This window comes from Phocoena sinus, chromosome 11 (genome assembly GCF_008692025.1).
Source record: "Phocoena sinus isolate mPhoSin1 chromosome 11, mPhoSin1.pri, whole genome shotgun sequence".
In the NCBI taxonomy this organism is placed as follows: Eukaryota; Metazoa; Chordata; class Mammalia; order Artiodactyla; family Phocoenidae; genus Phocoena; species Phocoena sinus.
The window spans coordinates 79,611,987-79,684,075 of NC_045773.1; the positions used below are offsets into that span (position 1 = coordinate 79,611,987).

The 72,089-nt window shown below is 39.5% G+C and overlaps 3 protein-coding genes across 4 annotated transcripts; 2 read left to right on the plus strand and 1 right to left on the minus strand.

Moving 5' to 3' along the window:
- Positions 1 to 27,998: 27,998 nt before the first annotated feature.
- On the plus strand, positions 27,999 to 33,055 carry LOC116762321 (DLA class II histocompatibility antigen, DR-1 beta chain-like). Of its 2 annotated transcripts, XM_032649168.1 has the most exons (5): positions 27,999 to 28,253; positions 30,545 to 30,826; positions 31,584 to 31,694; positions 32,162 to 32,185; positions 32,500 to 33,055. In XM_032649168.1, exons 1-5 carry the CDS (start codon positions 28,049 to 28,051, stop codon positions 32,511 to 32,513), a joined length of 636 nt encoding a protein of 211 aa, XP_032505059.1. In that variant the 5' UTR covers positions 27,999 to 28,048; the 3' UTR covers positions 32,514 to 33,055. The 2 variants fall into 2 exon arrangements, with proteins under 2 accessions (XP_032505059.1, XP_032505060.1); XM_032649169.1 differs by lacking the exon at positions 32,162 to 32,185 and having other exon boundaries at positions 32,500 to 33,054.
- A 10,317-nt stretch (positions 33,056 to 43,372) lies between these two features.
- Positions 43,373 to 51,923, plus strand: LOC116762320 (DLA class II histocompatibility antigen, DR-1 beta chain). Its single transcript, XM_032649167.1, has 6 exons — positions 43,373 to 43,565; positions 47,127 to 47,396; positions 49,661 to 49,942; positions 50,700 to 50,810; positions 51,279 to 51,302; positions 51,584 to 51,923. The coding sequence occupies exons 1-6, from the start codon at positions 43,466 to 43,468 to the stop codon at positions 51,595 to 51,597; spliced, it is 801 nt and encodes a 266-aa protein (XP_032505058.1). The 5' UTR covers positions 43,373 to 43,465; the 3' UTR covers positions 51,598 to 51,923.
- Positions 51,924 to 61,239: 9,316 nt separating this feature from the next.
- Positions 61,240 to 65,993, minus strand: LOC116762322 (HLA class II histocompatibility antigen, DR alpha chain). The gene is made up of 5 exons (XM_032649170.1): positions 65,816 to 65,993; positions 63,510 to 63,755; positions 62,787 to 63,068; positions 62,322 to 62,487; positions 61,240 to 61,649 (listed from the first exon to the last, which is right to left on the minus strand). Exons 1-4 carry the CDS (start codon positions 65,892 to 65,894, stop codon positions 62,333 to 62,335), a joined length of 762 nt encoding a protein of 253 aa, XP_032505061.1. The 5' UTR covers positions 65,895 to 65,993; the 3' UTR covers positions 61,240 to 61,649; positions 62,322 to 62,332.
- Between the last annotated feature and the right edge of the window lie 6,096 nt (positions 65,994 to 72,089).

Sequence of the window (72,089 nt, forward strand, 5' to 3'; positions counted from 1 at the left end):
CCCTAGCACAAGAGAGAAACGGCAGGGCTTCTTCTACCTAAATTTACATTCTACTAGCCAATGCAAGTCAGAGCACTGGCTCAGATTAAGAGGTGGGTTAACAGATTGCATTTCTTGATAGGATGAGCTGAAAAGAATCCGTAACTATTTTTGCAATTTACCATAAATGTCCTCTGGTTTTTGGGTATATATAAATGAGCTTTGAATGTAAGGGTTGGAGTGCTTCCACATATGGACTCAATTCCTCCCGCACACCTATTAAATTTTACTTTATCCCCATTGAAAGCGCAGCACAGCTTTCTCAAAGGAGATTTGAACTAATAATTGGTTTTTTTAAAAAGTTTATTTTATTTATTTTTTTATACAGCAGGTTCTTATTAGTCATCAATTTTATACACGAGTGTATACATCTCAATCTCAATCGCCCAATTCATCACACCCCCCCCCGTGGCTTTCCCCCCTTGGTGTCCATACGTTTGTTCTCTACATCTGTGTCTCAACTTCTACCCTGCAAACCGGTTCATCTGTACCACTTTTCTAGGTTCCACTTTAATCTGCTTGTCTGCTGATGGGTGGGGCTGGGTTTCCTCCCTGTTGGTTGTTTGGCTTGAGGTGACCCAACACTGGAGTTTACCTGGGCTCTTTGGTGGGGCAAATGGTGGACTCTGGGAGGGCTCATGCCAAGGAGTACTTCCCAGAACTTCTGCTTCCAGTGTCTTTGTCCTCACGGTGAGCCACAGCCACCCCCTGCATCTGCAGGAGACCCTCCAACACTAGCAGGTAGGTCTGGTTGTTTCCTCTGGGTTCACTGCTCCTTCTCCTGGGTCCTGATGTGCACACTACTTTATGTGTGCCCTCCAAGAGTGGAGTCTCTGTTTCCCCCAATCCTGCCGAAGTCCTACAATCAAGTCCCACTAGCCTTCAAAGTCTGATTCTCTAGGAATCCCACCCAGTAGATATGGGATTTGATTTTATTGTGATTGGGCCCCTCCTACTGTCTCATTGTGGCTTCTCTTTTGTCTTTGGATGTGGAGTATCGTTTTTGGTGAGTTCCAGTGTCTTCCTGTCAATGATTCTTCAGCAATTAGTTGTGATTCCGATGCTCTTGCAAGAGGGAGTGAGCGCACATCCTTCTACTCCACCATCTTGAACGAAACTCCTCTTTTTTTTTTTAAAAAAAGAAGTTGCTTAACCTTAGTACTATTGACATTTTGAGCTGCATAATTCTTCTTTTTAAATTTTATTTTACTGAGATGTAATTGACGTGTAACATTATATTAGTTTCAGGTGTACAACAGGATGATTTGATATTTGTATATATTGTGGAATGATCACTGAAATTAGTCTAGTTAACATACATAACCACACAGTTACAAATTTTTTTCTTGTGGTGAGAAAAAGATCCACTCCTTTAGCAACTTTCAAATATACAATACAGTATTAATCAATCAATCAATCAATTACTAGTTAACTATTAATAGTTAACTACTGATACTATTGATATCTTAATATTATATAATAGTTAACTATTGATACTAATTAGTTTACTATTGATAACTAATCAGTAAATTATTAACTATAGTCACCATGCTGTACATTACATCCCATGACTTACTTATTCTGTAACTGGGAGTTTGTACCTTTTGGTGCAATGATTTGGATAATTCTTTTTTGAAGGGGGCTTTCATGTGCATTGCACAATGTTTAGCATCATCCCTGCCCTCTACCCAACAGGTTCCAGTAGCATCCTTCCCAGTTGGGACAACAAAAAGTATCTCCAGATGTTGCCAAATGTCACTTGGGGAATCACTGCTCTATAAGGTGACAGATTCTCTGAAGCAAAAATAGTAGCAAAGTGTTGTGTGTTTATGGAATATGAAAAAGTGAAGTATGTGACAATAATTGAACAAAAAATGGGAGAGAGGAATTTGGAGTATACTGATCTAAATTCCTTGCATTAGAATTTGAAGGTAGATTTTATATTTATATATAGTAAATCCTAGGGCAACTGCTAATCCAAAAGAAGACAGGCAAAGAATAAAACATGAACAAATATCTAATAGAATTAATAGAAAATATCCAGCAAAAATAATCCAACCATATTAATAATTTTGTTAAATTGTAATTAATATAAACATATATTCAATGACAGATATGATTAGGTTGAATAAAGATGGCATTATCAAACTATAATCTGTCTACAAGTAACCCATTTTAAATATAAAGACATAGCTACATTAAACTTAAAAGGAGGGTAAATATATACCTTGGAAACAAAATCGAAAGAAAGCTGGAATAATTATGTCAATACTAGACAAAGTCAATGTCTGAGACAGGAACATTAGGCATGATAAAAAAGGACATCACTTATTGATAAAGCATTTATTTCCCCAAGAAGACTTAAGAATTCTAAGTGTGTGTGCACCTAACAACAGAGCTTCAAAACACATGAGACAAAATCTGACAGAAATGAAAGGACAAATAGAAAAATCCAAATTTATAGCTGGAAATTTTATAATTGTTTCTCAATATTTGTTAGAAAAATAGAATGTCAGTAAAACTATAAAATATCTCAACAATACTATCAACTAACTTGACTAAGATTCATTTATAGAACACCCACCCAACAACAGCAATGACTATCCATTTTTTTTCAAGTGGATGTGGAATACTTCCCAAGATAGTCCATATTCTGGACCATAAAACAAATCTTAAAAATTTAAAAGTATTGAAATTATATAGTGTTTATACTTTCTTGGACCATAGGGAATTAAACCAGCAATCAATATAAGAAAAATATTTGGAAAATCCCTACATAGTTGGAATTTAAAGAAAAGCCTTTTAAATAACCTATCAAAGTGAAAATTACAAAGGAGATTAGAAAAGATTTTAACTTGAAAGAAAATTAAAAGCCACATATCAAAATGTGTGCAATGTGGCTAAAACAATATTGAGAAGAAGATTTACAGAAATAAATACCTTTATTAGAAAAAAAGAAAGGTATTAAATCAATGATCTAAATTCTACCATAAGAAGTTAGAAAAAAGATCAAATTAAACCAAAGCAAGTAGAAGGCAGGAATAATAATAAGAAGAAGAAATTAATGAAATTGTGAACAGACAAAAAACAATACAGAAAATCAATTAAATAAAAATCAGAATGTTAAAAAAATCAATAACATTGATAAAACTCTAGTCATATGAACTAAGAAAAAAATTAAAAAGATGCAAATTACAAATATCAGAAAAAAGAAGGAGCATTCCTGTAGACCATACAAATATTAAAATAACAATGACATGCAACAAACAACTTCATGGCAATAAATTCAATAAAGTAGATGAAATGGACATTTTTTTTTGAAAAATGCAAACTTCCAAAGCTTTTTCGAGACGAAAAAAATACCTCAACATAACAAAGGCCATGTACTACAAACCCACAACTAATATATACTCAATGAAGAAAAATTGGAAGCTTCACCTCTAAGATCAGAAATAAGACAAAGATGCTCACTGTCACCACTATTATTCAATATAGTACTGGAAGTCCTAGCTGGAGAAATTAGTCCCAGGAAAGAGATAAAAGGCATCCAAATCAGAAAGGAAGATGTAAAATGTCACTATTTACAGATGATATGATTTGGTATATGGAAAATTCTGAAGACTCAACCAAGAAACTGTTGGAACTAATCAATTTCAGTAAGGTTATAGGCTATAAAATCAACATACAGAAATAAGTTGCATTTCCGTACAGTAATAATGAAACATCTGAGAAAGAAATAAAAAACTATCCCATTCACAATAGCATAAAACCAATAAAATACATAGGATAAGTTTAGCCAAGAAAGTAAAAACATCTGTAAAACAAGAACTGTAAGACTTTGTTGAAAGATATTGAAGAAGACACAAACAAATGGAAAGGCATCTCGTGTTCATGGATTGGAAGAATTAATATTGTTAAAATCTCCATATTAGCCAAAGCCATCTATAGATGTAGTGGAATCCCCATCAAAATACCAATGACATTCTTCACATAAACAAGCAAAAAATTCCTAAAATTTGTAAGGAACCATAGAAGACCCTGAATACCCAAAGAAATTCTGAGGAAGAAGAACAAAGCTGCAGGTGTCACACCTCCTGGTTCCAAACTATACTACAAATCTATAGAAATAAAAACAGTATGGTACTGGTATAAAAATAGACACATAGAGCAATGGAACAGAGTAGAGAGCCCAGAATTAAACCTCTGCATAAACGGTCAATGAATATTTGCCTAGGGATCCCAGATCATCCAAAGGGGAAAGGCTATACTCTTCAACAAGTAATGCTAGGAAAACTGAACAAATGTTTGCAGAAGAATGAAATTGGTCCCCATCTCACACCATTCACAAAAATTAACTAGAAATGGATCAAAGTCTAAAACATAAGATCTGAAAGTGTAAAGCTCCTAGAAGAAAACATGGGGAAGAAGCTCCTTGACATTGGTCCCAGCAACGATTTTTTGGATATGACACCTAAAAACACAAACAACAAAAGCAAAAATCAACAAATGGGACTACATCAAACTTAAAAGATTCTGCACAGCAAAAGAACAAGTAGAAAAATAAAAAGGCAAACTTCAGAGTGGGAAAAAATTTTTGCAAACCATATATTAGATAAAGGGTTGATATTCAAAATATATAAAGAACTCAACTCAATAACAACAACAACAGCAACAAAAAACCTACCAAATAAACAATCAGATTAAAAAATGGGCAGAGGAACTAAATAGACATGTTTCCAAAGAGGACATCTGAGTAATCAACAGGTACATGGAAAGATACTCAACATCACTAATCATCAGGGAAGTACACGATCAAAACCACAATGCGATATCGCCTTACACCTGTTAGAATGGTTATCATCAAGAAGACAAGATAACAAGCATTGGCAAGGATGTGGAGAGAAAGGAGTCCTTGTACACTGTTGGTGGAAATGTAAATTGGTTCGACCACTATGGAAAATAATATGGAGGTTCCTCAGAAAAGTAAAAATAGATCTAGCAATATCCAGCAATTCCACCTCTGGGTATTTACCCGAAGGAAATTAAAGCAAGACATCGAAGAGATATTGTTACTCCCATGTTTATTGCAACATTATTCGCAATAGCTAAGATATGGAAACAATCTAAGTGCCCGTCAACAGATGCATGGATAAAGAAGATGTGATATATATATATATATATATATATATATATATATATATATATATATAAAATGAGAAAGGACATTCCACCATTTGCAACAACATAGATGGACCTTGAGGACTCAAGATGTCAATTCTCTAAAATTGATTTAGAGTCAATGCAGTTACAATAAATATCTCAGCAGGATTCTCACCCCCTCTCCTCCCCTCTCCCTTCTTTCTCCTCTGTAGAAATTGCTACACTAATTCTGAAATTTACATAGATATGCATATGCAAAGGACCTAAAGCAGCCAAAACAATTTTCAGAAAAGAAGAAAAAAATTGAAGAACTTAAATTATCTGGTTTTAAGACTTACTAGGGAAAAAAAGCTATAGTAATCAAGAGAATTTGGACCTTACACTTACAAATATAAGTCAATTATATCTCAGTAGAGCTGGGGGAAAAAACCCTTAGAGCCTTTTTGGGCTCTGAATCAAAGGTTTTCAATCCTTGGCATCTAATTAAGTGTTTTACACTTTAAAGGAACACACAGCATTATACCTTTCTCTGAACAATTCCTTTCTGGATTTGGATTGGAAAATTGGTCAAGATTTTGTAAAAGGCATACAAATACAACTCTCTATAAAGATGCTTTTGGTATTGCTTTCAAATATTATGAGCCTCAGTCCTGGCTAAGGTTGCTAACTGCTCGTGGATGTTTGAGAGCAGGGGAGCAGCCAGTGAGAGAACCATTGTTTTTTGATAACCTATGGCATGGCAGGTGCTTTAGGGATATTATCTTGTTAAAGTCTCACACTTGCATTATCAGGCAGGTACAGCATAACCCTTAATTTATGGAAAAATGACAGATGAAGGTCAACAAGATCCTTTGAGTTTAAGCTTAAAACTCATTGCCCTGAAAGCAGAAATGCTCAGCTTTGAAATCCCAGATTCTCATATAACTTACTCTGCAACTCTCTTCACTTATAATCAATGCCTGCACTGTTCAGTACGTTCACCAGAGTGGCTACCGAATGCTTGCAAAGCGATTAATCCAAATGGAGATGCGCGATGTCAAATACATATCAAAGTTCAAAGCCTTAGTATGAACAAAAACATATCTCACTATTTTTGTACTGCTTGTATGTTGAAATGATAATATTTTGGATGTATTGGGTTAAAGTATATTATTACAATAAAAAAGAGAGCTTGGTATTAGCATAAGATAGACAAATCAATAAATGGAACAGAATAGTCTAGAAATAGAGCTACTTATACACTGTCGATGTTTTGCATAGGTACCATGACAATTCAATAGGGAAAGGATAATCTTTTCAATATTTAGTGCTGTATAAATTATTATCTGTACAGAAAAAAAAATGAACTCTGACTTCTAATGTACACAAAAAATTAATTCAAAATTGACTTGAACTTATTAGCTAAAACTATGGAGTGTGCAGGAGAATGTCATTGGACTTTGAGGTAGTCAGTGACTTAAGAGTGTAAAACCACTAGCCATAAGAGACTGATTTTTAAAAAGACTGGTTAATTGCACTTCATGAAAATTGAAAACTTCTTAAGAAACACTATTTTAAAAATCTAAACACAAGCTAACACTAGGGGAAAACACATGCATCATATATCTGATAAAAAACTGTATCCAAACTGTATCAAAGGTTCAATTATTCAGTAATAAATAGACAAAGTAATAAAAATAGACAAAGAAGCCAATAAAAATAAAGGCAAAATAAATAGACAAAAAGCCAATAAAAATAATAAAAGACATTATATGAATTGTCAACACATGCACGACAAATGTTCAACACCTTTAGTCAGCAGGGATAAGTAATTGGTATTGTCCCTCCTCCTTTTCCCAGAGTAACAAACGATGTGTTTCTATCTTACATACAGCCAATTAGTTGCTCTGAGTTTCTGGAACAGACAAATTAGGGACAGGATTTGTTGAAGTGTTATTTTTAGCTTTTTGGAGGCAGACCTTGTGATCAGGCAGTCTGTGTCAGCTACCTTAGCCTGAGGTCAGGGTTCTGCTCCTTCCTTCCTTTCCCGTAGGTCTGCCTTTGACTCTGCGTCTGCACTAACACTTGATACTTTACACTTTGTGTTTCCTGCTATGTTCACTAGGATCCCAAAGCCTGTAGCTCAGGGTCTTTCCTCCCCTCTGATTGTGACTGATTGTGAAGTACACGCCATACCCATTTTTATGGCTTTAGTATAGTGAGTGGTTCCCAGCCCTGGCTGGGCATAAAGATCACCTGGGAGATTTAAAAATATGGTTGAGCTCTACTCTCAGATATTCTCATTTAATTACCTAGGAAAGAGGGCTGAGCATCGCATGATTTTTATGTGCAGCTCTGTTTGAGGCCACTGCTCTGAAGCAGGGTTTCTAGAACTTTATTGTCATCCAGATCACCTGGGGATATTGTTAAAATGAGGATTCTTATTCACTAGGCCTGGGTGGGTCCTGAGATTTGGCATTTCTAACAAATTCCCAAAGTCTACAGATCACTTTTTCAGGGGCAACACTCAAGAAGAGGATCTCTCAACCTCTGCACTATTTTATTTAATTAAAATTTAATTTTAAACCTTTATTTCACTAAAACTATTCATATTGGGGGCAGGATAATTTTTTGTTGTTGGGGGGCTGTCTTGTGCATTGTAGGATGTTCAGCAGCCTCCCTTGCCTCTATCCATTAGATGCCAGTGAAAACCGAAAAGCATCTCCAGCATTGCCCAATATCCTCCTGGCAGAGGGTAAGGGTGGATTGCCTTTGAGAATCACTGCTCTATAGTACTAGTCCCCCAAGTTGGGTGTATCCTGGCACCACCTGGGGCCTTTAAAGGTACTGATGTTTGGTTCTCTCTCTCACAGATCAAGAATTAATTGATCTAGAGTGCATCTGGGCATCACATACTGAATCTCCTTTGGATGGTGGGAACTCCAGGGTGCTCTTACCTTTCAGTTTCCTTAAGAGGAGATCCATGGAGGGATATACTGGTGATGGCTTGCAGGAGATGATAGTTCTAGTTTGCATAGTGGTACTTGATATTCTAGGCATATTAAGCTTCTTTTATCCAAAGCTTCTCTGCCTCAAAGCTGTTTACTACTTCAAGCTCCCCCCTCATAATGAGTAATGTAGATTCTCTGGTGTTGATTAATGGGAGAAATAAGTACAAGATGCAGTCTCTGGTCAATAATGTACACAGATCTGGGTCATCCTAATAGTTGAAGCATCTGTCTCCAATCGTACAGGTGTGTCAGGTTGGACTATATTAAGAGATGCCTTGCATTTCACAACACATAGGGTATGGCTGGAGTTCAGGTGAATTCTGATTCTTTATCAGGAGACAGATGGCAGTCAGAGTGGGGGGGGTGGTAGGTGAGTTGGGCGGGTAGGTGAGAAGGATGTTAGTCAAGCTGTTGAAGTTCAAAATGAAATATTAGTAGCCCATGAAATTATTGCCTCTGATATTTTTTTTTTTTTTTTTTTTTTTCTTTTTGTGGTACGCGGGCCTCTCACTGTTGTGGCCTCTCCCGTCGCGGAGCACAGGCTCCGGACGCGCAGGCCCAGCGGCCATGGCTCACGGGCCCAGCCGCTCCGCGGCATGTGGGATCTTCCCGGACGGGGACACAAACCCGCGTCCCCTGCATCGGCAGGCGGACTCCCAACCACTGCGCCACCAGGGAAGCCCGCCTCCGATATTTTTGAGAGGTTCTCCGTGAACTATAATCACTTTTGTAGAATCACCTAGATACTTTAAACATAGAGGTGGTGCTTTAGGACCTATAGATCTTATTTTTATTAAGTGGATGAAGTCTGGACAAGAGACATATACAAGTCTAGAACCCAGATTCAACTAACCATGTCGCTCAAGTACACAGCTTTCCTTCCCCTACTCCTGGGCTTTCTCCTTTCGGAGGCTAGAAGATCATGTGACCTGTAAGTCATGAGCTTTTAGGACATGGTAGTGAACAGCCCAATTAGCAATGAGCCAGTGTTCTTAGCGCCTTAATCACATTAAAAAGATGATGTTGCAATTACTCTTCTATAATATGTAAATTTGTTTTCTCACTCCCCATCCCATGGATTAATGTAGTGAGTAAAATGAGCATCTGTTTTCCTTAGAGCCATCTAGATCTTTGGGGCTGAAAAGGAGAGAGTCTTGGTCCTTCAGATAACTGAATACAAGCCGTCATAAACCTGGAAGAGCTTACTTCTTTAAAATACCTTGGCAATGGAGTTTAAAAGACTGATGATATAAGTGTTGTAGGTGACAGCCTGAGCATCTGGTATGGAGACAGTAGATATGTTTGTCAACAAGGTCTCACCTCCAGGCTGCAAACACATGAGGCAATCATAGAGTTTTGGGAAGGTTTTTTTCCAGCTCTGTATTTCTCAAATACCTCGCATATACTGCTGACATTACTGGCTGGCTGTGAGGTGACAAGGGATTGTAAATTTACAATCAGAACTAAGGTGAAATTCACCACTCAAGTGTCAAGGTCACTTCCATGATAAATGCAGACACCATGAAATCCTGCTTGCCTTTGTCTTATTGTGTGGGGCTGGAGAGTTAATTTGTACTTGTGTGTCCCTTCCAGCTACTGACTTTAGGAACTATTTCACCCCTCAAACTATAGAAATATTTGAGAAATTATTATATTATATAATATAATTATATATAATATTATATAATATAATTATATATTATTATATTATTAAATTATTATATTATTATTATAAGTCTATGGTGTAGACTCTGTTTACTAAACAGCACATGCTCATAAAATCAACTGTGAGTTCAACCTACTGGTGTGAACCTCCTTAAGAAAAGGAAATGCATTCTTAAAAAGGAAACAGTTTTGAAAATTAAACAGCGTAGTTGAGAAGAGAGTAATTATAAACCAAGTGGTGAAATTAATAAGAGAAAGTGTTCATTGGTCTTGCCTAGTTATCATGCCTACTGACTTTTAGAAGTGCATTGTTAATTTTACAGTTTCATGTGGCATTTGATTTATATTTTATCTCTTCAGCCCTTCATGTTACATTAAATACATTAGTAAAGTTCTGTTACATTCTTTGCTTCCTACATATTACATTTCGTTGGTATTGTGAAGACAGACACTTTTTCTGTACACAGTTAGCTCTACTCTTGAGTTCTCTGAATAGCTTAGTTTTCCAGAGCCAAGTGATGTTGCCCTACACCTGATCCTCTTTGGCTGGAGAGAACATGTTCAATGTCAGATTTGCCGTTCCACTTAAACACAACTTCTCCAAATGTTCTTTATCAGTGAATTCTACTTTAGCTTAGGATCTCTTTGTGGAAAAGAGGTGGTGGTGGGTGGGAGTTGAGCAGAGCAAGGCAGGACTGCAAAACCACTCTGGATGTTTTCTTTTTTCCCTTTGGTACCTTGAACCTGTCTCTAGGGTTTATTTCTTTAGACCGGAACTATAATTATTAATATGGTGATCAGAGCTAATGGAATAAATCATCTCCATATAAGAACAAAATAATACAAAAAAGAAACAACACTTTTGAAAATTAAGCAGGATAGTAGAGAGGAAAGCTAATTATTTTTTAAAAATTGCTTAATACAGTAGCAGCCTTGTATAAATAGGTAATGTTCATATTGATCTTTGGAAACACAATATCACATGTTGATTTTGACTGAAACTGCATTAAATCTATGTGTTATATTCCTTTCTGGGAACAACGTATTCTCTCTCACTTATTCATCTTTTGAGGTCTCAGAAAAGTTTTGTAATATTTTCACTAATGACTACTTGTTGAATGTATGACTTAGTATTTCACAGTTTTTAAATAGATACTTTTTTCTTTTTCTACAACTACTTTTTCTATAACTACTTTTCATGGCTTAGTCTGCCAGAGACAAAGGATGCTGCCTCCCATATGGTTCTAATTTGCCTGAGAGGAAGCTTTCCAGTGTCTCATTTTGGTTTCACTTAAACCCAACTTCTGCAAAATTTGTTTGTCACCACAGTCTGGCTAGAGGGGAGTGGCACTGTGGAGACTGAGGGTGAGGAAATGTAGATAGCACTTACTCCATGGGTGTGCCTTCCAGGGTGCTCTGCTTCTCTGTCTAGAAAAATGTTCCACATGAACAGAGAAGTGAAGGGCTTAGCAGTCAGCTGAGACCACACGTACTGTACTACCCTATTATCTAGGTCATGATCAAGAGCTTAAACCAAGGATGGGTTCACACCCATACACCTGTAGAGAAATGAGAACCGTAAATATTACCACCTTAAAGTGTTTCTACTTCTGGAAATGCTGAGGATACTTAATTTCTTTATGTCCACTCAGTCCCAAGTGAGTTTCATGATATGCCAGTTGGGTCTTATGGTGTAGACTCTGTTTACTACACAGCACATGCTCATAAAATCAACTGTGAGTTCAACCAACTGGTGTGAACCTGATTCTTGCAGTTTTAGAGTCAACCAACAAATTCTGGGATGTGTAAGTGGTGGAAAGGAAATCCGGACGGGGTGAAGGGATGGACCCAGCTATTTCCCCTGGTGTCTGGGAGCTGGTGAGTTTCCTGGAGGTGGCTAGAACAACGGCAGAATCTAAAGCATGAAATGGCTATTTCTCTCAAATTCCTTCTCTTTTCCCCTTTCTCCCCAAACATAAAGAAAGCCAGGCTTCTTTTGGCTTTTGATCCTGCCCCAGACGTGTTGGATCCTTATTAGCCAGACTGGTGAGAAAATGAAGACAGATGGCGAGATTACCCTCCAGCCATGGTGATAATGGTAATTAATAATAATGATAAAACTAAAATGCCTAATACATTGAGTGCTTACTATATGCCAGACACTCTTTGAAGTGCTTTTACTATATTAACTGACTTACTCTTTATGATATCATGAGGTAGGTATATTATTATTACTTCCCTTCCTCATTTTATCAGTTAGGAAATTGTAGCATGGAGGAGTTGAATCCTTGCCTAAGGCTACAGCATTGATAAGAGGTGGAGTCAGGATTCAAATTCAGGCAGTCTAACCCCAGAGTGATGTGCTGGAGGGCCCTTGTACTACCCTGTGGCACAGAAGACCATTGATGCCGTACTTCCCCTCACAGGCACTGGACCAGTTGTTAAACCACCCACTTAATTCTTCTAAGGAAGTGGAAAGTTGTATTTTTGCAGCTGACTAAGCTCTTCTTGTGGACTCCCTATGGGTGGAAAAGGGGTCTTCTGTAACCCTTTGTTTCTCATAGTCAACACAGTATTTGACTCATGCATGCATGTATGAACAATCCTGATGAGATCCAGGATCACTTATCTTCCAGTTATTTAAAGAGATGATACACTTTGGAGTCTTCATGATCAGCGGAAGAATCTGAAATGTTATACAGTTAGACTTAGAAATCTTATAGTCTCAAACACGTTGAGGCTAAAAAAATCTTTCCAGCTTTATCAAAAACCAAAGAAATGTTCCTGAGCTGAGACCATTGCTAAACATGGCCAAAGAGTCAAGGCTACACCCAACCCCAGAAGTTCCAATGCAAAAGTTGCTGTATTTTAACTACAGACTGGACATTTCTTCTGAAAGTTTCCTTTTGCAGCAAAAAGAGTGTGAATCTCAATAGTGTTCTTCTGTCTGCTTGCTTGGGTATCACAGGGATCATGGACTGTGAATTTAAGGCCCATCAGATTTGGGGAGTGTTCATGTTTTTTCTCTCCTCTTTATCTCTGAGGTACGAAGTGGTAATTATTTAAGTTCCATGAGGTGATTGATTAAAAAAAGAACATTTTGGAGGGAAATGAGAAGTAGAAATGGCTAAAGATATTTTATAATAACTTTATATAAAGTATGGTGTCACCTATAAAAATATCAAATCACTATGTTGTACACCCAAAACGAATATGTTATCGTAAATCAACTATACTTCAATGGAAAAAAAAAAGACCAAAGGTATGTGAAAGGATTGAAAAGTGGGCTTGAGAGCTCAGCTAAGATTGGAGACTTACATGTTTATGGCCACAATCCTAGGGGGACCATGAATGCCTGTGAGAGAAGAAGAAAGGTAGGGAATAAGCACAGTGGGGCTGGCATGGGCAGATAACTTCAGAAATTCTATATAATGCTCCACATTCAAATATTCCATATACTAATTTCACTGAACTGAGATGTAAATGGAATTTCTTCTTCCCCATCCCTGCCCTCCACCACAACTCTGAGTATGCCTTTTGGGAATTTTAGTCTGCCAGAGACAAATGATGCTGCCTTCCTTCCTTCTTCTTATTGGCTGGAAAGAAAAGTATTTTATGATACATCACGATTTCATGTAAATGTGGTTTATGCAAAGATTTATGTCATCATCCTTCCTCTTTAACCACAGCCCTGGTCTAACAACCGCTTCCCAACAACTCCTCTCTTCCTACAAGCATCAAATAGATTATTAGTTTTTCTGAGCTTTTCAATGTAAACTTTAGATGGCAATATAGTCTTTGGTGAATCCTCCAACAATCTTCATACAAGATGTGAAGAACATAAGAAAAAACTATTTATACATAAGTTTATCAAAGGAATGTATTGTAGGTTAACCCTCCCAATTGTGAAGGAAATTTTCACTAAGACAATATTTTACAGGGCACCTTCTTAGCACATGAACCCAACATATTAGTAACAACATCGCAGAAGTTTCTCAAAAAGAGAAAAAACCCATTGCGATAAGAAGGATCCGCAATTTTTTGGTATAACAGTGAGCTTGTGTCCAGCTCTGGGTCAGACAGAAATAAGACCACTGTTTCCATATTTGACAGAGACTGGGGTTTTGAATGGTGAGGACTGCATTATCCAGAGCGCTGGATCTTAGAGTTCACATTTGAACAGAGATTGGAAGCATGCTTACTGCCAGCTCTGTGGCCCAAGCGGTGAAAGAGCCCCCTGCTGGAGGCCAGACCTCAAACCCTGTGCATATGCTGGTCCATTACTAAGGGCACGGGTATATTTTCTGGAACAGTGAACACTTCCGGGCCTGGACTAAATTAGCCAGCGCCCTCTCTCCCTTCACCCCACCCAATGGTAAATCTAGTAAAGCAGCCCTAATTTGCTTTGCATTATAGGATTTGCTAAATGGGATGGCTGTTACTTTAAGCCAAATAGCTACTCTTGCTGACTCACGAGCAATGTGTAGTGGTAACTCGAGTGTAAGAATAGAATTATTACGCATTGCTATGCAGATTTACCAGTGACAGATAATTTGTCTCACTGTCTATTCATATACCTGTTCTTTTCTAGTGCTGAATAAAGATCTACACAGTAGTAAGCAGTTTGTAGCAAGATTGGTACCACGAAATGCTCAATTTTAGCTCTCTAGGGTTTTCTCTCTTGAAGTTTGTTGTATCTTTCTTACTTTTGCTGAGGCATTATCAACTAAGCTTGTAAATTTTGAAATCTCTTTCTTCCAGTAGATTTTCTATGTCTAAATTTTAATTTAAGACTAGGAATCCTTTCTGACCCTTGGACACTGAAAGGAAGCATCTCTCTCTTCCTTTGTTTACTTACCAACCTTTATATGAGCTGATGCGTCTGGAGGTTAAAGTACAAACTGGAAGTGATAAATCTTCCTGCTAGGTACCTCAGTTATTGAGATCTCCTTAATATGGGAGTCCTTACTATGTCCCTTGGGGAAAATGAAGGATGTGACTGGCTTTGTGGGGTTGGTCATGGGAAACCAGCTGCACTGCGTCAAGTAATTAGGTGAAAGGCACTGATGTCTTCCCCCACTCTGAGCATTTTGATCTGAAGGACTTCTTCATATCAAACCCCTGTGGATCCCTGGAGATTCTGAGAATGTTTCTAAGAACATTTCCCATAACAGAATTCTGGTTACTTCTATTCTTCTTTGTCTGCTATTATGATCCCTGCCTCCCTGAACATCCTTGTGCATGTCTCCTGGTCCACACGTGTAAAGTTCCTTAGAGCATATGTAAGGGTAGAATTGCTGTGTATTGTATGCATATTTATAGCTTTACTAGATTTAACTAGTTGTATGAATTTACACCTCCACTATCAGTGTATAATTAATCTAACTAATTGACTTTCTTGTCAGTAGTTGGTATTTTCAGACTTTTTCATTTTTTCCATCTGTTGAGTATTAAATGGTGCCTCTTGGTGCTTTTAAAATGCATTTTACTGATTACTAATAAGGCTGGGAATCTTCACATGTGTATTGGTCTAGTCTGTTTCCTTTTCATAATCTAGCTCTAGCCCTTCCAGTGACAATAAGTTCCTCATTATTTTTATAAATATATAAAAATATGTCTAGATAGAAATAAGTTTATAGGGGTTAGATTTTAGTTTTTACTATCTCAATTTCCTATATAAGTTATATGCATTAAAATGATTTCTCCCAATTTGTTATGTATTTTTATTTTATTTATTTATTTTTTTTGCGGTACGCGGGCCTCTCACTGTTATGGCCTCTCCCGTTGCAGAGCACAGGCTCCGGACGCACAGGCTCAGTGGCCATGGCTCGCGGGCCCAGCCGCTCCGCGGCATGTGGGATCTTCCCGGACCGGGGCACGAACCCGTGTCCCCTGCATCGGCAGGCGGACTCTCAACCTGTGTGCCACCAGGGAAACCCTGTTATGTATTTTTAAAAGTGCCTTAGGGTTGATATAATTTTAAGAAACATGTAATAAAATCAATTTATCTATATTTTACTTTTTTTGCTATTATATTCCTGTTAAGAAATGATTCCTTACCTAAGCTCATAAAAGTAAACTTCTAAATTTTTCACTAGAAGTTAAAAATTTTTCTTGTTCACATTTAAGTACTTATTCTTCATGGAATTAATTTTTGTTATGTGTTATGTGGTCTGGATCCAATGCTGAGTTTTCCCTCTGGATAACCAACCTCACAGGATGATTTATTAAAAACTATACCATTGGGCTTCCCTGGTGGCGCAGTGGTTGAGAGTCCACCTGCCGATGCAGGGGACACGGGTTCGTGCCCCGGTCTGGGAAGATCCCACATGCTGCGGAGCGGCTGGGCCTGTGAGCCATGGCCGCTGAGTCTGCGCGTCCGGAGCCTGTGCGTCCGGAGCCTGTGCTCCGCAATGGGAGAGGCCACAACAGTGAGAGGCCCGCGTACCGCAAAAAAAAAACAAAACAAAAAAAACAAAAACTATACCATTTCCTAAATGAATTCCAATGCCAACTCCAGTAGATGGATGGGTTGGTTCTGGGCCCTTTGTTTGTGTTCGTTTGCCTCCATGTCTGTCCCTGCACCAATCTTACTCTCTTATTTTTACTTAAGTTTCATACCATTTTGGTTAGAGTAGATACTTGATATGAGTTCAATCTTCTTTAATTTGTTAAGACTTGTTTTGTGACCTAACATACGATCTATCCTGGAGAATGTTCTGTTTGTGCTTGAGAAGAACGTACGTGTATTCTGCTGCTGTTGGATGGAATGTTCTATATATGTCCGTAAGGTTCATTTGGCCTAAGTTGTCACTCAAGGTTCATTTGGTCTAAATTGTCACTCAAGTCCATTTTTTCGTATTGATTTTCTACATGGATGATCTATTTATTGTTGAAAGTGGAGTAATGGACTTGAGAGTCACCTACTCTTATTACATTACTTTCTGTTTCTCCCTTCAGATCTGCTAATAATTGTTTTATATATTTAGGTGCTCCAACAGCCATCGATTTCAACAGTGCCCTGGAGCATAAATTCCTCTATAAACTAATCCAATAAAGTTGTGACTCTTTCCATGGGATAGTTTCTGAGGTCAGTGTTTGATATTTGTTCTGACGCCAGGAGGGCACCCCTCAGCTCTCTTATTCCCTGGTTTTTACCTGCAAACTAGCCAGCCTATAGCCTAGGATGTGTCTTCATTAGATCCATGAATTGCCTCCCAATTGCCTTTTGTCACAACATCTACTGCTCATGAGAGTGCCTTTTTGTAATTTTTTCAGTTAATTGAAATGATCAGTGACAGTGGAATAAAAATTAAATGTTTATTAACATTTATCATGTTTGAGGAATCAGTTCAGTGTTAACATGGGCAATCATGTAATTCAATTCCTTAATTTCAATGATGAAGAATGAGAAGCTCAAAAGAGTAAGTCATTGGACTAGCCTACAGATCAGGTCCCAGAATTCTGACCTTATGACAGTGAACACTGCTTTTTCCACCCCACTGTATATTCACTCACTGAGCTCCAGGGTAACTCTGATCAAGTGAAAGTTGCTTTGTGTTGGAAGAATGTTAGAAGAGGAAATGTTAAGTTGAGGTGCGTGAAATTCGTAGAATGAAGGTTCACTCAACTCTTACTCCAGATACTCTTCTGACCTCAGAAAAACTAATATTTGATTTCCTGGGTTTTGGACTTAGGCAAAACTAAGTTTGGATCCTAATAATTATGAACTTATGTTTCTTAAACTCACTAAATCTTAGTCTCCTATTCATTTATTAATTAATTGCCTAGCTGGTTATTCAATGCTAAGAACTACTCTGGGTGCTGAAAATTCAGCAGTTAAGAAAAATTCAAGACTGTCATGATGATAAATAGAGAGATAGTACATCTGGAAGTGCTGCTTCTCTAGAGCAAAACCATCAGCACGTGGTAATATGACTTTCCCTTGAATTGTCCTATGACAATCAGCAGGTGGGTTCATGGACTTTTTCACAATTTCCATCTCGTCCACAACAGGTACTCATGCATCAGTATCAAGGAGAGTTCAGTGTCATAGCCATTTCCTTCTTTTTAAAACTTGAGCAGGGACTTCCCACAGATGCATGAAAAATATCAGGTTCCCTCTCCTTTTTCCATCCAACACCAAATACTTAGATACCCTCCACTCTGCTTCACAACTACAAAATGTGTGGTTTTTTTGGTTCTCTAACATGGAATATCATTCTTTTCCATGAAACTAGGTTGTCAGCCACTCCTCTCACCACATATTCGTTATCCTGCCTCTTCATCTTCTCCCCAAGACCTGGGATCAGAGCAGACCTTCTTAAAAGATACATCTGCTTGGAGACAAGTGATGCTGCTTCATTTTCTATCCCTATTGGTTGAAGAGAAAGGTTAAAGGGATGGGGATTTCCAGGAACGCTTTCTTTCTTACAATGCTTCAGTATGAAAAGCTGAAATGCCTTCCTAAAAAGGAATTAACCTGGACCTGAAATAACAGATGAGGCAGATTCTGGGTTTGAGGGCTGAGCCTGTAGGTGCTGCCTTTGAAAAGAGAGAAGATGCATTCCTTCTAAAAGGACTCATCTTTCCCTCTTTATCAAATGATATTTCCTAGTGCAATTATGAGAACATTAGTGCTCAGTAAATTCAAACCTTCCTTCCATTCTAACTGTCCCTTCTTAACCTTGTAACTGCATCGGGATTACCAAAATGGCTTGGTTCATTTCCGCTTCTATTTGCAGCTATACAATTTTGCTTCGTTGGGGGTAGCTTCACTTTGTATTTTCCCTTCTATTCCTTAAGGAAGACTTTTCTCTCACATCCACCAGGACTCTTCTCCCTGCCTGCATCTTTCATCCTTTATTGTCCCTGCATATCCTTCCATTATATTTTATTTGCCTCTTCTGCTCTGTAATCAATTAACCTGAAACATACCCCCTTTCCTCTTTTCATGACTCTTACTACCTCACATAAATGGAGAACTCCAATCTTTAGTTTTTAAGGTTCTTATAGATTTGTAAAACATTTTATCCATTTTCCCCACTTTTGACAACATATGGCTCCACCAATTTATGCTCTAGCTATACGTTATAAACAAATCTATTGAAGCTCTTGTTGTAGTGTATTATAACAAGACTATGTAGGCTCTGAACTCCTAGGAGCAAGATCTACAACTCCCATTCATCCTGGCAATGCCAGCACCTTGAAGAATGCTTCACACAATCTTCAGCACTAATACATTTTTACTAAATTTATAGTCTTCAGAGAGAATATTCTTTTCTTTTTTGAATTCAGAATATAATTCCTGTACTCCTACTCTCACTTCTAAAAATAGTATGAAATGTTATTTGTAGGGTTGTTACAAAGATTAAATGAGATAATTGAAAACTGCTTAATCAGGACCCAGAACTATTGATTTCTTTTTCCGTCATTGTCCCTGCACTTTCTCATGATAACCAGCAGGTGGAGAGATGGCCCTTAATACCTCTCTCTTCTTTCAGTCCTGTCTCCACCACAGAGATTAAATTTTTACCAGCAATGAGATATTAGCATCATAGCAATTTCCTTTCCATTTAATCCTGTCCAGGGGCTTTCCAAAGATGCCTGAAAAGGAATAAATATCCTGATTATAGCACTCTAGACCCATCTAAATCATGCTTGAAAACCAAAAGGGGAGAGTTCTTGGCAATCCACATAGCCATATCCTGTTTCTTCTCACAAACTCTAGGTATTAGACCTTCCTCTCACCACATAGCTCATAACTTGTCCTGACTCCACTTTCTCACAAGATCTTGAAACCAGACTAATACTAGGACCATTACAGTAGCATTATTTGGTGGAGACAAATGATGTTACTTCACTTATTGGTTGTATAGGAAGGAAAGTGATAGAAATGAGAATTTCCATAAAGTATCTTTGTTCAGCAAATTGACCTGCTTCATCCTAGAAGAAAGAGCCTAGGACCCAGGCTAGAGAAGCAGCCTGAGATTGAAGGACTGGGTCTTTTGATATTACTCCTGAAAAAAGAAAAGAGGCAGTTCTTTTTTTTTTTAAACTGAAGTATAGTTGATTTACAATGTCATGTTAGTTTATATATATGACATATATATATATAAATAAATATATATATATATTTCAGATTCTTTTCCCTTACAGGTTATTACAAAATATTGAGTATAATTCCCTGTGCTATACAGTAGCTCTTTGTTGTTTATCTATTTTTTATATAGTAGTGTGTATATGTAAATCCCAGACTCCAGTTTATCCCTCCCCTTCCCCCCATTTCCCCTTTGGTAACCATATGTTTGTTTTCTATGTCTGTGAGTCTAGAAAAGAGATGGTTCTAAAAAGCTCTGCATTTCCTTTCCCTACTCATCCAATAGTAGTACCCTCACAGGTTTGTGAAGACACAAGACATTCAGTGATACCAGCCCCCCAGTCTCACTCTCACCTCCCTAGAATTGAAGCTCTTCTTATGCCTATATGACACCTGGGTTACCAACAGTTGATCTTGCTGCTTTGCATTTGTATATCTCAGTTCATCACTTTACTAAAGAAGTAACTGCTCTGCTCAGCCTCTAAGGCCTTTTATACAACAGATCCTCTCTGCCTATCTGCTCTTATTCCACACTGCTCTTCAATGTGGACATTCACTCCTGGCAATCAGGGCTTCTCCTAAAATTTCTTCATTCCTCCTTCCCCCAGTACTTCCAGCCCTAAGCCAGTACCGTTTTTGCTCATATGATTCATGATTGTTCCTTTTCCACTGCTGTTCTTCTGAATCATATCTTCCTCCTTCTTTGATTCAAGTCTCACTTCTGCAAACGAACTACATTTTCAAGTTTCTTCTAAATACTCCAACCTATATGAGTATACCCTTTTTCTACTATGTTTAAACTTGATTACTTTAAAATAATACCCATTTGTATTTTCATTGTAATTGTCTGTCTTTTTTTCTTTTTAATTGAAGTATAGCTGCTGTACAATATGTTACATGTGTACAATAGAGTGAGTCACAAGTTTTAAAGGTCGTACTTCCTTTATAGTTATTATAAAATATCGACTATATTCCTAGGGTTGTATATTCTCGCAGCTTATTTTACACCTAATAGTTTGTACCTCTAGATCCCATACCCCTATGTTGCCCCTCCCCTTCACTGTATTTATTCTTAATGTATTGTTTATTATTTCAACAACTATTTATGATTACCTCCAGCTGAACCAGGTGTTTCTCCAGGAACTGAGAAAGAATGGTGCACAAAGAAGATAAAAGTCTCTGACTCACAGAGCTATTATCCTACGTGTCTTTCTTTCTTTCCCGGTGGAGATGGTTAATCCTATCTTTATCTTGGTATCGCTAGCCACTAGCACTATTTTGAATACAAGAGGTATCCAGTAAGTGTTTGCACTTTGAATTGCACCAGTTGTGCTCCATGCTTCTATGTCCACATAGCACTTAGCATGATGCTTGACGTTCATAGGTGAGCAGGGTTACATTTGCTGTTTAATTTATATCATTGAGTCAAGGAGAAATTAAGATGAATATTAAGGAAGAGTTTTTTGACTTTGGAAGTGATGATTTTAGGGGTAATCTCTGCCATGCCACTCTCCTTCCCCTCTTTGCATTTTCACACTTTGGTTCATCACCTTCCTAAATGTCACCTTGTTTCCCAGATTTAACTGCCCCTTTCCTTCCAGTGATTTCCAAAGTATTCGAGAGTGTGTTCCTCTGTCGTTCTTATTCCTCTTTTTCCTAACCATAGAAACTGGAGCCCAGCTAGTGAGAGGCTTCTAGAATCAGCATGATATGCTTGTTGAAGGTCCTCATCAGGAGTTTTCCTAGTACATCCCATGATACTCACTAGTTGTACCCAATACATTCTTACTATCCTTATTTAAATGTTATACTTGTGACTGCCAGGTAATCTTTTTCTTTATGACTAGTGAAATTTGTATCCTATTTTTAAAATCTTTTTATACTTCGAGGTCATAAAGTTATCACCTAACATTATCTTCTAAAGATTTTATTGCATTGCGTTTTTATATATAGATATACAATTCAACTGGAATTAGTTTTGTGTATGGTGTGAGATAGGTGTCAATTTTCATTCTGTTTTTAAAAATAAGGGTATCCAACTGATTCAGCAGCATTTATTGACAAGACCATCCTTTCCTAGCTGCTCAACTGAAAACAATTAGGTCACAAAAGAGGCACAAAAGAGAACATACTGTAATAATTCAATTTATATAATGCTACAAAGCACGTTTAGAAATAGATGTCAGGCTGGGAAAGTACATGGAAAATCAAGGAAGTGATTGGCATAGACATCTGGATAATGAATTATCCTGGGAGAGAGAGAGGAGTGTAGATGGAAAGCGGTACATTATGCACTTACAGGGTGTTGGCCCAGTGTCCCCAGTGTTCTATTTCTTGATCTGAGCAGTGGTTCCATGAATATTGGCACTATAAAAATTAAGTTGTACATTTATGCTTTCTGTGTTTTTCTATATGTGTGTTCTACTTCACTACAAAGTATTAAGAATGTAAAATGTTTAATTTCCTGACTAGACCCTTGTAGTCAATATTACTGAGTATCACTAAGTGATCAGCATTTTGCCATGTGTTGGGGATGCTGCAGTTAATTGAAAATACAGTGTGATACAACACGGCCATTTCAAAGCTATGATGAGAACTAAATGAACTAGAGCGTCTGGAAGTACATAATCAGTGCCTTGTAGAAAATAAATGATAATTCATTCTTTGATTTTCCCTTCATTTGTCTGTGCAACCAGCGTTGGGATAGTAGATCTCATTCACAGTCCCCATCGCTTCTAGGTCAGGAACAGCAGGGAGATACCAGCATCACAGCTTTTTATTTGTGCTTTTTAATCATAGCCAGGGACTTCCTACATAGGTATGAAAAGTCAGGCATCATGTCTCTATCAAAATGCCTATCTCCTCCAATCCTCACTCCACACTTTGCTTTACTCTGCAAATACTCTTTCCTCGCTAACCACTTAATCATGTCCTAATTCATTCCACTAAAGGATATTTTTGGCTTTTATTATCAACATCTAACTTAGTCATTCTGTCCTTTCCTGATTTCTACCCAAGACTTTAAATAAGACCTTCTGGTCAGATGTATCCGCTGGAGATAAGTGATGCTGCCTCATTCTTTATCCCTATTGGTTATAGGGGAAAAAACCCCCAAACAGTTATCTGAGGAAGGATGTGGTTTTTCCAGCAAATCTTTCTCTTTCTCTTTCTTTCTCCAAAATGTCTCATTCAGAAGGAAAGAACCAACTCACAGGCTGATAAAAGGGATGATTTTTCTATCTCCAAAAGGAAAGAAAAGATACTTCTAAAAGATCTCATGTTCCTCCCTTATTCATCAAATATAAGTTTTTTTATATTATACATGTCTAGGAGTCCTATATTGTTTATTCCTACTGTCATCACACTTTGTTGTCACACTCTTTGCCCAACACCTCGTAACTAACCTTGGGTTGCTGAAAGTTTTCCTAGTTAATATTTTTTTCTAATCTCATTCCCATCTTTCTAAAAGATGTAATTTTACCATTTTTACAATGACTTATCTAGCATAGTTTAACTCTGCATATCCACTCTCTCATATTGCCCAACATTATTTAGGTAGGATTACAATTCTGTCAAAAAGGACTCTTCACCACCTACTGCCTCCTGACCACTCCCTCCCTCCTACACATATGATTTCACTGTGGTTCCTATTCCCCACATGTCTCTAAACAACCTGAAACATAACCCCTTCCTCTATGTTCTAAGTCTCACTTCCTCCAGAGCTCACGTCTCTACCAATGCTTCCTTGTTATTGTAAATTATGTTTTTACTTGGTTTTAATTATTTTGTTTTATAAATTTGGATTTTGATTGTTTTTTTATAGATGTTTCTACTGTAGGTCTTGTAACATTGTTTTACTTTAATATTTCTGTCTTTATTGTGGGTTCTAGTTTTCTTAAAAGTACGATCTAAATCATATATATCTTTTTATCCCTAGCATGTGGCTCCAACAAGTTCTCCTACATAGACACAGATAACTATTTCTTCCTAGAAAATGAGAGGATGAACTGATTAGTGACCAAGGGTTAACCAGTCCCAGGATCATGTCCCAGATGATTCTCTGTGCTCCTTATTTCATAATTTATTATTAATCACAAAAGATTTTCTGGATGCTTGCTCTTTGGGTCTTCTGAATGTCCTTTATTCTACTTTCTCCCAGTCCTCAATATATCCACAAAAAGTCTCATGAAAACTGTATTCTGATATTTTATAGAATTACCTATTTCAGACCCTCTTGAGATTGATCTCTCATCTCCTCATTCTTCTGTACCAAATGCTGGAGTCCATGAAGTGCAAAGGGGCTAGTGTGAGCCATGTGCTTATTTTGGGCCTCTGGTCAGGAGCTTTCCTAGAATATCCTGTGGGAATCAATAGCCTTGCCCCAGTGTTTTCCCATTATTTTCCCATTATTCACTATCCTTATTTAATGCTGCTGCTGAGGTATTTCTTCTTTTCTTGACTAGACTTTGGTAATCCTGGCCCATGGCACCATCTTGGTTCACTCTCCATATCTTATTGTCCTTCTATGGCTCACATGTGCTACTTCCTGTGAACCATCTGTGCACTTGGTCACAGAACACGATGCTCAGCTTTTTCCCCAGGTCCTATTCCTTCTCCCAAACATTTGCATTTAAAAAATGTTTCTTCTCTATCTCCCTTTTCTACACTTACCTTCTTTTATCTGCCCTAATATTCACAAAAATATTTCCAGTTCTCTTGGGACCTTTCATTAAAAAAAAAAATGTTGAGGCAGTCCAAGATGCCCATGTAGGAAGACCCTGAACTCACCTCCCGTGAACACACTGAATCCACTGCTCTATATGAAACAGTTTCCTCTGAAAAAGACCTGAAGTAGCTGAGCAGCTACTTCACATTGCAGACAAGAAAAGGGCCACATGGAGGTGGGTAGGAGAGGCTGAGACAAGGTCTCACCATAAACCCCAACCCTGACACAGCAACCGTAATAGGGAGGGAACCCACAGGCCTAGAGTTTCTTTCTGAGAAGCAAAGTGTTTGTACCTCGACAAGGCATCCAACTTTTAGTACCTGTACCTGAGAGACAACCCTCCAAAACGTCTGGCTTTGAGAACCAACAAGACCTGTGGGACACTGGCAAACTGAGAAGACACCCTTAAAAGGGCTTATGCACAGATTCCTTTGCCTCAGGGTCTAACACAGATGCAGTCATTTCAAAAGGGCCCAGACTTTACTGAAAAAGATTTATTGCTAATCTTTTTTTTAAACATCTTTATTGGAGTATAACTGCTTTACAATGGTGTGTTAGTTGTTGCTGTATAACAAAGTGAATCAGCTATATATATACATATATCCCCATATCCCCTTCCTCTTGCTTCTCCTTCCCACCCTCCCTATCCCACCCTTCTAGGTGGTCACAAAGCACCAAGCTTATCTCCCTGTGCTATGCAGCTGCTTCTCACTAGCTATCTACTTTACATTTGGTAGTGTATATATGCTTCTTATGAACCTAGGGGCAGGACAGGAATAAAGACGCAGATATAGAGAATGGATTTGAGGACACGGGGTGGGGGAAGGGTAAGCTGGGACGAAGTGAGAGAGTAGCATGGACATATATACACTACCAAACGTAAAATAGATAGTGGGAAGCAGCTGTACAGCACAGGGAGATCAGCTCTGTGCTTTGTGACCACCTAGAGGGGTGGGATAGGGAAGGTGGGAGGGAGACGCAAGAGGGAGGAGATATGGGGATATATGTATATGTATAACTGTTTCACTTTGTTATAGAGCAGAAACTAACACACCATTGTAAAGCCATTATACCCCAATAAAGATGTTAAAAAAACTTATATATCTATGGAATCTAAAATTCAAAAAATTTGAGTTATTTGCCCAGTGCCACATTGTTAGTTCTAGAACTTAGATTATATTATCAAGTCTGAGTATATAGAAATTCCCTTTCTTCTAAGTCAGCATACCCCTTTTGTGTTAGATTTATATATACCACATTATTATATATAAAATGTTCTGCTCTTATTTGCTCAAAATGGTAACTAGTGATTAAATTAATTGAAGACAATGCCAAATGATGATGAAGATATTACTTGCTTTAGGAAGTTAAGGAATAAAAAGATCTTGTGAGCTTGCTATCATAGGGTTAAAAAAATAAAAATGTCAATATATTTATTGAGTATTTATTATATGATCAGCACTAGGAAGTGCCACTCTTTAATTTCACACTTAAAAATATACTGTGAGGGGCTTCCCTGGTGGTGTAGTGGTTGAGAATCCGCCTGCCGATGCAGGGGACACGGGTTCGTGCCCCGGTCCGGGAAGATCCCACATGCCGCAGAGCGGCTTGGCCCGTGAGCCATGGCTGCTGAGCCTGCGCGTCCGGAGCCTGTGCTCCGCAACGGGAGAGGCCACAACAGTGAGAGGACGGCGTACCGCAAAAATAAATAAATAAATAAAATTATATATATATATATATATATATATATATATATATATATATACACATACTGTGAGGGATATACTATCATCAAATCTGTTTTGGAGATCAAGAAAAAAGGCTCATGGATCCTAAAACTGACGTAAGTAGAAGAGCTCATCTTCAAATTCAGAAGTTCTGATTCTACAGCTTGGGATTCTAACCACCATTAGTGGATAGTGGCTTGATTGTGTCTGAATTACTGACAAAATTTCTGATGTTCATATGCACAGTGTGTGTCTTGGACGTGTGTGTGTGTGTGTGTGTGTGTGTGTGTGTGTGTGTGTGTGTGGAGGGGTGCTGCAAGGTCTGCTAGATCCAATACAAAAGAGACATACCTACTGTATAGCACAGGGAACTGCTCAATGTTATGTGGCAGCCCGGATGGGAGGGGAGTCTGGGGGAGAATGGATACCTGCATATGTATGGCTGAGTCTCTTTGCTGTGCACCTGAAACTATCACAAATTGTTAATAGGCTATACTCTTATATAAAATAAAAAGTTAAATAAATAAAATAATAAAATAAAAAATAAGATGTAAATGTCTCTTTTGTTGTTATTGACAAAAAAGAGACATTTACATTAAAAAAGAGACATTTACAAAAAAAGAGACATTTACATTCATTCTGCATTTATTAGTTGAAAAGTCCATATGTGTTCACACTTTCTGCAGCGTGCCATGGGCATGTGTTAAAGAATACAAAGAAGTACTAAATATCCTCCTCCTTCTGAGGCTACATTAGCAAGTTGGGCTAAGGTTGCCAAATTAAATACAGGATGCTCAGTTAAATCTGAAGTTCCGATAAACAACAGTAATTTATCAAAATAGAAATTTCACTGGGAATCCTGTATTTTTATTTGCTAAATCTGGCAACCTTAAGTTGGGGACAAGAACTGGACAAACAGTGCTAACCATACAAGCTACAGTGAGCAGTAACTTCACACATTTTAATTTTGTAACGCTGTTGTTATGTGTCGATAAGATACTTGAGAATTTCTAAATAGTAAAATAGACCTGGTCTGACCCAGAGTACCCTTCTTTCTGCCATCATTTCTAGGTGATGGTCTCTACTTAAAGTCTGGGGACCTGCTCATTATTTTGTAAACTGTCTATATGAGAATATCATCTTCTTCTTAGTTTCTCCCCTTCTGAGGAGACTTGACTACAGAAACAAGTTCTACATCTGGCCAAGGGTGGTAATTTGATGCCTACTTGTATTGTTGGAACTAGGAGACAAAGTTAGAAAATGAAATCGTTGAGGCATGAACAGGAATAAGATGTCTGTGGCTGTAATTTACTACTATAGATAAGTAGTGGACCAGAGGCAGAGAAATTAAGAAAAAAGATGATGTGAAGGATAAACTATGACTTTGCAATTGGTTGGCAAGCAAAGAAATAAATAAACCTTGGTCCTGAACAAATTAATTTTCCTGGAAAAACAGCTCTTCAGTGGGTCTGGATTCTTAAAAAATATAAATTTCAGTGGGACCAAGATTTTCAACAAATGTAATGTCGGCTGCCGCTTGGGGCGGAGGCCTGACTGAGCGGCGGTGTCTCCCGCAGAGAATTTCCTGCTCCAGTTTAAGAGCTACTGTTACTTCACCAACGGCACGGAGCGGGTGCGGTACATGACCAGACACATCTATAACCGGGAGGAGTACGTGCGCTTCGACAGCGACGTGGGCGAGTACCGGACGGTGACCGAGCTGGGCCGGCGGACCGCCGAGTACTGGAACAGCCAGAAGGACCTCCTGGAGCAGAAACAGGCCAAGGCGGACACCTACTGCAGACACAACTACGGGGCTGTGGAGTGCTTCACGGTGCAGCGGCGAGATGAGCGCGGGGCTGGGCGGCCAGCGGGCGGGGACGCAGTGCGTGTGAGTGTGTGTTTGAAACAAGGACAGAGACAGAGAGACACAGAGACAGAGACAGAGGAGACTGCGTTGGGGAGGCGGGGAGTGTGTAGGGCTGTGAGCAAGTACAAGTTAGGCGGGTTCCTGTGAGAGCCTGTTGTCTGGAGACCGTGTGTGATTTTGTCAGTGACTGTGAGAGGGGAGAGAGCGTGTGTGGTGTGGGGAGGCCCGGGAAGGAGGGGAGGTGTGGTGGGAGGGGTGCAGGAGGGAGGCTCCGGGCGTCCTTGGTGGTGCCTGTGGGGGAGGGGAGGGGGAGGGTAAGGGAGGGGAGGAAACCCCGACTGGGGTGAGCGGTTAGAGATGCGGGAGGGACTTCAAGGTGTCTATGGTTGGGGGAAGGTTTGGGGGAGGAGAGGTGAGGAAAGTGAAAGGATTGGGAGCCTGCGAGGAGAAGAGTCACAGCGTGCTCTGGGCACACACCCTCTTACTCCTGACACCCCGGAAATAAGTGTGCCGCGTCTGTCTGTGTGTAGGAGCACTTCACTGAGAAAAAGGTGTCAGACTACTTTTTGACAGGTGCAGGCACGGGAGCCTCTGCGGCTCCTCTGACCTTCCTGAGACTTCTTCTAGGTCTAAATTTTTCGCCTTTTTTTTTTTCTTACCCTATATATTTTTACATAGTTGAAATGACTGTGTAATCAGCTTTTGAATTATAATTGTGTTAACACACTAATGTTACTATTTTTATAACGCTAATAGTATTCGAGTAGTTACATAATATTTCTTTTTATAAGTGTAACAATTCACCTCACAATCTCCTTTATCAGATCTTGTTTCAAAGATATATAGTGCCAAGTACTCAGTTTAAAAGTTATATTTTTTATTTTAAATTTATATTTCTTTGATTCCTAAAGTTCTTGAATATCTCTCACATATTTATTAGCCCCTTGTTACTGCTCTATTATTTATTCTCTATTATTTCTGGGGTCCTGGTGTTTTTCTCAGTGATGTAGATTCTCTATGCAGCAAAATTAACACTGTTGATATTTGATTCAGCTTTCTATCCAGTTTGTGGTTTATATTTTGATTCAGTTTATTATTTTCCATGATAGAAATTTAAACATTTTTACTTAATAAAATACACTGCAAAATTGTTAGGAAAGATTTACCATCAATTTTAAACTTACCATTTTAGAGTATTGTAAAAATGTTTTTCACCAAGTTTCTCCATCATTTAAAAAAATTGTGTTTATTAAGGCTGATATTGTCAGAGATTGTCTCAGGCGCTAAGCACACATATTTAATGAGTCCCAGACCCTTGCCTGAACTTATGTGTCAGCTTAAAAAGAGAGACAATTGCAAACTGATAACAATTCCAGTAGTAAATTCACTTGTTTTGCAAAGGAGAGGGATTGATTAGCAGAGTTTAATTATAAGAAAATTTTTTTTAATTAATGACTTTTCTTCCTTCTTTCCTTCTCCTTCAGGACTCATGGGTTTTTTTTGGAATTCGACTCAGAGTTAGAGATTCACTTGTGTCTTTCCTTCTTCCTAGGGTAGAACCTTTTCTGAGGTGTTCTAAGGTGTGAGTGCCTGGAGACAGCTTTCCCAGGATTTCATCCTCTGTCTCCACACACTGCACCCCCTGCTGTTCCCTAATTTAACCACACTGCTTTGAATCATATTTTCTTTCAAATTAAACAAGGGTAATAAATAGCTCTGATATATTGAAGGCTAAATTCCAGTTATGGTTTTACATACTTCAGGTGCATTAATCCTCACATACCCCTAGGAGGTGAATTAGAATTATTATTCCTTTTTTTTTTTTTTTTTTTATTATTATTATTTTTTTTTTATTATTCCTTTTTATAGGTGAGAAAGATGAGACACAGAGGAATGGAAGAATTCTCCTGGGATGAATCTGTAAGAGACAGAGCCTGGATTTGAACCCAGGCAACATGGATTCAGAAATGACACTTTTAATTAAATGCCTTGCAAAGAATTGTAAACACATCAACAATAAACTGCTTCATGCAATGGGAAAAAAAGACACACAAGTGTCCTCAGCATCTCTAAAATCTAACGGGTCCATGCGGTAAGGGTTAAATTCAGGATCATGGTACTAACTCCTAAAGATGGGCCATATGGCCACCTTTGAGGGAGACCTGCCCAAGGCTGCAGTCTGGGACTGGAGAGTGGATGCAGAAAGGCAGCCAACCAACGAGACTTACTGTGTCCCTCACTTATCCCCTCTACCTTTTTCTCTCCTAGTGGCGCCTACAGTGACTGTGTATCCTGCAAAGACACAGCCCCTGCAGCACCACAACCTCCTGGTCTGCTCTGTGAATGGTTTCTATCCAGGCCACATTGAAGTCAGGTGGTTCCGGAACGGCCAGGAAGAGGAGGCGGGGGTGGTCTCCACAGGCCTGATCCGTAATGGAGACTGGACCTTCCAGACCATGGTGATGCTTGAAACAGTCCCTCAGAGTGGAGAGGTCTACACCTGCCACGTGGAGCACCCCAGCCAGACCAGCCCTGTCACAGTGGAATGGAGTGAGAAGCTTTCTGGCCTCATAAGTTCCTCACCTACCAAGGAGGGGCTTGCTTACCCCTGAGTGACAGGTTTCTCCTCTCCCCACAGCATGTGTTCATTTGCTCTGTGTTCTCCTCTCCTTCAGCTGAGGTTATTATTGAGGATATCACAGGAACCTTATAAAATCCTGTGATAGAAATCCTCTGATAGTTTACAGATATCCTATGATATCTTCTACATGTACCTATACCCCCTGGGAGGCAATTCTGCCTGACATGCAGAAAAGAGGTGTCTCTGTTTTGAGCCTCCATGAAATCTCAGGTCATGGTCACTACATGGCCCTGGGCACCAGTCTCCTGCCTCAGGCTGGGCTTGTACTTCTGACACTGTTTCTCTGAGATGTTCACTGTGATCTGAGAAGGGGCACATCCTCTACAATGTAGGGACCTTCCTGACATGAGGGGAGTCCAACCTCAGTTCTGCCTTTTATTAGCTCTGCCACCCTAGACAAGCTCCTTAACCTCATTCAGCCCCAGGGTCCTCACCCATCAGATGTTGTAGTCATGGCCTTACGTCAGGGCTGTGATATTTAAATGGGTTCAATGTCTTAACCTTGTAGCTACTCTGTATTTTTAACCTTTTTTCCAGAAATGACCAGTCATTCTAGTTCTTCCAGGGCATCCTTCTTTCCCCATTCTCAAAGATCTCAATCTCAGAATCTCAATTAGAGAAGTTGGATTTGGGATAAGAATCACTAAAACCAGCCTCTTTTCCCAGGGGCACAGTCTGAATGTGCTCAGAGCAAGATGCTGAGTGGAGCTGGGGGCTTCGTTCTGGGTCTGCTCTTCCTTGGGATGGGGCTGTTCATCTACTTCAGGAATCAGAAAGGTAAGGAACCTGTTGGCAGCTGAGGCTCCCAACAGATGTTTTGGGGAAGAAATATGACTTTGACCGGTTAGTTCTCTCTATATCAATGACCCTGTATAAAATCTTTCTTTACCTAGTTGACCTCAAATTTCCTGGAAATCCAGAAATTGACAGTCCATGGTTAGCTGTGGTTGAAACATAAAAGGTGATGGCCTGCAGAGATAAGAAAAAGTTAACATGCATGGAGATTTTGGGTGGAGATCCTGGGGCAAATGCAGGAAGAGACACAGGGGTGATGAAATTACACTGGATTTGTGTGACAGAAGCTTCTTCCTCTCAGTGTCTGTTCTCTCTACCCTGGCATCACGTGAAGTGGGTTGTGGTGTTAGAGAAGTCTTAGGAGAGTTGTCTGGGCCCAGGGACATTGTGTTTGGGGATAGATTTACCTCCGTATCTTTTAAGTATATAGCTCCCCTCCTCTTTTCCAGAACACCCTGCACTTCAGCCAACAGGTAATGCTCTTTGACTCTCTTTTAGGATCATATTTAGTCTTCCTAGAACAGGTGGTAGAAGTGACAAGACAGGAGACAGAAATAATGAGAAAGACTTTGGATCTGACTTCTGATCAAGCAGTTTACATTAAAGCTTCTTCTCTCCACTAAACAGAGGGCTTGAACTCTAAAAGTGGCTTTGGCTCAGGGAGACTTAAGAATTTTCCCCCTTCTTACTGCAATGCTTTAACATGAAGGTCTGAGAGACAGAGAGAGGGAAAAAAGCTGCTTGTAAAGTTAAGACAGGAAATGACACTGTCCTCTGTCTCCTGCAGGACTCCTCCGCTGAAGAACCTTCTGTCCCGGCTTCTTCATGGCCTAAAAAGGTCTCCTGCTTAGTTCTTATTCTTCCAAAACGAGAGTGTTTATCAGGATCTGGTTTGCTCCTGGTTGAGTGACCCTGCAGAAAACGTCCTTCTTGCTGGTTTCCTCAGCCCCCGCGTTTGACCTGGACATTCCTCATATTGTTTGCAACACCTTATCTTCATTCTTTCCTGGTTCCCTCTGTTTTCAATCTTTACTGCCTCCTGTGCGCCTGATCTCATCTTCTGTCCATATTATTATATAATGTTTTTCTCAAATAAATATGGAGTGACAATCACCTGCTTCATACAGTTTCAAGGAAACAAGAAGAAAGAAAAGAGAAAGGGCGGATTTCATCGCAAAACTATTAATGGTTATTATTTATATTCCTGAATTTTGGTCACTTGTGGAGCTGGAGGTTTCCTTGTTTCTCTCCCTGTTTTTTCCTCGAGTTTTCTGCATTTTGTCATTAGGCATGTTTTCCTGAGCTAGGAGAAAGCCCTTAATTGACCCTATCATGATGGTTTCCTGCATCTTTGTAATCTCAAAGATGAGCACGCTTTATAAAAATCTGTTATTATTTAAAAATTACAAAATTTATAATCATGCTTTTTTTCTCTTTTTCCATGATTTTTAAAGAAAGCGTCTAATCCTGGGTTAGTTCACACCTTGATCACCTCTTTAATTAGACTAATGGTGGGCTTCAACATTTGTCGTTTTCTGTCACTCAGATAAACATCAGTGACATGCTGACTCTTTGGCTGGGATGCATTCTTCCCCATAAATAGGTTTTGGAAGGCCATCAGGACAGAGCCACAACTCATGTCAATAAGATGCATTTCTGAGGCCCTCCAGTTTCTGATACAGACTTACTGTCTTTCAAGGGAAAATCCTGTATGGATCTTATCTCAGCAGAAATCAGAGACAATTCTGAGAAACAAAGGAAAATTTATGAATACAGGGATGTTCATTCAAACAATGAAATATCCTGCAGTTGGAAGACAAATGAGAATCCCTGTTATGGAATAATCCCCAAAATGCACTTTTAGTAGGTATGGGAGATTTGTATAGTATACAACATTAAAAAAATATAAGATAGAGGAAGAGAATAGAAATATATAACTATACCCATTCTATCTATCTATCTATCACTTACTTACATTTGTAAATATAAACAATGGCAGGATTTTTTTTAAAAAAATGGTTGCCTTTAGGGCCAGATGAGAGAATAGGTTGAAGGGGACAAATACGAAAGCCAGACTTTTTGGAATATATTTAATAGTTTTAACTTGAGGGATATTCAAATATTTTATGTAATAAAAAATTTAAATCAAAAGTTTAACAAAGAGATACATAAAAACTAAAAACAAACTGGAATGATTAAAACAAACTTGACAAAAAGTATATGATGGGAAACAAGCTAGAAAAGTAAATCAAACTTTCTTTGACCCTTGCATAAAAGATTGTGGAACTATAATTGTAAATAAGTATATAGTTCTAAATTCCAAAGACTTTAATAATGTAAGTGAGTTGGATAGGCTCAGAGAAAGATAATTAAACTGGTTAAGAAGATGGTGGCTTCTGCTATTGTATGCCATCTGAAGAGTCAGTTTCAAATGTAAATCAAATCTAAACAGTAGTTAATAGATTCAGAAGTTTATTTCAAAGTAATAGTTGAATTCTCCACAGTCAGACATAACTATTATTTTATTTTCAAGCAAATTAAAAGCTTATTTTTGCATATGTTAATTATACTGTATTATTTGTGTGAAACAGGTTATCATCCTGTAGGAGTTTGATAAACCAGTAGTCATGTCTGCAAAGTGCATTCAGTTGGGATAAGTTCCATTTGATCCCAGGATTGGACCTTCACTGTCACTTTGTTCTCTGGGATGAAAAAATAAGTTGTCTCATTTTATTTGAGACCTGTGGTGGGAAATGATAAGGTAGAAGTAAAGTATACGGTATGCATATATCTATGAAGATGCTTTCTGCTGCTAGTAGCAGATAATCCAATCTAGTTGGCTTTACTTTTCTTTAAGTTATTTATCTCACATAACAGATAGACCCAAGGTAGGGAATCTCCAGAGTTGGTCAATTCATCAGGCCAGTTGCATCACCAATGATCTTAAAGGCAAGAAAAGAGAACTGTTTCTTCTCGTGTGGTTTTATAAGGAGCAACCAAACTTCTTCCAGAGTTTTCCCAATAGACCCACTTCCCCACACATTCGGAGGACCATGGATTACAACGGTAGGCTCAGACAAACCTTGATTGATCCTTTGTGACATGGGCCCGCCTCCCGTGATACACAAGGGAAGAAAAGGTTTAAAATCATCTTTTTTAGAGAGAAAGAAATGGTCCATGGGTAAGGAGGATGATTTTAGGGTATGGAAGTATTAGATTGTGTTTTTAGTGATTTCCTGATGAAGGATGATAGATATTTAATGGACAGCATCATTGCAAGGATTTTTTTTTAGCATTGAGACTTAAATATCAGCCGCAAGCCACTTCCTTCCCCCCAAAAAGCAAGCAAGCAGGAGGATTATTTACTTGATTTTAGAACATATACTGACTCTTAATTTTGTGAGGAAAAGTATATTTTCCAGGGAAATTTTTTTTAAAGACACATAATGAGGAATGACTCACTTTTTAAAATGCTAAAACCTATTATACCTCTATTTCATTACGCACTTTTTGGCATTCATTCATTATTTGTTATATACACCAGTAAAACAAAGTCCAGAATTAGATCCCTGGACATTTGAGGTTTAGATTTGTATAGAGAGTTTCAAGTTGTTTGTCAGGTATAGCCCATACTCATTCCTTTAAGCAAAATGGATACTTCACAAATATGCATGTGCAGATGTTCATAGCAACATTAGTTATTATAACACAAAACTGGAAACAAGCCTAGTATCCATCAGTCAGTGAATGGAAAACCAAAATGCACTGTATCTATACAATGGAAAACTATTTAGCAATAAACAAGAACAAGAGAAACACATTTAAAGGAATTGATGATACATGATGCAAAATGGATGAACTTCAAAAATATACTAAGTGAAATAAGCCAGACCCAAAAGCCTACTTGTCATATGATTCCATTTACATGAAACATCTAGAAAAGGCAAATTTATAGACTGAAAGCGAATCAGTGGGTCTCTAGGGCATGGGGTGGGGGTGGGAATTAACTGTAAACAGGAAACTTTTTGGGGTGACAGAAATGTTCTAAAACTGGATTGTGGTGATAGTTGCACATATCTATAAAATTACTAGAAATTTCCCAGTTGAGTATGATGTAAACTGTGGGTTTGCCATAATTAGCCTTTATTATGTTCAGCTCTGTTACTTCTAGATCCATTTTATTGAGAGTTTTAATCATAAATAGGTATTGAATCTTGTTAACTGCTTTTCATACATTTATTTAAATAATCATGTAAGTTTTATCCTTCAGTTTTTAATATGGTGTATCATGTTGATTGATCTGCTGATGTTGAAACATCCTTTCATCCCTGTAATAAATCCCACATCATGGTGTATGGTCCTTTTAATGTATTGTTGCATTTGGTTTGTTAATATTTTGTGGAGGATTTTTACATGTATGTTCATCACAGAAATTGGCCTGTAATTTTTTTTGTGTGTGTTGTATCTGGTTTTTCTATCAGGGCAATGTTGAATCATAAAATGAGTTAGGAAGCATTCCTTCCTCTTCAATTTTTTGGAATAATTTGAGAACAGTACGTATTAAATCATTGAATGTTTGGTAGACTTCATCTGTGAAGCCATCTGGTCTTGGATTTTTGGTTTTTGAGAGGTTTTTGATTACTCTTTCAATCCCTGGGCTGGTGGTTGGTCTATCAGATTTTCTGTTTCTTCATGAGTCAGTCTTGGAAGGCTGGGTGATTCTAGGAATATGTTTATTCTTCTAGGTTGTCCAATTTGTAGCTGTATAGTGTTCATAATATTCTATTATAGTTCTTTGTATTTCTGTGTTATCCGTTGTTATTTCTCCTCATTCATTTCAGATTTTATTTATCAGATCCTTTTCTCTCTCTCTCTCTTTTTTTTCTTAGTCAGTCTAGCTAAAGATTTGAGAATTAAAAAAGAAAAAGTTTTGCCAATTTTGTTTATCTTTTCAGTGAATCAGCTCTTAGTTTCATTGATCCTTTCTGTTACCTTTTTACTCTCTATTTCATTTATTTCCACTCAGATCTTTAATATTTGCTTCCTACTGTCTTTGGGATTCATTTATTCTTCTTTTTCTAGTTCCTTTAGGTGTAAGGTTAAATTGTTTATTTGAGATTTTTCTTGCTTCTAGAGATAGGCCTGTATTGCTGTAAATGTCCCTCTTAGTATTTCTTTTTCTGCATCCAAAGGTTTTGGTATTTCATATTTTAATTTTCATTTATCTTTAGGTACTTTAAAAATTTCTTCTTTGATTTCTTCATTGACCTAACGGTTATTTGGTAGCATGTTGTTCAGTCTCTGTGTATTGGTGATTTTTCCAGCTTTCTTCTTGTAGTTGATTTCTATTTTCATACCATTGTGATCAGCAAAGATGCTTGCTATGATTCGAATCTTCTTAAATTTATTGAGACTTGTTTTGTGTCTCAACATATGGTTTATTCTTGAGAATGTTCCATGTGCACTTGAGAAGAATGTGTATTCTGCTGCATTTGGATGGAATGTCTTTACAAATATTTAAAATCCACCTAGCCTAATGTTTTATTTAAAGCCACTGTTTCTTTGTTGATTTTCTGTCTATATGGTCTATCCACTGATATAAGTGCAGTGTTAAAGTCCCCTACCATTATTGTGTTGAGTGTTGATTTCTCCCTTTAGATAGATTAATACTTGGTTTATATATTTTGGTGCTCCCGTGTCATGTGCACATATATTAATAACAGTTATGTCTGCTTAATGAATTGTTCCCCTTATCATTATAAAATGTCCATCTTTGTCTCTTTATCTTTTTTGGCTTGATGTCTGTTTTGTCTGATATGAGTGAGGCTCCACCCATTTTCTTTTGGCTGCCATTTCCTTGGAGTATCATCTTCCATCCCTTCACTTTGAGCCTGTTTGTCTTTAGAGCTGAGGAGAGTCTCCTTAGAGGCAGCATATAGTTTGGTGTTGTTTGTTAATCCATCCATACACTGTGTGCCTTTGATTGGTGAATTCAATTCATTTACATTTAGGGTGATTATTGATAAATGAAAACCTAGCACTAACATTTTGTCTTCTCTTTTCTGGTTGCCCTATATCTCCATTATTTCTTTTCTTTGTGTCTCTGTCTGCCATTTTAGTTTGGTGGTTTTGCATAATGTTTTTCTCAGTTTCCTCTTTTTTGTTTCGTGTGTCTGCTCTAGGTTTATGTCTTTTGGTTACCTTGAGGTTTGTATAAAATGTCTTACAGATAAAATAGTCCTTTTTCTGTTGATAGCATCGTATCTCCATTTGCCCATACGGGTTCCATCCTCCTCTTGTTCTCTTATGTTTCTGTTGTCTAAAATTATCCCTTTCCATGTTGTGAGCTTGTTACCAAATTGAGGCAGCTAGAGCTATTTTTACTGCTTTTTTTCCTCCTTTTCCCCTTCATGCTATAATGAAGTGTTTTAAGATCTGTCGTGATATAGAGTTGCAATTTTCTGATTCTGTCTGTCAGTATATCACCTTACTTAAAGTTTTGTATACTTTTGCCTTTATGTCTCAGGTAGAAGGGCACTTTCAACTTTTCTTGTAAGGTTTATGTTGGTGACCTCCTGCAGGTTTTGTTTGTCTGGGAAAGCCTTTACTTCTCCTTCATATCTGAATGATAACTTTGCTGGATAGAGTATTCTTGGCTGACAGTTTTTACCTTTCAGAAGTTTGAGTTTGTCATTTCACCTTTCTGTCGAGTTTCTGCTGAGAAACCTGCTGATAGTCTAATGAGGGTTCCTTTGGAGTATACCATCCTGTTTCCTTGGCTGCCTTTAAAATTCTTTCTTTGTCATTAATTTTTGAGAGACTTAATGTAATGTGTCTTGCAGAGGTCTTTTTGCATCGAGATAATTAGGTTTGTTCTTAGCTTTGTGGACTTGCATATCCAGTTCCTTTCACAGGTTTAGGAATTTCTCAGCTATTATTTCTTTGAATAAACTCTTTGCTCCCTTCTCCCTCTTTTTTTATTTTCATTTTTTGTGATACCCATTATCCTAATTTTCCCTTTGTAAAAGAGTCAAATAATTCTCATAGAATTTCCGCATTTATTTTTAGATCTTGAGTCTCTTTTCTCTTCTACTTGTATCATTTCTAGATTTCTGTCTTCAAACTCATTAAGTCTCTCTTCCATATGGTCTCCTCTATTTCCAATGCTTTTAATGCATTCTTCATCTCATTTATTGATTTCTTCAGCTCTAGGATTTCTGTTTTTTTCTTTTTAGAGTTTCTACCTCTTTTGTAAATATTCCTTATGTTCATTAATTTTATTCCTGAGCTCATTGGACTGCCTTTCTGGATTTTCTAGTAGCTCGTTATTTTGAAATCTCTGTCAGATCACAATAGTCCATGACTTTAAGTTTGGTTTCTGGAGAATTGCCATTTTGTCATTTTCTCTTTGTGGTACCACGTAACAATGGTTCTTCATGGTGGTTGAAGAGTTGTTCCTCTGCTGGTGTATTTGAAGTAGTGAACACCTTTCTTCTTTAGGTAAAGCTTTAAAAAAATTTTAAAACCCTAATTCTGAGTTCTTTCTGTGGTTTCCAGTAGGTGGTGCTACAGCACAGGTTTTTGGTTTCTCCTACTAGAGCTGCCTCCGGTTATGTTTGAGAGTTGGCAATTTCCACCTCTCACTGCCTCTGTCAGAGGTGTTGGCCACCTAGTATCCTCGTTGCTACTGCTTGTACTTCCTGGGTCATTGGTACCTTGCAGCTGCTAGTGTCACTGGCATTGCCACCTGGGGCAATGGGATGATGGGCACTTCTGGATGGAGCATGGGGGTCTCCTGAGTCACAGGCTCTGCTGCTGTTGGGAGGGGAAGAAGAGGGTGGGGGGAGGGGGGCCAGGGTCAAGGGCTTTTCTACTCCGTCCTGAGTTGTCAGGTACACTGGAACCACCACTGTGGGCAGAGGCCGGGGGGATGGAGTTGTGGGTTCCTCTGTGATGGAAGGATGGGATTGTAAATCCTCCTACTGCTGCTGCCTAGTTCCCTGTGGCTGTGGGCACTGTTGTGGCCAGGAGGCTAGAGTCCTGTGCTCCACCTCCCCGGTGGCTGCTGGGTTCTCTAGGGCTGTGAGCTCAGCTGCTTAGGCTGGGGGCGCTGGATCACAGGCGCCACCTTCACTGTTTTCCCACTTTGCCTCCTTTGTGTGTTCCAGTCCACCCACCTGCAGATATATAGATGTGTGGAATTCTCCAGCATCCTGGTGTGTCAGGCAGGGCCATCTTTGTTGAGTTGTGGATGTTTCAGTGGTTGTAGATGAGGGGGACAGACAAAGGAAACATCTCACTCCACCATGATGATGATGATGTTACTCTCACCGTTTCTTATTAATAATATTTTTTCCTTAAATGAAGAGACCACTGACCTGCTTCTCACTAAGTTCCAGTTTAGTGGTGGTAGCTTCCGAAAACTACAGAGAATATTCTGAGACTATCTGGACAAGACTCATTCTACGCCAACTGGCTTGCTGACAACTAAGACCCCATTTTCCCCAATGTATTGCAACCCTTCAGGCTTACTACAAGTGAGTCCTAGGCTGTGACGATTAGTAGTACTCAAGGCATTCTGTAATGATACAAATTTCAGTCTTCCTATTGTTCAACAAGTCTGTGCTTCTGATGCTACTTGTTTGCTTGCCCTAGTGTTGCAATTTATTTTCCATAAAAACAAACCTGTGGTCTCACACAACAAGAGCAAAGACTAGAACTTCTGTACTGATAACCACTCTCTTCCAGAAACCAGTATAACTGCCTTTTCTTCAGGAAATAAGCCTTTAGTTGACACTTCTCTTACAGAGCAGAAGCTGAGCAGGATTGCTTCTCCTCTTGCCTTCAGTGAAGGAGCTCAGCCTCAAGATCACCTGTGGGAGCAATGGTTCGGCGACAATTGCTGCATTGTTTTACGTGAACTGTCCTTCTATTGAATTAATACTGCAGAAAAGTTGAAATATATAATATTTAGAGCAGCACATTTTTATTATTCATAAATGTATACAACGTACAGAATTTAGGTCATTGGTTCATTCTCTTTTAAAATAAATTTGTAAGATTTGTATGTTGTATGTGAAATTTGTATGAAGAAGTTTTGGTAGTGCTCTCTTTAACTAGGTTTCAGTATATATATTATACAATTATGTTTCAAATTGCACATCAAACTTATATGAACAAGTTTTTTTTTTTTTTTTTTGCGGTATGCGGGCCTCTCACTGCTGTGGCCTCTCCCGTTGTGGAGCACAGGCTCCGGACGCGCAGGCTCAGCGGCCATGGCTCATGGGCCCAGCCGCTCCGTGGCACGTGGGATCTTCCCGCACCGGGGCACGAACCCGTGTCCCCTGCATCGGCAGGCGGACTCTCAACCACTGCGCCACCAGGGAAGCCCTATGAACAAGTTTTGACACTGTTCTCTTTAATTCTATTTCAGTATGTTCTTGATATAGAATTACTTTTCTTTGCCATTCTTTTTATCCTATAATCTAAGGTGAACCTTAGTTTGACTTTCTCAGATTTTCACATGTCACAGCTAGTTAATTCTGTGTAAATTATGATTTTCTCTTGGTCAAATTAAGCATGAGATTCTCATGGTTGCAACTGAACAACATCCAATAGTACTGAACTATGACTGGAGTCTTAGGGACATAGATTGTTCTGGAATCCAGGGACAGTAGTGACTTCTACCCAACCTCTCCAAGAATTTTGAATTTTCCACATTAATAGAAATATATTATTCCATGGTAAGCAAGATACTATTTCTATTCTACTCCAAAATGTTCAGATTAACACTACATTACGCCAAGAAATCTAAAATAATAATTGAGGACCATGGATTAGATTTAGGAATTTGGAGGCCTCTGCAGCCTCAATAAGCAGGAGACTTGTGGGGAGCAACGGGCATTATTACATAAGACAAATGCAAACACTGTCATTTCCAGAGGAGGGTTACAATGTTGATGAAGGGAAATTTTAAAGAATCATAATTGCTATACTGTAGCTACTTCAATTTACATGATGCTGTCAGTCATTAAAAGGAGTAGTTTTATTGATACACATATCCGTGAATTAAAGTGATAAAAATAGTTTAAATGTAAGGGACATTACTTTCTTTAGAAATTAAATCTGAGGTGGTATGATGTGATGGCTGAGCTTGCAGGGTTTGAAATCACATGTAACTTGGCTCAATCTGGAGTCTTGTATCCTTGCAAAGATTATCTAACCTCCTTCCACTATTTTATTTTCTCCATTTGCAGGATTAAAAAGGGTACTTGAATCACTGAGATGACATGAGAATTACATTTTAAAAAGACATGTAAAAAGTCTTTGTATAATTCTGGGTACTAAGTAAAGCTCTCAAAAGCTCAATAAATTTTAATCATTTTAAAACAGCCTGGTGAGTACTGTCACTAGAAATATTAAGGCACATAAAGAATGGCTTGGGCAGAGTGTGAATTGATGCATAATTTTAAACAAATAGTTGCATTTAAAGTCCACTCTAAATCTGAAATATTCTATTTATGTTAATATAATGTGTAATAATAATCTAAAAGTAGAATTACATTTTTAAGATTATATGACTACATCAAAGGATATAATTTGTAGTTTGTTCATAAGGTTCTATTTATGAACACTCCATAATGTGTTCATTAGCAAAATCTTCTTATAATATCTTCTGGGGATGAAGCAAGAGAAGGTGAACATGTTCCCAAGAAAATCAGAAAATCCTAATGGGAGCCAAGAATAAGGAATTGAACGTATTTTACATAAAATATTAATTATTCTAAAGAGGAGGTGCTGTGTCAAAGGCTGACTTTGACTTTATATTGATCTTTCAGTCACTTGCAAACTCTGATCAGTACAGTTGGCTTTATCACACTGTTAAGTTAAATGTTACAAAGATGCCTTCAAGATCTTCCATTCCATGCAGATTGCCTCCTCTAAGCCCCTTTCTGTATGAATATTCTGGAGGTGCCACTAAACTTAGACAGCATCAGGAGAAAAACCTGTAAAGTTTTGTCACTCATGTTAAGTTATTCACTAAATTTCCATTTCCTTTAGTTTATCAGAGACACCCCTGCCTGTCAGGAAGTATAGATTATACTCTAAACAACAGCTATAATTCTGTCGCATCATCAGTTACCAGGGGATGGTGTTCCTTAAAGCATCCAGAGAATCACAGCATTTTTCAGTATTGTTATACCTGAAAGATCACAGTGCCTTCATTTCAATTGCAGAGGTTAAATAACTTCGCCAAATCTGCAAGTACAAGAAGGACCAAATTAAAGGTCTCCTAAATTGCAATCACTTTCTCTCTACCTGCTCAACTCCTAAACACACTCACACATATATTTGTCAAAATATCTATGTCTTCGAGTAAGAGAAATGAACGATCTTTAGGCTCAAACGTGTGACACATCATTGACCAGCAGGGAGCTGGCTCTCAAGAGAAGCCCAAATAAACTGTGTCAGATACAACTGGATCAAACATTTAAAGCACTAAATTAAAACAATCCTTTTAATGGAGGAAATTCTAAGTTTCAGAAGAGGACCTTCATACTGAATCTCTGACCAGTAACTGATGATGTTTCTCATCTGTGATGCTGATTGGTTCTCCAACACTGAGATAACCCAATCCAGGAGCAAATACCGAATTCCTTGGTTGGTATCGCTTGGGTGGAGGAGAGTCACAGTTCCCAATTCAGCGAGGCTTGCCTGCTCCCCTCACACCCTGTCCTCTCCTGTTCTCCAGCATGGTGTCCCTGTATTTCTCCGGAGGCTCCTGGATGGCAGCTCTGACAGTGATACTGATGGTGCTGAGCCCGCCCCTCGCTTGGGCCAGGGAGACCCACCGTAAGTGAACACTTTGGGGCGTGAGCTATTGTGGGGTGGGGGAAGGAAGGGAGTTAGCTTTATCTCTGTGTCCAGACCAGCCTTCTTTAAAAGTTGTGACTTTTCAGGCTTCCCTGGTGGTGCAGTGACTTTGTTTTTAGTGACCACCTATCTTTATCACATGGATCTCCAATCTATCTACAACAAAATGTACCTGGATACTTGCCCTCTCAATGAGTGTGGCATACGTAGCCTCCATATCTATAGTCTATTTCTTCTCAAGTGTCCTGCAATGAACCTTCCCCAGCCTTGCATCCCATCCCTTCAGGTGTTTGAAAAGATTTAGAAAAAATGATGTTAAAATAATTCTCCATTAACAGATCTCTTTATTATGTTGAATGTAAAAGAAAAAGAGAACGTTTCTCTGAAGATTTTATGGAGAATCTAAATAATTAGGAAGATCTCTCCTAGAAGGTCCTGTGTTACGTCCTCAACAGGATCTGTGATGCTGCTACCTCTCCCTAATATATGAGGATGTATCAAGGGAACTCCCCCATTATCTTCTTGTCATTTTCCCTGAACTCCAATGTTTATAAGGTTTGAATCCCTGTACTAGGAGTTCTTTGACAGAAGTTGGGGTTAGTTTTCTCTCTGTTGCTCTTGGGTAAGGCACCCTGGAGCTGAAGCAGGGATTCTTAGTACTTGGAATGACCCTGTAGATAAAGAGCACCTATGGGGTGTTCTTTGATGCCTTAAAAAATGTAAGCCATCTTCTGAACACCCAACACGGGTTAGTGATCATTATGAAGCTATTTTGAGCCTTTCTTTTTTTTAAAAAAATTTTTTATTTATTTATGGCCGAGTTGGGTCTTTGTTGCCGTGCGCGGGTTTTTCCCTAGTTGTGGCAAGCAGGGGCTACTCTTCATTGCGGTGCGCGGGCTTCTCATTGCGGAGGCTTCTCTTGTTGCGGAGCATGGGCTCTAGGCATGAGGGCTTCGGTAGTTGTGGCTCACGGGCTCTAGAGTGCAGGCTCAGTAGTTGTGGAGCATGGGCTTAATTGCTCTGCGGCATGTGGGATTTTCCAGGACCAGGGCTCGAACCCGTGTCCCCTGCATTGGCAGGCGGATTCTTAACCACTGCGCCACCAGGGAAGCCTGAGCCTTTCTATACTATCAGTTTCCCTCCTATCTCCCCCTTCTCTGGCCGGAGCATAGAATAAATTATATGAAATTCTGATTTTGTAGTTCACAGATAGTCAAATATCTGCAGTTTTACATGGGAAACCATGTACCTCGTTAGGGTACAGACAGTGTGAAAGTTGTTTCCATCCCATTGGGCTGAAAGCTGGTAAGCAAGTCAAGGGAACTCATTGGTCTCTTGGAGTCTTGGACCCAAATTTCATAAGACCATGCATCATGCCCTCTGTTTTCCTTAATCAGCTATGTTTGGTTACCTCAAATTTTAGTTCCTCCCTATTTTCCCCAGCTATGTCATCACCAGATCTGATAATCCCCAAGGTATGCACAGACCCTCAGCATTATAACAGGTTCACTGGATGATTTCGAACGTAATGAACTCTTCCCCTTCTCTTAAAATTACCATTTTCTACCTGTGAATGTTTCTTCCAACTAGTAGAAGAAGAAAGAGGAAATTTGGGTTTTTCATGAGAAGTAGAAGGGATATAATGTGTCATCAGAATAAAAGAGTGTTGGAGCTGAACCCTTTCTTGCTTTCTGGAATGCCCACAAAAATCATTTCCTAGAACCCTGGGTTTATTAATTTAGACTACAAATATTTTTCTGAGCAACTATTATTATATGCTGGGCTCTATTCTGGGCTCAGACAATCCTATTTGAATAAGATAGAAAATCCCCAATTATCTTGGAACTTACTTAATGACAAGAAAGACAACAATCCAATAAACATTTAACAACAATGACAACCAACAAAACCAAAAAAACATTTCAGAGAACAACAAGTCCTCTGAAAAGAATAGTTCAAGGCTATGGGACAGAGAGTATTGGATTCACCTGCCTTCAATTCAAGTGTCTAGGGAGCTCTCCCTGGAAAGGTGACATTCAATTGAGACATAAATGATGAGAAGAAGCCAGACATGTGAGGGATCTAAGGGACAAATGCTCCAGGGAGAGGGACCAAGGGAAAGGCCAAACTGTGGGAAGATGTTTGCTGTTTAAGGGATAGAAAGAAGGCTAGAGTGACTGAAGCAGAGCAAGCAAGTTGGAGAGTGAAATAAGATGAGGTTGGAAAGGAGATCAGGAGCCAGATCATATTGGACCCTGATGGTCATGGTGAGAACTTTGATTTTTATTTGTGGAGATATGTGAAGACAAAGTCCTGAGGGATAAGCTTGACCTTCTATCCACCAAACCCCACCATTTAATTCATTAACAAGTCATACAACAATCTACCCCAAGTCTGTTCACTCTATTTTTACTACTGTCTTTGTCACTACCACACTAAATGAAGCCACAAGCACACCTTCACTGGAGAATTCTACCATGTTCCTAAATGGTCTCCCTGTCTCCACTTGTGAACTCCTAAAATCCAATCTCTGTGTGGTACCTACAATTATTTCTTAGAAGTAAACATAAATGACCCTCCTTGTAACGCTTCAGTAGCTTCACGTATCTCTACCTAACCTAGGTTAGGGTTAGGGTTCCCCATTACATTTAGTATGAAGTCAAAATCCTAACATTGTCTCCAAGGCTTCTAAGTACCCCACACTATTTCTCCAGTCTAGTCTTTTACCCTCCTCCTTCCTCACTCTCTGTGCTCAGTGAACTGTTTTTTTCTGATTTCTTGCAGAAGTTCATCATGTCTTTCAAGCTTCTGCACACGATATTACCCTTACCCGAAATATGCCTCCTCTTTCCCTCACATACACCCCCCTACACCCACTCTCCCTTTCAGCTCACATCAACTTAACCTTTCATATCACATCTTAAATATCAGTCTTTAGAGACTACTTCTCTGACACCCTAACGTAAATTATTCTCTGTTCTAGATCTCCACGCTTTTCTTGTGACATTTCTGGCTGTTGTATAATTAATTCTTGTGTGGTTGGGTTTTGTCCATCACTTTCACTAAATTTTATGCTCCTAGAAGGTAGGGGAGATGTTTGTTTTTCCTTCTGTGGAATCCCAGGGGCAGCAGCACAGGCTTGGCACAAGGTCAGCACTAGGTAAGGAAGTGTTTCAGGAACAGCTAAAGGGTTGTGAGATGAGAGGAGGAAGCAGAGAGTGTTTTTCTGGTGGAGGCATTCAAGAGGAGGTGGTGATGGGGCAAATCCCCGTCCGGCTCCGGTTTGGAGGTCTCCAGCCAAGTACAGAGCTGACTGCATCCCAAATGCCTTAGGATCAGAGGGGTCTCCTCCACCCACCATGGTCTCGCTTGACCCTGCAGATCAAAGATGAACCGGTGGGGTAGTTGGGGGTGCCAGTGGAGCCAATAAAGGAGTGTCAGTGCCCCGTCCTCCGTCTGGGTGCCCTGCATTTGTGGTTATTGCCTTCAGTCTCTTCCCAGGAGCCCGCCCAGGTAATCAGATCTTTCCTGTCCCCACAGCACTTTTCATGTATCAGTTTAAGGGCGAGTGTCGTTTCTCTAATGGGACAGAGCGGGTGCGGCTCTTGGTTACAAACATCTATAACGGGGAGGAATTCGTGCGCTACGACAGCGACGTGGGCGAGCACCGGGCGGTGACCGAGCTGGGCCGGCCGGACGCCGAGTACTGGAACAGCCAGAAGGACCTCCTGGAGCGGAGACGGGCCGAGGTGGACACGGTGTGCAGACACAACTACGGGATTGGGGAGAGCTTCACGGTGCAGCGGCGAGGTGAGCGCGGGGCTGGGCGGCCAGCGGGCGGGGGCGCAGTACGTGTGAGTGTGTGTTTGAGACAGAGACAGAGAGAAACGGGGACGGGAACAGAGGAGACTGCGTTCGGGGGGGCGGGGGGTGTGTAGGGCTGTGAGCAAGTACAAGTTAGGCGGGTTCCTGTGAGAGCCTGTTGTCTGGAGACCGTGTGTGATTTTGTCAGTGACTGTGAGAGGGGAGAGAGTGTGTGGTGTGGGGAGGCCCGGGAGGGAGGGGAGGTGTGGCGGGAGGGGTGCAGGAGGGAGGCTCCGGGTGTCCTTGGTGGTCCCTGTGGGGGAGGGGAGGGGGAGGGTAAGGGAGGGGAGGAAACCCCGACTGGGGTGAGCGGTTAGAGATGAGGGAGGGACTTCAAGGTGTCTATGGTTGGGGGAAGGTTTGGGGGAGGAGAGGTGAGGAAAGTGAAAGGATTGGGAGCCTGCGAGGAGAAGAGTCACAGCGTGCTCTGGGCACACACCCTCTTACTCCCCTGACACCCCGGAAATAAGTGTGCCGCGTCTGTCTGTGTGTAGGAGCACTTCACTGAGAAAAAGGTGTCAGACTACTTTTTGACAGGTGCAGGCAGGGGAGCCTCTGCGGCTCCTCTGATCTCTCTGAAGCTTATTTCAGGTCTAAATTTCTTGCTTTTTTTCTCCTTAGTATATATATTTTACATAGTTGAAATGATTGTGAAATCAACTTTTTGAATTATAATTTTGTTACTTAATATGCTGATGTTACTATTTTTTATAACGCTAGTAGTATTTGAGTAGTTACATGTTTTCCTTTTTATACTTGTAACAATTTACCTCATTTTACTTTACATTCCCCTTTATTAGATCTTTTTTCAACATTACCAAACAGTTGAAAATTTATATCTTTTTGTTTTTATTTAAAATTTCTTTGATTTCTAAGGTTCTTGAACATTTTTCACATATTTATTGGCTAACCTTTGTTATGGCTCTAAGAATTATCTATTGTTGACTATCTCTGGGTCCTGGTGGTTTTCTCGGTGATTTTATGGGTTCTCTATGCATTAAGAGTAACAAGTTGCTGACATTTGATTTAGCTTTTTCTCCAGTTTGTGGTTTATGTTTTGATTCTGTTCATTATATTCCAAGTTAGGAATTTAAACATTTTTATTTAATGAAATATACTGCAAAATTGTTAGTGATGATTTACCATCAATCTTAAATCTACCACTTTGCATTATTGTAAAAATGTTTTCCCCCCCAGGTTTCTCTTTTGCAAATAATAATTGTGTTTATTGTGGCTGGTGGTGTCAAGGGTTGTCTCAGGAACTAAGCACACATATTAATGAGTCTCAGACCCTGCCCTGAACTGAAATACCAGCTTAAAAAGAAAGACAATTGTAAAATGATACAATTCCAGTAATAGATCTGCTTGTTTTGCAAAGCAGAAGAATTGATCAGCTGAGTGTAATAATAAGCTTTTGTTTTGGTTTTGTTTGTTTTTTTTAATGAGTGACTTTACTTGGTCCTTTCTTTCCCCTTCAGGAATCATTCTTTCCTTGGAACTCAACTCAGAGTTCAAGAGTCACCTTTGTCTATTTCTGCTTCCCAGGGTAGAACCCTTTCTGTGGTGTTCTAAGGTGTGAGTGTAGCATTCCCAGGATTTTATCTTCTGTCTCCCCATCTACCCCAAGCTGCCCCCTAATTTATCCACACTGCTTTGAGTCATATTTTCTCTCCAAGTAAATGAAGATAGTAAATAGCTAACATATATTAAAGACTAAGTTCCAGCCATCGTTTCACATACTTCAGGTACATTAATCCTCACATAACCCTAAGAGGTAAGTTAGTATTATTATCCCCCTTTACAGGTGAGCAACCTGAGGCACAGAGGAATTTTAAACCTCACCTAGGATCAGTCAGTAGGAGGCAGAGCCTGGATTTGAACTCAGGCACCCTGGCTCCAGAAATCATGCTATTAATAATACACTATATACCGTGCAAAGATTTGTAAACACATCAATTCAACAATGAATAACTCTTTCATGCTATGAAAAACAAAACAATAGAAAACAAATTTCCTGAACATCTGCCAGATCTAATGGGCCCATACTGTAAGCATTGAAGTCAAGTCTTATGGCACTAATTTCTGTTGGGCTACATAGCCAGCTTTCAGGGAGGCCTGCCGGAGACTGGAGACTGGGGGCAGAAAGGCAGCCAACCAACGAGACTTACTCTGTGTCCCTCACTTATCCCCTCTACCTTTTTCTCTCCTAGTGGCGCCTACAGTGACTGTGTATCCTGCAAAGACACAGCCCCTGCAGCACCACAACCTCCTGGTCTGCTCTGTGAATGGTTTCTATCCAGGCCACATTGAAGTCAGGTGGTTCCGGAACGGCCAGGAAGAGGAGGCGGGGGTGGTCTCCACAGGCCTGATCCGTAATGGAGACTGGACCTTCCAGACCATGGTGATGCTTGAAACAGTCCCTCAGAGTGGAGAGGTCTACACCTGCCACGTGGAGCACCCCAGCCGGACCAGCCCTGTCACAGTGGAATGGAGTGAGAAGCTTTCTGGCCTCATAAGTTCCTCACCTACCAAGGAGGGGCTTGCTTACCCCTGAGTGACAGGTTTCTCCTCTCCCCACAGCATGTGTTCATTTGCTCTGTGTTCTCCTCTCCTTCAGCTGAGGTTATTATTGAGGATATCACAGGAACCTTATAATATCCTGTGATAGAAATCCTCTGATAGTTTACAGATCTCCTATGATATCTTCTACACGTACCTATACCCCCTGGGAGGCAATTCTGCCTGACATGCAGAAAAGAGGTGTCCCTGTTTTGAGCCTCCATGAAATCTCAGGTCATGGTCACTACATGGCCCTGGGCACCAGTCTCCTGTCTCAGGCTGGGCTTGTACTTCTGACACTGTTTCTCTGAGATGTTCACTGTGATCTGAGAAGGGGCACATCCTCTACAATATAGGGACCTTCCTGACATGAGGGGAGTCCAACCTCAGTTCTGCCTTTTATTAGCTCTGTCACCCTAGACAAGCTCCTTAACCTCATTCAGCCCCAGGGTCCTCACCCATCAGATGTTGTAGTCATGGCCTTACGTCAGGGCTGTGATATTTAAATGGGTTCAATGTCTTAACCTTGTAGCTACTCTGTATTTTTAACCTCTTTTCCAGAAATGACCAGTCATTCTAGTTCTTCCAGGGCATCCTTCTTTCCCCATTCTCAAAGATCTCAATCTCAGAATCTCAATTAGAGAAGTTGGATTTGGGATAAGAATCACTAAAACTAGCTTCTTTTCTCAGGGGCACGGTCTGAATCTGCTCAGAGCAAGATGCTGAGTGGAATCGGGGCCTTTGTTCTGGGACTCCTCTTCCTTGGGGTGGGGCTGTTCATCTACTTCAGGAATCAGAAAGGTAAGGAACCTGTTGGCAGCTGAGATGCCCCACAGACTATTTTGGAGGAAGAAAGATGGTTTTGCTCAAGTTTGTTCGCTGTATATCAGTGACCCTGTATAAAACTTTTATTTCCCCTTTATTGACCTCAAATTTCCAGAAATCCAGAAATCAACAGTTCATGGTTACTTATGGTTGAAAAATAAGAGGTGATGGCCTGTAGAGATAAAAGAAGAGTTAACATGCATGGAGATTTTGGGTGGAGATCCTGGGGCAAATGCGGGAAGAGACACAAAGGCTGATGAAATTACACTGGATTTGTGTGACAGAAACTTCATGGATCACATGCTCCTAGTGTCTGCTCTCCTGTCTACCCTGGCATTAGGGGAGATATGTTGTGGGGTAGAGATATATCAGGTGGGGGCCTGGGGCTGGGGACAGAATTCCTTCCATATCCTTTAAATATATATCTTCTCTTCTCTTTCCCAGGACACTCTGGACTTCAGCCAACAGGTAATGCCCTTTAATCCTCTTTTAGAGATAGATTTGGTCTCCTAGAACTGGTTGTAGAGATGACAAGACAGACATAATGGGAAAGACTTTGAATTCTAAACTTCTTCTGGCCACTTAACAAAAGGCCAGTTCTCTAAAGTAGCTTTGGCTCAGGGAGATCTAGGAATTTTTTTTTCCCTTCTTACAATACTGCTTTAACATGAGACCCTGGGAGAGGGGGAAAGAAGCTGCTTGTAGAATTAGCTTGTAGTAAAAACAATGCTATCTTCTGTCTTTTGCAGGACTCCTAAACTGAAGTGAAGATAATGACACTCATAAGAGAAAGAACCTTCTGGCTTAGCTACTTTGCAGCATGAAAGTGTTTCCTGTTGGGCTTTTAATCCTCAAAGAGAGTACTTTCTCAAGATCTGGTTTGCTCCTGCAGAAAATCTCCTCCCTGATGGCTTCCTCAGCCCCTGCCCCTTGACCTGGAAATCCGGAATATTGAAAGCAGTATCCTATCTTCATTCTTTCCTGGTCCCTTTTATATTCAAGCCTTATGGCCTCCCTTTCATGTGAACTCATCTTTAACCCACATTTCTTTTACAAAGTTTTGCTCAAATAAACGTGGAGTGAGAAGCATCTGCCTGATAGAGCTTCAAGGAAAAACATAGGCAAAAACGAAAAGAGGGAGAGAGAGAGAGAGAGAGAGAGAGAGAGAGTGAGAGAGAAAGGGAGTGTCTGGTGGGGAGGGTAGGCAGCGGGAGGGTGAGAATTTCCCTCTCTATCCTTCCTGAGTTCCTGTGGCTAGACTATTAATAAAATTGATGCAAGACAGATTAGCAAGAGAAAAAGAAACAAATTTTAATTCGCGTGCATGGAGGTCTTTAGAAATAGGACCTAAGAAGTGGCCAAAGCAGGTAGCTTTTATGCTTTTTAGACAAAGAAACAATAAGTTTGTGAGTAATTGACAGGACAAAGAAACTTAGGTTTTGGGTGCTCTAATAGCGAAGAATCTAACCAAAGTTTGGGCTTGAGGTAGTATCAATAAATTAAAGATGCAACAAGGTTTGTTTATATAGGTTTCTTGGTCTGAATGGTGATAAGTGTGTCATACCTTCAGATGCAGGGAGTGCGTCTTTCACATGAGAGATTATTTCCTGCTTTCAGGGAGACAGAAGGAGGGTCAGAGTGTCCCTCTTGCATTGGCCATTTCTTAAGTAACTAGTTCAAAATAATCAATATGCCATTGTGGCATATTTGGGAATAGCCTTCCCTGAGCCCCAACAAGAGGTTTTCAATAATTGTTTTTATTTTTATTCCTGAATTTTGGTCACATGTGGGTCTGGTAGGTTTCTTTGCTTCATTCTCTGTTTTATCTTGAGTTTTCTGTATTCTGTAATCAGGAATATTTAGCTGAGATAGTAGCCGGTTTTGGGAAACGAAGTAATACACTTCTAGATAATCCATGGCTTATCAAAGAATAAATCAGATGAGAAATTAGAAAACTATGGGAATGTTAAAATAGATTTTCAGTACATGTGATATGCAACCCAAGGAATCTCCAGAGGGAAATTTATAGATTTAAATGCTTATATTATAAAAGGAAAAATATATAAAAATCAGAGACCTAAACTTTTTTTTTTTGCGGTACGCGGGCCTCTCACTGCTGTGGCATCTCCCGTTGCGGAGCACAGGCTCCGGACGCGCAGGCTCAGCGGCCACGGCTCACGGGTCCAGCTGCTCCACGGCATGTGGGATCCTCCCGGACCGGGGCACGAACCCACGTCCCCTGCATCGGCAGGCGGACCCTCAACCACTGTGCCACCAGGGAAGCCCGAGACCTAAACTTTTATCTTAAGCATCTAGGAAAAGTAAATTTAACTTGAAAAATAGAGGAAAGGAAATAATAAAGGTAAAAGAGACAATTAATACAATTGAAAATAAATGTATAATAAAGAAAATTAACAAAACTAGAAGGTTTTCTTTCTTTCACTTTTTAAATAAATCACCTACAAGATTGCTAAAGCAGAAAAAAAATCTAAATTACAAATTATTAACACCTGGAATGTAAAAGATAATATTCCTAAAGATCCTACAGGCATTAAAAAGATACTAAGAAGATATTATAAAGAATTTTATGCCAGTAGATTTGATATTTTAGATGAAATTCATTGAAAAACACTAAATTTCATGATCTATTTCTGTGTAACAAATCATCCCCAAACTTAGTGACTTAAAACTGTAGCTATTTGATGATTTTTCACAATTCTAAGAGTTGGTTGAACTTAGTGGGTGGTTTTCATGGAGGGTCTCTCACATGGCTGCAGTCAGACAGTAGCTGGGGCTGGGGTCCTCTGGAGGCTCATCTGGGACACTGAGACACTCTCTCCCTCTGCATGAAGTTCCAGTGCCTCTAACGTGGGCTATGTGGTCCCATCAGCTGTGAAGACAAGCCTGATGCCTCAGGGCTCCCGAGAAAGGAAAGTAAAAGCTACAAGACTTCTTCAAACTTAGCCTCAGAACTTGTGTGGAGTAATTTCCATCACATTATAATGGTCTAAGTGAGCACAGGGTCAGTCCAGATTTAAGGGGAGGGGATATACAATCTACGTCTCCATGAGATAAATGCAAATAATTTGTACCCTTCTTTAATCTACTCCATATAATTTACCAAAACTGACTCAAAATAGACAATCTGGGAGCTTCCCTGGAGGCGCAGTGGTTGAGAGTCCGCCTGCCGATGCAGGGGACACGGGTTCGTGTCCCGGTCCGGGAAGATCCCACATGCCGTGCAGCGGCTGGGCCCGTGAGCCATGGCCACTGAGCTTGCGCGTCCGGAGCCTGTGCTCCGCAACGGGAGAGGCCACAACAGTGAGAAGCCCGCGTACCGCAAAAAAAAAAAAAAAAAAAAAAAAAAAAAAAAAAAAGACAATCTGTATAGTGGTACATCTGATAAAGAAATTTAGATCATCCGTCAATTGAAATCCAAGGCCCCGTTTGCTTCAATGTTAAATCTTACTAAATTTTTCCAATCCATCTGAAATTGGTTTTTATTGAAATTTGAGTAGGTGTCACATTAAATTTCCTTAAAAGGACCTTCAAACGACCTAGCAGCATTTATTGAAAAGACCGTCTTTCCCCCATTGCTCTGCAGTGTCACCGTAGACCAGAGCATTGCATTTGTGAGGGGATCTGTTTCTAGAATTTCTCTTTTGTTCTGTTGTGCAGTTTGTCTATACTTGAGCCAACACCACACTATATCAATTAATATATCACACAATGTTAATTCATATAGCTTTCATTATCTTGTGCTGAATTTCTTCCAGTTTTTTTTTCAAAATGTTTTTGGCTAATCTAAGACTATAGTATTTACATGTGAAGTTTTAAATTCAGCTTGGCAATCCTCCCACACCACCACCACCACCACCACTACCACCACCACCACCACCACCAACAACAACAAGAAAACCCCAAAACAGTGAAGAAACAAAACTAGCAAGAAAGCCAGCAAACAAAATTCCTTGCCATGATGTTAATGAGATTTTTACTGAATTTGGATTAATTTAGAGAGAACTGACATCTTTAAAATATTTACTCTTATGATCGATCTCCAAATTTTGTATTCTCATCATTTATGTAGTTCTATTAATTTCTCTTAATGATGATTTGTAGTTTCCACTATAGAAATCTCACTCATCTTTTATTAGATTTATTCCTTGATAATTGACATTTTTGGATGCTATTGCAAATGGTATCATTTTCTTGATTCCAAGGAATGCTTCCCCCCCTCAAAAAAAATCCCCACTGCTACAACTAATAAGAAAGTTCATCAAGGTTGCAGAATTCAAAATCAACCCAAAAAATCGATTTATATTCTATATATGGCAATGAAGGCATTAAACAAAAATTAAGTATACAATATCATTTACAATCTGGTAAACTGAGACCCACCAAAATTTTTTCAAGACTTTATTTGAGGGAATATCAACTCAAATCCAGCAGTGCCAAACCGAAAGTGGTTAGGAGCACTCCATCAACATAAGCTGGGGGAAAGACTTTTATAAACATGAGGCAGTAGGAAAGAAAGGAAATTATTTGATTGGCTATAACTTAAGTGGCCGCCTTACTTGCAAAAGCCTAGTTGGGTGTTTGTGACTGGTTGCTCTTAAATTCGTTTTCTGGGATACGAGTGCATTAACGGATATTAGATCTGGCTTGGGTTTGGGTTTGCTTATGCAGGCTACCAAGGCATTCAAGCCATCTCAGTCTAATGGCCTCCTTCTGTAATTACTTCAGCAGTCCCCCCCTTTTGGTCATCCTCTCATGTGTTTGTTATTAGCACACTCAGTTATCATCAGGGTGACTTTTTTCACTGTGAAACTTACAGGTTATGAAATCACTTTTGAAGAAGGTTTTTGCTGTTCATCTCATTGTTCATCTTGTTTCTCTTTCTCAAAGCACAGTGAGACAATCTGATGTATTAATGGTGCTGTGAACACCTATAAAACCCTTGAGAGAACACAGCTCGTCAGGGAGTCAACAATGATGGCTATCAGGAGGAAAATACCAAGAGGCTGAAATAGGCATCTATTCATAGGCCCCATGAACCAAACCATCCTGTACCAAATAAATAAAAGAATGTACATGAAGAGGCACTAATCTCTTTTAGCCAAGTGGCTTAATAATTTTTTGTATTTGAGTTTCTACAATACCAGAGATATTTGCAGGAGATATTTGGTATTGCAGACTCCTGCGGCCAACAAGTAATTTAAATTCTATTATCTAAAGCCACCTGTTAGGTCAAAATAATCCTTATGCCAAAGAGGCATATTGTGTGGTGGCATATTCTGCTACCCTTCAAAGGTCATGCTGCCATGATTTGTGCTTGTTTGGCTTATTTTTATTTTGCTTCTCTTAGATTTTTATCAATAGGCTGTAAAAATTTTGAAGAAAACTAATGGAATTTATAATATCACTAAGCATGATATCTAACTATTTTGCTTGCATTTTAATTTGACATTTTCATAATAACTCAATGTGATAAAAATTAGTTTCAGTCTAAGTTAAGAAAATGGTTAGAGTGATGAAAGGGAAAAACCTACAACCAAGGTTACTCTACCCAGCAAAGATCTCATTCAGATTCGATGGAGAAATTAAAACTTTTACAGACAAGCCAAAGCAAAGAGAATTCAGCACCACCAAACCAGCTTTGCAACAAATGCTAAAGGAAATTTTCTAGGCAGGAAACACAAGAGAGGGAAAAGACCTACAAAAACAAACCCAAAACAATTAAGAATATGGTAATAGGAACATAGATATCAATAATTACCTTAAATGTAAATGGATTAAATGCTCCCACCAAAAGACATAGACTGGCTGAATGGATACAAAAACAAGACCTGTATATACACTGTCTACAAGAGACCCACTTCAGACCTAGGGATACATACAGACTGAAAGTGAGGGAATGGAAAAAGATATTCCATGCAAATGGAACTCAAAAGAAAGGTGCAGTAGCAATTCTCATATAAGACAAAATAGACTTTAAAATAAACACTATTACAAGAGACAAAGAAGGACACTACATAATGATCAATGGATCATAAGTTGTAAATATTTATGTACCCAACATAGCACTTCAATACATAAGGCAAATGCTAACAGCCATAAAAGGGGAAATCGACAGTAACACAATCATAGCAGGGGACTTTAACACCCCACTTTCACCAATGGACAGATCAACCAAAATGAAAATAAGTAAGGAAACACAAGCTTTAAATGACACATTAAACAAGATGGACTAAATTGATTATTTATAAGACATTCCATCCAAAAACAACAGAATACACTTTCTTCACAAGTGCTCATGGAACATTCTCCAGGATAGATCATATCTTGGGTCACAAATCAAGCCTTGGTAAATTTAAGAAAATTGAAATCATATCAAGTATCTTTTCTGACCAGAATGCTATGAGACTAGATATCAATTACAGGAAAAAAGCTGAAAAAATACAAGCACATGAAGGCTAAACAACACACTACAAAAAGTTAACTAAGAGATCACTGAAAAAAATCAAAGAGGAAATCAAAAAATCCCTAGAAACAGATGACAATGAAAACACGATGACCCAAAACCTATGGGATGCAGGAAAAGCAGTTCTAAGAGGGAAGTTTATAGCAATACAATCCTACCTCAAGAAACAAGAAAAATCTCAAATAAGCAACCTAAACTTACACCTAAAGCGATTAGAGAAAGAAGAGCAAAAACCCCCATAGTTAGCAGAAGGAAAGAAATCATAAAGATCAGATCAGAAATAAATGGAAAAGAAATGAAGGAAACAATAGCAAAGATCAATAAAACTAAAAGCTGGTTCTTTGAGAAGATAAACAAAATTGATAAACCATTACCTAGTCTCATCAAGGAAAAAAGGGAGAAGACACAAATCAACAGAATTAGAAATAGAAAAGGAGAAGTAACAACTGACATTGCAGAAATACAAAAGATCATGAGAGATTACTACAAGCAACTATATGCCAGTAAAATGGACAACCTGGAAGAAATGGACAAATTCTTAGAAAAGCACAACCTTTTGAGACTGAACCAGGAAGAAATAGAAAATATAAACAGACCAATCACAAGCACTGAAATTGAAACTATGATTAAAAATCTTCCAACAAACAAAAGCCCAGAACCAGATGGATTCACAGGCAAATTCTATCAAACATTTAGAGAAGAGCTAACACCTATCCTTTTCAAACTCTTCCAAAATATAGCAGAGGGAGGAACACTCCCAAACTCATTCTACAAGGCCACCATCACCTTGATACCAAAACCAGACAAAGATGTCACAAAGAAAGAAAACTAAGGGCCAATATCACTGATGAACAAAATGCAAAAATCCTCAACAAAATACTAGCAAACAGAATCCAGCAGCACATTAAAAGGATCATACACCACGATCAAGTGGGCTTTATCCAGAGAATGCAAGAATTCTTCAATACATGCAAATCAATCAGTGTGATAACCCATATTAACAAATAGAAGGATAAAAACCATATGATAATCTCAGGAGATGCAGAAAAAGCTTTTGATAAAATTCAACACCCATTTATGATAAAAACCCTCCAGAAAGTAGGCATAGAGGGAACTTACCTCAACATAATAAAGGCCATATGTGACAAACCCACAGCCAACATTGTCCTCAATGGTGAAAAACTGAAACCATTTCATCTAAGATCAGGAAAAAGACAGGGTTGCCCACTTTCACCACTATTATTCAACATAGTTTTGGAAGTTTTAGCCATAGTAATCAGAGAAGAAAAAGAAATAAAAGGAATCCAAATCGGAAAAGAGGAAGTAAAACTGTCACTGTTTGCAGATGACATGATACTATACATAAAGAAACCTAAAGATGCTACCAGAGAACTACTAGAGCTAATCAATGAATTTGGTAAAGTAGCAGGGTACAAAAGTAATGCACAGAAATCTCTTGCATTCCTATACACTAATGATGAAAATTCTGAAAGAGAACTTAAGGAAACACTCTCATTTACCATTGCAACAAAAAGAATAAATACCTAGGAATAAACCTACCTAAGGAGACAAAAGACCTGTATACAGAAAACTATAAGAAACTGATGAAAGAAATTAAAGATGATACCAACAGATGGAGAGATATACCATGTTCTTGGATTGGAAGAATCAACATTGGGAAAATGACTATACTACCCAAAGCAATCTACAGATTTAATGCAATGCCTATCAAAATACCAATGGCATTTTTCACAAAACTAGAACAAAAAATTTCACAATTTGTATGGAAACACAAAAGACCCCGAATAGCCAAAGCAATCTTGAGAAAGAAAAATGGAGCTGGAGGAGTCAGGATCCCTGACTTCAGACTATACTACAAAGCTACAGTAATCGAGAGAGTATGGTACTGGCACAAAAACAGAAATATAGATCAATGGAACAGGATAGAAAGCCCAGAGATAAACCCATGCACATATGGTCATATTATCTTTGATAAAGGAGGCAAGAATATACAATGGAGAAAAGACAACCTCTTCAATAAGTGGTGCTGGGAAAGCTGGACAGCTACATGTAAAAGAATGAAATTAGAACACTTCCTAACACCACACACAAAAATAAACTCAAAATGGATTAAAGGCCTAAATGTAAGGCCAGACACTATCAAACTCTTACAGGAAAACACAGGCAGAACACTCTATGACATAAATCACAGCAAGATCCTTTATGATCCACCTACTAGAGAAATGAAAATAAAAAAAATAAACAAATGGGACCTCATGAAACTTCAAAGCTTTTGCACAGCAAAGGAAACCATAAACAAGACGAAAAGAGAACCCTCAGAATGGGAGAAAATATTTGCAAATGAAGCAACTGACAAAGGATTAACCTCCAAAATATACAAGCAGCTCATGCAGCTCAATATCAAAAAAACGAACAACCCAATCCAAAAATGGGCAGAAGACCTAAACAGACATTTCTCCAAAGAAGATATACAGATTGCCAACAAACACATGAAAGGATGCTCAACATCACTAATCATCAGAGAAATGCAAATCAAACTACAATGAGGTATCAGCTCACACTGGTCCGAATGGCCATCATCAAAAAATGTACAAAAAATAAATGCTGGAGAGGGTGTGGAGACAAGGGAACCCTCTTGCACTGTTGGTGGGAATGTAAGTTGATACAGCCACTATGGAGGACAGTATGGATGTTCCTTAAAAAACCAGAAGTAGAGCTACCATACAACCCAGCAATCCCACTACTGGGCATATACCCTGAGAAAACATTAATTCAAAAAGAGTCATGTACCACAATGTTCACTGCAGCACTATTTACAATAGCCAGAACATGGAAGCAATCTAGGTGTCCATCGACAGATGAATGGATAAAGAAGATGTGGCACAAATATACAATGGAATATTACTCAGCCATAAAAAGAAACAAAATTGAGTTATTTGTAGTGAGGTGGATTGACCTAGTGTCTGTCATACAGAGTGAAGTAAGCCAGAAAGAGAAAAACAAGTACAGCATGCTAACACAACACATATATATGGAATAAAAAAAAATAAAAATGCTTCCTATGAACCTAGGGGCAGGACAGGAATAAAGACACAGGCATAGAGAATAGACTTGAGGACACGGGGAGGGGGAAGCGTAAGCTGGGATGAAGTGAGAGAGTGGTATTAATATATATACACTACCAAATGTAAAATAGATAGCTAGTGGGAAGCAGCTACATAGCACAAGGAGATCAGCTCTGTGTTTTGTGACTACCTAGAGGGGTGGGATAGGGAGGGTGCGAGGGAGATGCAAGAAGGAGGGGGTTTGGAGATATATGTGTACGTATAGCTGATTCACTTTGTTATACAGCATAAACCAACACAACATTGTAAAGCAATTATAGTCAAATAAATATATTTAAAAAAAAGAAGAAAGTGGTAATGTCAATCTCAGTGTCCAATCTCATGCCTCCTTAAGTCTAAAATGCGTGGTGTTGATTTAGATATCCTGTTATGTATATGAACGCTCCTCTATTCTTCTCACCGCTCCACCACCATCTGTTCCCCACCATCTGTCTCATCCGTTATCAGAAGTCTTCCTTAGGATTTAAGATTCACTCTCCTGAAGATCCAGATATCTCATTGATTTGGAAGCTGAAGAATCCAAACCAGATTATGAACCTGTTGCTAAGTCATCTCTCAACAAATAAACTCTACTCTAGGGTTTTCTATATGAGGACCAGACCACAGCAACTGGATTGCTGGAAGATCCTCTGAATGGACTTGAGTCCTAATGAACCAGGCTATTTCTGATTAAATACAGAGCCTATAAGATACATTTAACATTCAGACATTTCAGGATGAAAGGATCACATATACTCCCCAGCCACCATGAAGAATTGGCTCAGATACCAAAAACTCCACTGAAGACCGACTCAAAGTTTATTGTATTCAGAAAAATCACAATTGCAGTCAGAAGAAACTCAAAATAATAACTTTACAAGAGATAGCCCATAGAACATTCAAAAGGTTCCATAGCAGAGAAAGGATCCTATGGGCTCTATTCCAAAGGCATTACATGGTGATAATAAAAAGACAGTGGAAAATGGAGGGAAAGCCAATACAGGAAGGAGCAATAGATAGGGAATAACTAGACATTAGAATTTGGAGATTGTAGAAGGCGTCTTTACTCTTAGAGTAGCTAAAGGGTTGGGAAGTGCTGAAGGATGGTTGCTGTCACTGAGGTGAAAAATCGGAGTACTGCCGGGTTTGTAAAGCTATTAAAGCAGAAATATCTTCACCGATCTTCTCTTTAACAAAGTCCATTACCTGCAGCAGGACACACACAGTTACTATAGAGTTTAAGATGAATATTTTGAGCTCTCACCTTTAGATTCCTTCCTCTTCACCTTTAATCCTTTGACTTTGGAACAGTCTCTTAGTATTTGTGTGACCGGTTGTAAATACAACCTTTCAAACCTTCCAAGTAAGCGTGAATGAGCAGACCATGCTTTACTTTCTCTTAGACCTTCTGACACTATTTTTCAGAATGGAGGGGCAAAAACAGGCTTTGGCCTCCAAGAGATTTCCACTTCATACAATGAATCTACCCTAAACTCCAAAGAGTGAAGCTCTGGAAATGCTTCAGAACAGATATCCTGCTCAGGAAATATAAGCCAGGAAGAGTCTTAATCTTGAAGTTGACTTTCCCAGATCACAGGACTCAGTATTCTAATGTGAAACAATTATTTTAGGCACTGGAGATAAGTTCTAAGACAGGAGGTGTGGTTTTAGGGGCACATGTATGGAAAGGGACATAGGACTGTGAGGCTTTGGAATATCAGATGACGGCAATGTCTGATTTTGTCCAGCAAAGATAAATCAAGGGCCATGACTTTTGCACTTATTTTCCCTTAAAGGCATCACATGTCCTTTCCCTCACTCTGTTTCCTTCCTCTGGATCATTCCATATATGTCTTCCTCTGACCACATCAAACCCACCTGCAGGTGCCTCACAGAGGCCCTCGGTGTTCAACAGTGTTGCCTTTGCGTACACCCTTGATGATGAAGATCGTCCCAACAATGATGCCCACCAGAGCCACAACCAGGCCCAGGGCACACACTGCGTTCTCTGTGGTCTCTGTGAGGGGGGTTGGAGCTTCATACTCTGGGGAAAAATAAATCAGAGTACAGAAGTAATGCATGTGGTAGGGAGCAGCACTTAGGATCAAATATAGGGTACTTAGTCAAAAGAATATTTTTTCATCAACTAAATAAGAGGAAGACAGGATGATGTATTAAGGGAATTACAGATTACAAGTGGGGAAAGCTGAGCAATGGGAGACCAGGAACAGGAACTGGAGCAGCTGTTATGAAACAGTTAGGGGACTTGTGGCCCCAAAGGGCCAGACACATGCATCACAGGAGAAAACCATAAAATACAGGAGATTGAAGGATGGTTCTTACCCCAGTGCTTGAGAAGAGGCTCCTCCAAACCCCAGTGCTCCACCTTGCAGTCGTAGACATCCTCGTCTGAGGGCACGAAGGGGAGGTAGTGAAACTTGCGGAAAAGGTGGTCATTCCTGGGCAGGAAGACTGTCTCTGACACTCCTGTGGTGACAGGTTTGCCATTTTGAAGCCATGTGACATTGATCACTGGTGGAGAAAACTTGTTGATGAAACAGATGAGGATGTTGGGCTCTCCCAGTTCCACAGGGGTGTTTGAGAGCACAGTCACTTCTGGAGGTACTGGGGGACAGGTGACAGAAATTAGCCTCCCCTGCTTAACCCTGCCCTCCTCCCTCCCACCAAGGCTGAAAAAGCAATCGAAATTGTGCCCTGAGAATCTGTGTCATGGTCTCAGATACCCAGCTCTGATACCCTCCCCCATGAACGGGAACCAACATTGAGGTGTAAGATACCCAAGGACCTCATTCCTGGCTCCCCCAGCATGGATTCAGGGCAATGACTTTATGAGAGACTGTAGATGCTAGAGATGAGATGTGAGCACATCAAGAAAGAAACAAACTCATAAAGTTCTTGGGCTGGTGGCATGAGAATTTGGAGCTTGCATATGGCAAGAACAGGTCCCTGGGAGGGAAAGGCAGTCACAGTAACATAACCCAAAGAGCTGAAGTATCTATTTAAAGCTACAATTCCCAAGCCTAGGAGTGCAACAGAGAGAGTTACCATTGGTGTTTGGGGTGTGGTTGGAGCGCTTTATCAAGATGTCCAGGTTGGCTTTTCCCACAGCCATATTGGCCAATGCACCCTGAGCCTGAAAGCTGGCAAAATTTCCAAATTCTTCAAGCCGCCACACTGTCTCCCTCTTTTCCATATCCACGTGGAAAATCTCATCACCATCAAAGTCAAACATAAACTCGTTTGATTGATCAGGGGACAGAGAGAACTCAGCCTGGATGATCACGTGATCCTCTGAAAAGACAAGAAAGGGAATTAGGGTGGGAACCAGGAGAGAGAGTTGAAGAAGAACCCAGGATGTGAGACACACACATGTGGGCAGGGGTAGTGGAAAGAGAGGGCCAAGTGGAAAGGAGGAGTGATGGAGAGTAGGGATGAGTGGGAAGATGAGGCCTGGGTGAAGGACATTCGTGTTCAACAGAGCTGGGAGTGGACAAGCAAAGGTTCAATGTAGAGAGTGTGGATTGAGGAAATGAGGGCTGAAAAACTAGAGTCTCGTGAAGCTTTTGTTTGTCTCTATGTTACTGCCTGAGAAATGATTCCCTCTTTAGAATTTCAGCAGTCGCCCCTAAGAGAGAAATGTTCTCTCACTCTCTTGACCTAGGAATTAAATAATTTAAGCCAGAATCCCAGGGCATGTCTCAGAGCACCATAACTCTAAGAAGAGAGAAACAATGTTTAAAAGGTTGGGTTTGAACTCTGGAATCAAATTAAATCTCGAATTCTCGTTCAGCTACCTAGTGATCTTGAGTAGTTTACTTTATCTATTTATATGCAGTTTTCCCATTATATTCTACTGTGGTTTTGCTTCCATGTTGGGTTTGTTTTTAAGATGAAATGAGACTAGTTTTAAGTAATTTCTTAGTATATCATCGGGATTACAACAAGTACTTTAGCATCAGAAACTGCTTTATGTTTAAGGGCCAGACCCATGGACTATATAACTGGAGATTGTGGTACGCAAATAATTAAGTTTGAGATCTTGTAGCATTGTAGAGCACTCACTTTCCTGTATCCACACCCACACCCTGCATCCCTCTGAGGGAAGTACTATATTTGGATTGACCTCACCAACATTCCCTTGCACCTTAAAGATCTTTAGATTGAGACTGTCATTGAGGGACATATTCTATTATGGTTGATAGTGAGAATAATCTACACCAAGGGAATAATGGACTTGAAATAAGAAAGCTACAATTGAAGAGTATGCTGTCTCTGTGGTGCATGTAAATGAGCGGTGGCTTTTAAAATCTGACTGTCTATTGATAAACCTAGGGATTTATTTAGGATTTGCAGCTAGACACACACACACACACACACACACACACACACACACACACACACACACACACACACATTCTAACTTCCTCTTTTAGCTCCAGGGGAAGCTATCTTTCCTGGAAGGCATCCTTGTATGTGGCTCTTTCTGGGCAATAAAAACCTACACTGTCATCATGGGTCTTGGAGTTAGGTTATTACTTTACTTATTTCCAGTCTACCTGCCACCTTCTTTGGGGGTCACTCTGGGCGAAGAATGTTTTTTCACAGTACACCTTCACAACGGCACAATATTTGCTCTGGAGATGGTAGAGAGTAATATCAGACACTTCACTTCCTTACTCAATTTTTCTACTCTCTTAAGAATATTATTAAGTTACAGCGACCAAAGATCCTTTTACGATCCACTGTAACTGGGGTTATCACCGTCCCAAGAGACAGTAAATTAAATGCAATTCATATCAGCATGGCTGCCCTTCCCCCTCCCTTGGGTGAACGGTTGCTTTTTGGTGATTTTCCTTTCTAGTGATCTTTAGTATAATGTCTGTGCTCCAAATAGGCTGACAGAATTGACAGGCCAAAAGATAGCTACCGTGGCAAAAATAGTTAAGAACAGGCGCCAAGAAATCTCATATTTTTTTCTGATTTAATCCTCATGAAATTACATGAGTTTTTTAATTTTTACTAATTTTCCAGGAATGAAAATTTAAAGAGCAGAAAGGTATCTTGTTAATGCCTGTCAGAAAATATTTCCCTGAAAGTTTGGCTTATATAAAAGTCAATAGTATTAATCAGTATACAATTGAGTTTTGCTTCTCTAATCTAAATTTTACTTCAATTGCTGGTGAGCAGAGAACTCTTGTAACTACAATTTATTATAACATTAGAGTTAGACCGAGAAAATACCTGTCACTCTTCTTTTTCACTCCAAAGATTGTCTTTCAAATGTCCACAGTTCACTTCTGCGATGCTCTCAGAACTTATTTATCCCTACTTTTGATTCTTTCAGCACTTACCTGTGATAGCCCATGATTCCTGAAGGCTTATCAGGACAGTGATGAAAAATCCTGGTATTGGGACTCCAATTATGGCCATTTTCTTTTTAGGTGTCTCGATGAGGGTCAGTAGAGCTCAAGGTGGGTCACAACAGACTGGAATACAAGTAAAGAGAATGTAGGGTTTCAGAGTCCGACTGATTAAAATTTAAAATTAGTTGAGCTGCAGCCAATCAGAAAAATCATTTGATATGACACTGCTGTTGCTAAGGGATGGGCTTTTGCAAAGGGTCCAGGAAAGGTGATGCTTTGTTCATTAGATGAAAAGGAACTTCTTAATCAATCAAACAAACTCACAACCAAACAAAAAGAACAAAAAAATCGAGTTTTCAGGAATGATGGGCAATCACTCAGAGACTCTTCCATCCCAATCCCAGTGCCAGAAATGGATCTGCCTGAAGCACATTAGTGAGGATAGAATCAATGGAAATATCCTAAGATAAGAGTTAGTGGCAGGTCATGTCTCTGTGCTGTGACAGCCGGGGAATTTATTTAAGGGACAGTAGTTCATCTAAAAAGAAGGTAAATGGTCAGGCTATGAGGAATGCCTGAATCTTGGCAGTGTTGGGTGATAGAGCTGCCCTTAAGGCGTCTCTTACTGCTTCAGGCTCCCTCCAGTGTCCTAGACTCCAAGGTGGCCAACTCTACCCAAGAGTTTGGGATCCCTGACAGTTCAGGAGAACATCAGAAGAGAAACTCTGAGTTCCAACACTCCCAAAGCTGGAGATGTATGGAAAGCTACACCTTGGAACGTAGGTAGTGGTTACTGGAGATAGTAGACCGGAAAGGGGGAAACCTATTCCTAACTCCCATTACCTTAAATATGTCCTGAGATTGGAAAAGACTTTTGGGCACATACGTTTCCTGAAGAATCAGATAGATGAATAAAGAGAGTAAATGGGGCAGAGCTTATTCCCTGGAAGACTAGAGATAACAACCGGTAGGAGGGCTTTACCATTATTTCCTCATGATGAAAGTTCTGATTCAAAGAATTTATCTTGATGTTCACTGTTGAGAATACTGAAAGTTAGCACATGTTGACTGACCCTCATTTTTTGAAAATATAGCAAAACAGAAAGGAAAGTGTTAAACCAACCCTAGAAAGGGCTGGAATCCAAATACTTCCAAGGAGGAGAGACCTGGCAGTGCGGCGGCTCATGAGACGGTGAGTTTACTCTTGAAGATCAGTCATGACACATATACTTAGGGTGGGTTTTCCACAGTGTTTTTTACACTGCTGAGGTCTCATCCTGCCCTACTACTCTCCCCTCCCAGTTCAGAAGAGCCAAGACTCTACACATGGCTGATTTTTGGATTGTATCTAAGGGCTTTTTTTTTTTTCTTTATGCTGGCCTCTCACTGTTGTGGCCTCTCCCGTTGCGGAGCACAGGCTCCGGACGCACAGGCCCAGCGACAATGGCTCACCGGCCCAGCCGCTCCACGACATGTGGGATCTTCCCGGACAGGGGCACGAACCCGTGTCCCCTGCATCAGCAGGCGGACTCTCAACCACTGCGCCACCAGGGAAGCCGGTATCTAAGGGCTTTGAACATCCTGACTTCTGGATGCCTGGGAGGACGCACACACAGTTCTGCCCTAAAATTGTTGAGGACTGTGTGTCCTGGAGGCACTGGAATGGGCCAGAGGAGACTTTTACAGTATCAGTCTCTGCTGAGAGTCTGATCCTATAATTTAGGTTTGTAATCTTCTCTATCCTAACCTCCTCTAATCACACCTAACCAATATAATTTTTCTGTGCTTGCCCTTTGCTGGCTGCCACAATGCCTTGTTCTTACAAGATGCTCAATATATGTACAGTAAACTCAGAGACTATATATGTCTCTGTGTTCTACATGTTGTAATAGCACCTTCAACCCAAGATGTTGCTCAGCAACTTATGATGTCATTTAGTCCTAAAACACTGATTGGTTCTCCTCATGAGATTACTAAACTGGGGAATCTTTAGAATAGACTTTGAGTTCCCTTTCTCTGTGATGAGAAAGAAGTTTCTATTTGGACATTAATCATGGTTCCCTGTTTCCTCCTGACCCCTAACTTCCTGTGTGTTTGAGGGAATTTCTGAGGGCACCTGAATGAGGTTGTCTCGGTAGCGTTAAAAGGCGAGGAGCCTCTGTACCAGTCAGAGTTCATTCAGGAAGTAGAAATCCCTGAGGACACCCTAAATGGGATTATTTATTACAATTCTACTCTATTATAGGGAATTACACCTCAAAACTTTTGGAAGCCTGGAGGAGCACAAGTCAGTACAGACCCCTAACTTTGAGAGGGAGGGACCTGTAGGAACCACTGCTGACATCATGGCTCCTTTAGAGCTCAGGGGGAAGGAATGTCTTGGGAACACAAGGATGCTGCCAACACAAGATCCCTGTCTGTGAACCCTTGTATCCACGACCTGAGAAACCTTCAGCCTGTCTCTGCTTCCCGAATCTCGCGCTCCTAAGTTTCACTGGCAGAATGTAGACCACATTCAGAAACCGGGGGTAGGGAGAGCCTGGGAAAGGTAATATTCTTGGTTTTATTCCCTACTATACAGACAAGACCATAGAAGCAAATAGGAATTAAAAAAAAAGAACTACTAAATGCAAATATATCTCTCTACCTCTATCTCTGTATCTCTATTTCCCCCATAGTTCACTCGGGTTCTCCCCACAGTCCAAACTTAGAACCAGAGAAAATGTTATTTTGGAGTAAAAGGTGAGGGCTTGGAAATGAGATCGCTTTCTCCTTGGACCCAGGTCAAGTCTGGGACCTCTCTGCTTCATGTTTGTGTGGTTTGAGCTCTGAGAGCCTCCAGCCCCTTCCTTATCTGCCTTTCCCTCCTTTTCCCTCTAGCATTCAGAGTCTTCATGGTATTTCTCCTGCTGGGGACTTCCTACCAGAGGATCTTTGAGGATATTGATCTAGGCATTTCCTCCCCAAGTCCCCATGTAAAAAACTCTCCTTGTTCTCTATCATGTCTCCTCTCCATCCTGAGAGGGGGCAAAGGCTAATCTGCTGAAATAAACCCGTGTCAGACTGAAAACTGCCAACTGATGACATCAACAAATGTGCTGGGATGATGGGTTAATGGACCTTCCTAAGATGTCCTGTGTGAATAAAGGGGTCCGTGGTGTTTGGGCTCATCTCTACCCTGGGAGGATGAGAGTTTGAGAGTTTGATTCATTTTTTTCTTTACCTCCACTTGAAATCTGATGTTTCAAAGGCCTGAGTTTGTACAGGCTCTCAGGGGTGCAAAATCACTTTTCTTTGTTTAGCTTTTGTAAATAAGGAATTGCAGACACACACACACACACACACGTGGGGAGAGGGGTTGGAAACTTCAAATCCACATCTCAGAATATTTCCACAGGCCCCATTGTTATGATTTGAACATCTAGAGTCAGATTGTTGTATAATTCCCAATTTTCTTTTCTCTTCTAATAGGCTGAACTTGGTAGTTGAGAGACTGTGAAGGAAAAGTTTCATTCGAAAAATCACCAGTGAAGCCTGAGAGTGGCTGCCTTCACCAGCTGCCTCCTTGCGCCTGGACAATGGCTGATTCACTCCTTCAACCTTCTGTTCTTTCCACGTTTTGGCAAATTATTTTCAGAGCCATTTCCAGCTCCATCTATCATCTTTGCCACCCCGTGGCAAAGTTAAACGTGAGGAATGAATCCCTAGGACTGCTTACTGGCTGGATTAGGATAAGGAAGGTGGTAGAAAATGATCAAAAAGTACCTTGTAGTTAGGTTTCAAGTCTGAATGTTATGACAAATGAAAGAAATTTTCAAAAAATAGAGGTCATGATGAGAAGGTGGCTCTCGTTCGCGTTGACATAGCACAGGTCAAGCGTGCAGTGTAAGAGGGAAGTTTGTTAGGTGAGCACAGTAGAACATGGGAGAACATGAGTGGATGAATGTCATCTAACACACAGGGCATTTCAAGACTTAGATAGGATAATACATGAGAAATGACCAATGCCGTAAAATGCTTTAGCAAAATCAATGTTTTTATCTAACTATGATGAGAGAGAATTACCTATTTTTGATATAAGGTTACTTTTGAACTTTGAAGTTTTTATGGTAGAAAGAAAGGTGAGAAATCGGCCAGAGAACTGTCACTGGTTTTACTGAAAGTCTTTTTTTTTTTTTTTTTTTGGTGCGGTCTTTCTCCCTTACCAATTAAAATATTACTAATAAAATAGTAAATATCATCTTAAATATTACCATTATATTTTCTACCATTATATTTCCAATTTATTCTGAGGAAACCAAGATTTACAGAAGTCTAGACCTTTGGTCAATGTCTCACTTAGAAAGTGGGAAGGTAGTTTTGTAAATCACGTCTCTAACTCTATAGCCAGTAATATGTGGAGTCCAAGAACGAGTCCATTCAAAACACTAAAACCACTCCCATCACAAATGCAGCCTCAGGTGGGGATGACAGTTGTTTTGTCTTGTAAACTGTGTTTATTGGTGAATATTTTAAAGCTTCTTAGTAAACATGGCTTTCCTTTGAGGTTTTTTTTTTTTGTTTTTTGTTTTTTCCTAAAGCGTAGTAAAAGCGGGACTAGGCTTCCCTCTTGTGGTCAATAGTATTTAATTCTTCATATCAGTTTTTTTGACATTGAGCGTTCAGAAAGCTAGTGAATGATCCAAGATTTTAAAAGTCAGGTTGCTTTAACTAACTTTTTCCTCGTGTACATACTCAGAAATTCCCAGATGTGTTTGATCTAATTAGGTTGCTTAAATGGTTTACAATTTAAAAACCTTTAAAATCTTTTTACACTAAGCATCACAATGCTTTTTTTTGGATAAGCACACAAACAAAACATGGAATGTGTTTCTTTTAAGTAATTTGAAAAATAAAATGATGCTTGATAAAGAAAACAAGTAACTGTAAATCACTTTCATTCTTGCGGGTAAAAGTTTAATACCCTTTCTATTTCTCCAGGACAAATTTAATCTCAGACTAAATCTCTAGCTCTTTTTAGGAAACCTAAGAAAGGAAGAATGTCAGCTAACTTTCTAGACAAAATTATCTATTGTAAAAATGGCTTCTGCTTGGTCACTTGTATTTGGCTAGGAGGAATATCTGACGAATTATAACAAGTGTGGGAACCCATACATAGCTTGGGCATCTCTGAATGCAGTGACCCTTGTAATTGGGCATGCACTTACCAGGGGTCTGGAAGCTATGCACATGAACTTGATGCAAAAGGCATTGACTCCAAAATGATGAGGATTCTACCACAGGGTAGATGCCACTTTCACAGGTGTAAATTCATCTTCCACCTAAGCTGTCACTTAGGGACGAGGTGGGCAGAGACCAGCACCTGGGCTGCATTATGGACTGTTTCAAGAACTTCTCCCACTGAAGAGAATGATCAGATGCTGCTCCCTTGAAATGCTTTGATTCTGTCTGCTATCCTTCTGAGTGAATCTGAGAGCTAAGTAAGCCTGATTATTTGATTAAACCTAAGAAGATTCCCTGGGCCTTCATACATGGACCGCTTTCATTTTATTTAGTTTTGCACAAATATGTGTATATGAGACATCCTCAGTGTTATTAGAGAGCCCCCTCTAAGAAGTGTCTGCTTCTACATTTACACAGATAAAGGGGTTACTAATGTCCCATCTTGCTTTGATCACTCTTCCCCCATTTTCCTGTAGTAGGACCATAGCCCCAAACAAGTCTCCTCATCACCACCACTTTGTGATTTATCAAAGTGGCAGAAAGTTTGAGGCAGGTAGTTTCCCTATATGTTCATGATTAAGTCTAATAATCAGTGGGTTTAACTTCCATATGACATTTAATATTTGTATTTCTTTTGATTTGTCCCAATGTACATCACGTGAAAACACTAAAATTTTTTTTTAAATAATACTTTTGGAATCGATACTTGAATATCCTTAAGATGCTATTTCTATCTTTAGACTCATGCATTTTTTTTGCATGACATCACTCTTGCTGTCTATCAACGCTGCTTTGGGAATCAAGAAATTCTACCATTTCTCTTTGTGAATTGCTTTGCTCCTACCTGCATGGATAATTTAGGTTTTCAGTATATGTGGATTGCAGGAAACATGTTTCTGTCTACTCTGAAAGCACTCACAGCACAGGAGAGCACCCCTTCCTCTGGCATTACCTGTCTGGGATCGTCTTGATGCTCAGTGCCAGGGAGATGTACCACCTCTGTAGCCTCCTCCCTAGTACAAAGCTGGGACTTTCCTTA

Bases quoted from the DNA above. Each gene is read 5' to 3' on its own strand.
- LOC116762321 (XM_032649168.1), top strand. From the start codon at position 28,049: ATGACCAGACACATCTATAACCGGGAGGAGTACGTGCGCTTCGACAGC. The intron at 28,254-30,544 runs ATGAGCGCGGGG...TTTCTCTCCTAG, and splicing joins CTTCACGGTGCAGCGGCGAG to TGGCGCCTACAGTGACTGTG. The intron at 31,695-32,161 runs GTAAGGAACCTG...CCTCTTTTCCAG, and splicing joins CTACTTCAGGAATCAGAAAG to AACACCCTGCACTTCAGCCA.
- LOC116762320 (XM_032649167.1), top strand. From the start codon at position 43,466: ATGGTGTCCCTGTATTTCTCCGGAGGCTCCTGGATGGCAGCTCTGACA. The intron at 47,397-49,660 runs GTGAGCGCGGGG...TTTCTCTCCTAG, and splicing joins CTTCACGGTGCAGCGGCGAG to TGGCGCCTACAGTGACTGTG. The intron at 49,943-50,699 runs GTGAGAAGCTTT...TTCTTTTCTCAG, and splicing joins CCCTGTCACAGTGGAATGGA to GGGCACGGTCTGAATCTGCT.
- LOC116762322 (XM_032649170.1), bottom strand. From the start codon at position 65,894: ATGGCCATAATTGGAGTCCCAATACCAGGATTTTTCATCACTGTCCTG. The intron at 63,756-65,815 runs GTAAGTGCTGAA...TTGTCTTTTCAG, and splicing joins GGAATCATGGGCTATCACAG to AGGATCACGTGATCATCCAG. The intron at 62,488-62,786 runs GTAAGAACCATC...ATTTTTCCCCAG, and splicing joins GCCTCTTCTCAAGCACTGGG to AGTATGAAGCTCCAACCCCC.